Here is a 72,089-nt window from a genome sequence, read left to right as displayed (position 1 = left end):
GGACAAAGAAGATTTCACCAGGGACAACTAGATCCCAAGAACGTGAGGAAGACTTGACCAGAACATAGTTTTAAATCAAATTTTAGAAAATGTTAACATCTGTTGTGAATGATGTGAAACAAAAGGAGGAAAAGCAAACCTAGAGTCATTTGACATAAAATTTGATAATAAATTTTGACTGAAATGATGAGAAGGTTATTTAAAGTGGAACAATATTATTTTAACAGAAATCTTTCCCATTTATCTTATCACTCCAATGTTGGAAGACCAATGAATATTCCTGTTCAAACATGACACTGTGGCTCAACATGGCTAAGGACCATCACATCTGAGGGGTCAATGCGAGGACACACACATCAATGTGGGGCCATGAATTAAATTCTACATTCTACAAACTCTGTTGGCTGTGTGTTTGCTAATGTCAGAGGTTCCCACAAGAGTTCTTTGAAGAACAGTTTAAAGAAAACTTGCTTTTCTCTACTGCCTATTACAACCACAGAATGGCTCAGAATTATTTTACAGTCGCTGAAGTACTTTTGAAGTGTAGTTGCTATTGTATTGTGGGGAATGTGGCAGCCAATCTATGCACAGCATGCTCCCACAAACAGGAGTGTGATAATAAATGGGTAATCTGCTTTTGTGGTGTCAAACAAGAAGTGAATTTCAGTCAAGACACCTGTGTGTCACAGTGGTTAGCACTGCTGCCTCACAGTGTCAGGCACCTGGGTTCGATTCTACCCTTGAGCAACTGCCTGTGTGGAGTTTGCACATTTTCCCCATGTCTGTGTGGGTTTCCACCAGATGCTCTGGTTTCCTCCCAAAGTCCAGAGGTGTGCAGGTTAGGGTGGATTGGCCATGGGAAATGCGGTGTAACGGGAATGGAGTGGGGGTGCGGTTTGGCCTAGGTGGGATGCTGTTCGGACAACTGGTGCAGACTTGATGGGCTGAATGGCCATCTTCTACACTGTACAGAGTCTATGAAAACCTGCCAGCATTTCAGTGCTGTTGCATCTTTTATGTTCGCTTAAATTGAATGATTTTTTGTCACTTGCATTGACAGTGAATAGTACAGGAAAATAAAAAGCTTCAACTATCACTGTAATCCAGTGACATTTTGAATAGTTTAAGATTAGAGAAATATAATTGAAATTATCGATATAACAAGGTGTAGAGCTAGATGAACACAGCAGGCCAAGCAGCATCAGAGGAGCAGGAAGGCTGATGTTTCTAGACCCTTCTTCAGAAATGGGGGAGGGGAAGCGGGTTCTGAAATAAATAGGGAGAGAGGGGGAGGTGGGTAGAAGATGGATAGAGGAGAAGATAGGTGGAGAGGAGACAGACAGGTCAAAGAGGTGGGGATGGAGCTAGTAAAGGTGCGTGCAGGTGGGGAGTTAGGAAGGGGATAGGTCAGTCCAGGGAGGATGGTTATTAGGCTATAGAGTTAGGTTTATAGTCACATGTACTCAAGTACACGATTACAGTGAAAAGTGTGCAAGGTCACCATTTCCAGCACCATTTTATGTATAAAGATACCTTATATACAAAATCTTAGGAATAAATTAGAGAAATAAAGGAATGAAGTTCAGCAATAGAGTCATTCTAAAGCAGGGAGTCCACGCAAGGCTGGGAGTCTGTACTGAGCTTCCGAATGTGGAAGTTTCATTAAAAAGACGACACCTGTAACAATCCAGCACTCCACTAGCACAGCACCAGAGAGTTAGCTTTGATTCATCGGCTCAGAGCCCTGGAGTGGGACTTGAACCCACAACATTTGGATTCAGAGATTAACAGACTATCCACTTCGACACTGCTGCACACAAATTAAAGCTTCGATTACTTAAAGATGCTCATTTATCACAACAATATCCACTTATATAACACCTTTAAAGTTGTAAAATGTCCTTAGATGCTTCTCAGGCAAGTTACCAGACAATAATTGACACTGAGACATGTAAGGAGATACTAGCTCAAACAAGCTTGACTCTTCAGTCACAGAGAGCAGTTTAATTGCTTTCTCTGTAAAATTTATTTGCTCCTTGCCAAATTTTCCCCTCTGACTTTCTGAAGCCAAATACTCGTATTGAAGCCCCAGAGGCATTGGCACCTTTCCAAGACTTTTGTAACGAGCTTGCTTGTTAGGTGCAAGCCATAGAGTTGAACATTATCAGTGCATTTTCTTGCCACTGTTTTAGTTAATTGTAAGCTTTAAGTCCGAACATAGTGCTCTCAAAGCCCACACTAAAATATTGAATCAGACGTATCAAAAGCTGCCACTCCCATTTCCAGTGCTGACAAAGTATCGCTCTGTAAGGGGCACTGTGCTTCAGATGAAATGTTAAACCAAAGTCACCTCAGGTGGGTGTAAAAGATCCCATGGTTACAATTCCAAAAATACAGGAGTGTTCTCCCCTTGTGCCCTGGCCGATATTTATCCCTCTCACAACATCTACAAAGGCAGGTTATCTGGTCATTATTGCTAATGACAGCTGGAGAACAGATTCGCTGCAAAGTGGCAACATGTAAAGAAAGATTTGCTAATTGCAAAGCGCTTTTGGGATGCCCTAAGATTTGAAACGTAAGGACATAAGAACTAGGAGCAGGTGTAAGCCATCCGGCCCCTCGAGTGGGACCTGCGCCGCCTTTTAATAAGATCATGGCTGATCTTTTTGAGACTCAGATCTATTTACCCGCTCACTCACCATAACCCTTAATTCCTTTACTGTTCAAAAATTTATCTAGCCTTGTCTTAAACACATTCAGCGAGGTAGCCTCAACCGCTTCACTGGGCAGGGAATTCCACAGATTCACAACCCTTTGGGTGAAGAAGTTCCTCCTGACCTCAGTCCTACATCTGCTTCCCTTTATTTTGAGGCAATGCACCCTAGTCCTAGTTTAACCTGCTAGCGGAAACAACCTCCCTGCCTCCACCTTATCTATTGCGTTCATAATCTTATATGTTTCTATAAGCTCTCCCCTCATTCTACTGAATTCCAATGAGTATAATCCCAGTCTCTCTTCATAATCCAACCCTCTCAACTCTGGAATCAACCGAGTGAATCTCCTCTGCACCACCTCCACTGCTAGTATATCCCTTCTCAAGTAAGGAGTTAAACATGACCTACCCTTCATGAACCCATGCTGGGTGTTCCCAGTGGGACAATTTATATCCAGATGTCTTGCTATTTCTTCTTTAATGATAGATTGAAGCATTTTCCCCAATACCGACGTTAAGATGACTGGCCTGTAGTTACCTGCTTTTTATCTACTTCCTTTTTTAAACAGTGGCATCACATTGGCTGTTTTCCAATCTGCAGGATCCACCCCAGAGCCCAGTGAATTTTGGTAAATAATTACTAGTGCATTTGCTATTTCTCCCATCACGTCTTTTAGTACCCTGGGATACATTTCATCAGGGCCAGGAGTCATGTCTACCTTTAGCCCCATTAGCTTGCCCAGCACTGCCTCCTTGGTGATAATATAGTTTCTAGGTCCTCACCTGCTAAACCTTCTTGCCATTAGTTTTCGGCATGTTATTTGTGTCGTCCACTGTGAAGACTGACACAAAATAACTGTTTAATGTCTCGGCTATTTCCTCATTCCCAGTTATTAAATTGGCCTTCTCATCCTCTAAAGGACCAATGTTTACCTTCATCACTCTTTTACGATTTACATATGTATAGAAACTTTTGCTGCCTGTTTTTTTTTATTCTGAGCTACTCTCATAATCTATCTTACTTTTCTTTCTGTTGGCCTTTAAGGGTTTCCCAGTCTACTAGTTTTCCACTACGCTTTGCTTTTTTGTATGTGTTTTTTTTCAATCTGATACTTTCCTTTATTTCCTTAGACATCCATGGCTGGCTCTCTCTTTTCTTACAGTTCCTCCTTATCACTGGAATGTACTTCTGCTGAGCACTGTGAAAAATCGTTTTGAAAGTCCTCCACTGTTCCTCAATTGACCCACCATAAAGTTTTTGCTCTCATTCTACCTTAGCTAACTCCTCCCTCATTCTTTCATAGTCTCCTTTGTTTAAGGTCAGGATACAGGTACTGGATTTAACTTTCTCTGTATTTTAAATTCGACCATACTGTGATCGCTCCTTCTGAGAGAATCCCTAACAGTGAGATCATTAATCATTCCTGTCTCATTACACAGGACTAGACCTGGGATAGCTCATTCCCTTGTAGGTTCCATTACATATTGTTCAAGGAAATTATCACGGATGTATTCCACGAACCCCTCCTCAAGGTTGCCATGACCTGGTTTGACCAATTGATATGTAGATTAAGATCCCCCATGATAATTGCTGTACCATTTTTACATGCATTAGCTATTTCTACGTTTATTGCCCACCCAACCACAATATCACTACTTGGTAGCCTATAGACCACACCTATCAGTGACTTCTTCTCCCTGCTATTCCTAATTTCTACCCAAATGGATTCAACGTTTTGCTCAGTAGAACCAATATCATTTCTCACTACTGCCTTGATATCATCCTTAAAAATCAGAGTGACTCCACCTCCCATACCTTCCTGTCTATCCTTCTGAACAGTTTGATATCCCTGGATATTTAACTCCCAGTAATGACCATCCTGTTACCATGTCTCTGTAATGGCCACTAAATCATACCCATTCACCATGGTTTGCACTGTCAACTCAACCACCTTGTTTCGAATGCTCTGAGCATTCAGGTAAAGTGCCCTTACGCCAGTGTTTGCACCTTTTTGGGCCTATTACCTCCATTACTAACAGCTCTTGAGTTCTCCTTCCTTTTAACTTTTTTCCTAATTTTCGATGGAGTTGAAGCTTCCTTGTCACCTGCTGACCTGCTGCTTTGCCTTACATTAATTGTTATTCTCCCTCTACGCTCACTTTTCCCTTCCCCTCTACTTACTAGTTTAAAGTCCTATTAACCACCCAATTTATCCTTTTCTCCAGAATGCTGTTCAGGTGGAGTCCATCCCAGCGGCATAGATCCCTCCTGTCCCAGAACTGATGCCAGTGCCCCATGAAAAGGAAACCCTCTTTCCCACGCCACTCTTTTAGCCATGTGATTTCTTCCCTGATCGTCACCTCCCTATGCCAATTTGCATGTGGCCCGGGTCACAGTCCAGAGATTTTGACTCTTGAAGATCTGTTTTTTAACTTTGTTCCTAGCTTTTCATAATCTCAAAACAGGTCTTTTCCCTAGTCCTGCCTATGTTGTTGGTAACTATGTGGAACTCAACAACTGGATCCTCCCCCTCCCACTCTAGTATCCTCTCAAGCCGGTCAGAGATGCCTCGCACCCTGGCACCGGGCAGCCAACACACCATGTGGGATTCTCTATCCTGCTCGCAAAGGATACTGTCTATCCCCCAGATGATGGAATCCCCTACAAGTACAATTTGTCTTTTTGCTGCCCCCTCTTGAATGGCCTCCTGGACCATGGTGCCATGCTCGGTTGGCTCATCCTTCCTGCAGCCCTGTTCCTCATCCACACAGGGAGCAAGTACCTCATACCTGTGGGACAATGTCAAGGGCTGTGGCTCCTGTGTTCCTGTCTGCAGGGTCCCTCTACGTGCCTCACTCGCAGTCTCACACTGCTGTCCCTGCCCGCACATTGAATTAACATTAGTTAATCTACCAGGTGTGACTGCATCCTGGCACACAGCATCCAGGTATTTCTCCTCCTCCCAGAATTGCTGCAGTGTTTGGAGTTCAGATTCCAGCTCATCAATTTTGAGCTGGAGTTCCTCCAGCAGCCAACACGTGCTGCAGATGCGGTCACTGCCGTTCTCAACGGGATCAGCTAGCTCCCACATCATATAGCTACAATTCATCACCTGGCCTGCCAACTCTACTCAGTTAATTATTTAAAATTAATTAGTTAACTCCCAAATTTACCTTCCCAGGTTGCGCTCACGCTTCCTCCTGGGCCCCTGCTGCTGAAACAACTAGGAGAGGTGCTATTGCAATGTAATCCTTTTACTTTCTTGCAGGTTGCAGTGATTATAACAAGGTCATTCCAGCTGGACCTTATCGAATATGAGTTCCCTGATTGGGGCTGTCAGTCTGGTGCAATCAGGGAGCCCTGGCTGATGTAAGAACAGTTAGAAGTCACTTCGCCTGATGAACGAGCAGCGCTTCGGAAGCTTGTGATTTTAAAAAAAACCCGTTGGACTTTAACCTGGTGTCATGTGATTTCTGATTTGGCTCCACCCCCAAGTCCAACACCAGGACCACCACATCATGATAATAAAAAGGGTGAGTGTTAGAGATACTGACAGTCTGGTGACTGACTCTGTATGAGGCAGTACTATAGCCAAGGACTGTTAAGTGTACATAAAGGGTGATGTGATGATGTAGCATTATTTCATAAACCATGAATCCTTACAATACTGAAAGTAACCGTTCAGCCTCTGATGGCTATTTTAATGACTGCGTTTGCACAAAATACTGCTCCTGTGTTTTGTTGATGGTAGAGGTTGCTTGGATGGTGGAATTCATGAAAATACTCAGTTGATCAGAGTACCACATGTTTTAAAATTTATGAATGGTTTTGATCACGAAAAGTTGCTCCTGTTGCCAAGATGTTGAGTAATCAATGGTGTATAATTCTGGGTGTCACATGATAGAATAGATACAAATACATTGGAGTGAGTGCAGACCGATTTACAGGAATGGTTCCAGGAATGAGAAGCTTCAGTTTTGAGCATAGATTGAAGAAGTTCGGACTTTTCCCCTCGGAGAGAAGAAGGCTGAAGGGAGATTTGATAGGGGTTTTCAAAACAATGAGCAGACAGCTGAGTGTAAATAGGGAGCAAGTGTTCCTATTTGTAAACAGAATAAGAATGAGAGGGCATAGGTTTGAAGTGCTATGCAAAGGAAGTAAAGGTGATATAAGAAAAAAAACCTTTTCACTCAGCAAGTAGTTACGGTCTGGAATGGACTGCCTGGAAATGTAGTGGAGGCACATTCAACTGAGTCATTCAAGGGGTTATTAGATGATTATTTGGTTAGAAGTAATGTGCAAAGGTATAGGGGAGAAAGTAGGAGATTGGCACTAGGTAATGACGTTCATTTGAAGAGCTAGTGCAGGCATGATGGGCTGAATTTCCTCCTTCTGCACTGTCACCATCCTGTGCTAAATAAAAGGAGGAGGGAAGATGCAATTTTGTTTTAGGTACAGTCGTTGTGTTTAACAGGCCCTTCAGTCCAATCCATCTGCCCTGACCAGATATCCTAAATGACTCCAGTCCCACTTGCCAGTATTTAGCCCATATTCCTCTAAACCATTCTTATTCATGTACCATTCTTTAAATATTGTAATTGTACCAGCCTCCAACACTTCCTCTGGCTGCTCATTCCATACACGCACCACCCTCTGCGTGAAAAAGTCGCCCCTCTGGTCCCTTTTGAATCTTTCCCCCACACGTTAAAATTATGCCCTCTAGTTTCGGACTCCCCTACCCTTGGAAAAAGACTTTGGCTATTCACCCTACCCTTGCCCCTCATGATTTTATAAACCTCGATAAGGTCACCCCTCAACCTCCAGGGAAAAATACCCAGCTTGATTGATTGGTTGATTGATTTTTGTCACACGTACCAAGATACAGTGAAAAGATTGTTTTGTGTGCTATATAGGCAGATCGTACCATACAAAGTACATCAGGGTAGCAGAACAGAGTGCAGAATATGGTGTTATAGCTGTAGAGAAGGTGCAGAGGGAGAAATCAGAATTAACATTTGAGAGGCCCATTCAAAAGCCTGATAATAGCAGGGAAGAAGCTGTCATTGAATCTCTTTGTATGTGTTTTCAAACTTTAATATCTTCTGCTCAATGTAACAGAGTATAACCAGGGTGCGTGGCATCTTTGATTATATTGTCTGCTTTCTCTTAGCAGCAGGAAGTATAGATAGTGTCAATGGATGGGAGGCTGGTTTGGGACCGGGCTGTGTTCATGACTCTGTAGTTCCTTGCGATCTTGGGAAGAGCAGCTGAGATACCACGCTGTGATACTTCCAGACATGGTGTATCTATAAAAACTTGGTAAGAGTCCTTGTGGACGTGCTGAATTTGCTTAGCCTCATGAGGAAGTGAAGATTTTGTTGTGCTTTCTGGAATGCCACATTGATATGGGTGGTCCAGGACAGATTATTGATGATCATCACTCCTAGAAAGTTGATGCTCTTGACCATCTCCAGCTAAGCACTATTGATGCAGACAGGAGTGTGCCCTCCACTCTGCTTCCTGCAGTCAATCACCAGATCCTTTATTTTGCTGATGTTGATGGGGGAAATCGATATAGAATCCCTACAGTGTGGAAACAGGCCCTTTGGCCCAACAAGTCCACACCGAGCCTGGGAGCGTGCCGCCTAGACCCATCCCCCTGTAACCCAATCTAATCTACACCTCCCTGGACACTATGGGCAACTTAGCATGGCCAATCCACCCTAGCCTGCACATCTTTGGACTGTGTGAGGAAACTGGAGCACCTGGAGGAAACCCACACAGACACGGGGAGAATGTGCAAACTCCACAAAGCTGGAATCGAACGCGGGTCCCTGGCACTGTGAGGCAGCAGTGCTAAGCACTGTGCCACCGTGCCAACCAAGTGATGTCTTCACACCTTACCACTAAGCACTCATCTCTTTCCTGTATTCTGTCCCATTGTTATTGAGATCTGAACTACAATAGTGGTGTCATCAGCAAACTTGTAAATGTCGTTAAGGCAGAATTTAGCCGCACAGTCGTGAGTGTATATGAGTATAGTAGGGTTATTCAGCCTCTCCCTATAGCTCAAACCCTCCAATCCTGTCATCATCCTTGTAAATCTTTTCTGAATCCTTTCAAGTTTAACAACATTTTTCCTAGAGCAGGGAAACCAGAATTGAAATGTCCTGTACAGACGCAACATGATATCCCAACTCCTACACTCAATGCACTGACCATTGAAGGCAAGCATGCCTTCACCATTCTACCTGCAACTCTCCTTTCAAGGAACAACGCACCTGAACCCGAAGTGTCTTTGTTCGACAACATTCCTCAGGGCCCTACCATTAACTATATAAGCTGAAAGAACTGTGGATGCTGTAAATCAGAAACAAAAGCAGAAATTGTCAGAAAAGCTCAGCAGATCTGGCAGTATTTGTGCAGAGAAATCAGATTTAATGTTTCAGGTCAAGTGATCCTTCCTCAGAACCAAAGTGCAACACTTCACATTTATCTAAATTAAAATCCATCTACCAGTCTTCGGCCCTTTGGCCCATATGATCAAGGTCGCATTGTACTCTGAGATAATATGATCTGTTACATTCTCCTGCTTTCACTTCTGTTTTGCTTCTGTTAATTATTTTGAATCTGTGATCTCTGGTTATCTTCATCCTGCCACTAGAAACAGGAGTCAGGATATGCAACTCTCATTGTGTCAGGAGATTAGTAGGAATTTTGCACCCCATCAGCTCGCTGAGGGGTCCCTGAAAAATTCACCTTCAGTTACTAAAATTGTTACCGCCATTCCAGTCAGAGGCCATGGATGGCAGCGCCAATGGGTATAGGGGTCTGCTGGTGGCACTGCACTAACCTGACTTCCAGGACTGATCAGGGAGCCCAGGCTGAAAGTGAGTGCTAGGCAGTTGGCCAGATGGGTTTGCAAGGGAGAGAGGGCTCAGAAGCAAATGTGGCACAAAGCTGTTAGTTTCTTGGTGCCAAATCCCTTGATTGAAGACAGATCAGAGACAGTGGAGCCCAACAGGATTGGCTGTATGACATTCCTAGGGCAAGGGAAGGCCAGCAGAGCTCCATATAATCCCTGAGCTACCATTTCGCTATGGTGGGCTCAGGCCTGATGAGTGTTAGTTGGTTCATTAATGAGCCTAATGGACATTCTGTTTACAGTGGCTGAGATTCCCATCTCAGTTCCTTCTGCATCTGAGTTAATTTGAAAGGTTTCACTTCTAATGGGAGACTGGCCTGCGACCACTTCAGCCATGACATGGACCGAGGCATCATGTTTCCCACTGGAGCAGACTGCATTCAATCTGGCCTTGCCTGTCTTACATGATCAAAACCTCTCGTGACCACCTCTACTCTAATCCTGCTGCTCTGTAAGAACAATCTCACTTTCCCCGTATTCCTACTGTTACAGAAACTTTCCATCTTTGCTATCATTCTAATTTATTTGATGTCTTTTACAAGGCGGTGTTAGCCGATTTGAACAAATTCATATTGATTCGCATTATGATCCACATTGCGAGATTCGTGGAAATTAATGTCCGTTTTTAATGTTCCCTCATTCATCCGTGTCAATTGAGGTACTAAGAAATGCAACAAGTGCTTGTTCCAGAATCACAGTATTATTACAGAATGAGGCCATTTGGTCCATCCTGCCTCAACCTGCTTTATTATCTAGTGCTAATCTCCTGCCTTTTCCCAACATCCCTAAACTCCATTTCTATACATTTGCCCTCTTGAATGCCTCAATTGAACCTGCTTCCACTGCATTTCCAGTCAGTGCATTCTGCACCCTAACTACTCACTGCATGGAAATGTTTTCTCTCACATCACCTTTGCTTTACTTTAAGATGTTTCTGAAACGTCAGCTTTTGTGCTCCTGAGATGCTGCTCGGCCTTCTGTGTTCATCCAGCTCCACACTTTGTTATCACACATTACTGAGCTTCCTTTGGGTGTCACTGGCTAGGCCAGCATTTATTGCCCATTCGTTTGTGCCCAAAGTTCAGTTAAGGGTTAAGGCTGTGGGCCTGGAGTCACAAGTAGGCCAGACCAGGTAAGACAGCAATTTCCTTTCCTAAAAATCATTTATTAAACCAGTTGGGTTTCCACCAAAAAAATGATCAACAGCTTCAGGGTCATCATTTGTCTCTTAATTCCAGACTCCCTGTTTTGGAATGAATTCAAATTCCACCACAGGATTTGAACCTAGGTTCCCAGAGGATTACTGGGGTCTCTGACTTAATGTCCAGCAATAATACCACTAGGCCACTGCCCTCACCATCTGTAAGCACGCCCCATCTGCATGAGGAATTGTAATTGGAAAACAGGTGAAGAAAAAGCCAAGCCTCAACTACAACAACAACTCCAGGCCAATGTGCACATGAGATTGGAGGAGAGATATCAACTGCTCACCTTAAATCCTCTTCCTTTCCAATCCAACTGTCCCCTTATCTCCGAAAAATAAGTTTCTGCAGATGTTGCAAACCCACAGTAAACACCGGAAATGTTTCAAATAAGTTAGCCAGCATCTGCCGAGAAAGAAACTAAATTCATGTTTCAGGTCAATGGTCTATCATCAGAACTGGAAGATGTTAGAAATATAATTTATAAGAAGGGGCTGAGCACAGGGGTAAGAGTTGTTAGAGGAAAAAGACTCAAAACAGAAGGCCTATGATAACCCAGAAAACAGGATAGGTTTAATGAGGGATGGTGGTGTAAAGTGCAAGGGGATGGAAATGGGACAATTAAAGATACAGGAAGTGTGTCCCAATGAATGGCATAGCAGAAACATTACCTGCTGACTGAAAACATGTGGCAATTAGTTACAATTAGAAGTTGTTGAACGCAATGTTGAGATTATCTCTTGTCAAAAGTCCATTTAGAAGCCATTACAGATGGCAATTGTGTTTTGAGTGGGGAACACTTTGATACAAGCTTGTTAATGAACTCAAGCCTTTTCCTGGCCAGTTGGGCTCAGTTCCAATCCAGGCAGTGCATTTCACAACTGAAGCTCTGTCCATGGATCATGCTCGGAGAAAGTAAAAAGCTTTTCCAATCTTTACAGCTATTCATCATATATGTTAATGATTTCAGTGCAGGAACTAAATGTAATATTGCAAATCTTGCAGGTGACATGGAGCTGGATGGGAGGGTGAGCTGTGAGGAGGATGCAGAGATGTTACAGTGTGATTTGGACAAGCAAAGTGAGTGGGCAAATGCATGACAGATGCAGTACAATGTGGATAAATTTGAGATTATCCACTTTGGCAGCAAAAGCAGGAGCGAAGGCAAATTATTGATTGAATAGCTATAAATTGAAAGAGGGGAATGTTCATCAAGACCTGGGTGTTCTCGTGCATGAGCCATACAATGTAAGGTGCAGCAGGAAGTAAAGAAAATAAACTTTATGTTGGCCTTCGTAATGAGAGGATTCGCTTACAGGAACAAAGGGTGTCTTGCCACTTTTGGTGAGGCCATATCTGGATTATTGCGTGCAGTATTGAGCATCTCATCTGAGGAAGGATGTTCTTGCTGTGGAGAGTAGAGTGAAGGTTTACCAACTAGATTCCTGGGATGGCAAGACTGACGTACGAGGAGACATGAATCAGTAAGAATTGTATTCACTACAGGTTCGAAGAAAATGAGGGATCTCTTAGAAGGCTATAAAGCCCTAATGGGTCTAGACAGGTTAAATGCAGGAAGGCTGTTCCCACTGGTGGGGGGGAGTTCAGAGCCAGGGGTTATAGTTTAAGGACAACAGGTAAACCTTTTAGGGCTGAGATGATGAGAAATTTCTTCACCCAGAGAGTGGCGAGCACGTGGAATTCACTGCCAAGAACACAACATTGAGTATTTTCACAAAGGAGAAAAAGAGGTTTTGTGGTTAAAATGACCAAGGGATATGAGGGGAGGGCAGGGTTAGGGTATTGAGCTCAATGATCAATCACGATCATAACGAAAGGTGGAGTAGGCTCAAGGGGTTAAATGGCCTACTCCTGCTTCTAACTTCTATGTTTCTACATTTCTATAATGTACTACTTGATATGGGGTTACTTGTCATTTAGACAATGTAACAGTCACTTTGTGCAAAGCAAACTCCAGCAAGCAGCAACATGATAATGGTGCAGCAATCTAATTAATGGACCTGTCACTGGGGGAAACAATAATGGCTGGGTCACCAGGCAGGCCTCTGCTTTAACAAAAAGAAACCAAAAGAACTGCGATGCTATAAATCAGGAACAAAAACAAAGTTGCTGGAAAATCTCAGCAGGTCTGGCGGCATCTGTGGAGAAGAAAACAGAGTTAACGTTTTGGGTCCGGTGACCCTTCCTGAGAACTGCTCTTATCAAATAGGGTTTAGACCCAGTTTAACAATTCATGATGGTAGGAACTGCAGATGTTGGAGAATCTGAGATAACAAGGTGTAGAGCTGGATGAGCACAGCAGGCCAAGCAGCATCAGAGGAGCAGGAAGGCTGATGTTTGATGTGGGTTTGGGCCCGAAACGTCAGCTTTCCTGCTCCTGTGATGCTGCTTGGCCTGCTGTGTTCATCCAGCTCTACACGTTGTTATCTCTTAACATTTTATGACCTGACCTCAATAGCTCAGCATTCCCTTAGCACCATGCAAGAATGTTATGTTTGATTGCGCACCCAAGTCTTTGCAGCGGGTAGGTGAGCTTTCTGCATCAAGGAGGCTACCTACTGAGCCACTGATTCCTCAATGTTGGAGCCTAAAACACAGTGAGTTAATCTGCATTGAAATGAAGTCATACATGGGTGTGACTCTTCATCAGAATGCCATCGGTTCTTGGGTTTTGTTTTGCTGAATGCAAATTTACCCTAAAGCTGTTTCGAAATAAATGATGTTTGTTTGAAATAATTAAATCAGCACACCCTTTAAAGCAGGAAAGCACAACATCTCTTATAATCCCCACCCCACACCCTCCTAACCCCTCCCCCATCTGCTCTGTGAACAGGAAGAGTTTGCCTTGGAATTAATTTGGCAGCAATTTGTAAATGGTTAGTGTTTGCCAGCCTGGTGTTAAATTTCCACTGAGAATGGGCTGTATACAGTGAAGTTATGTTGAAGCTATTACAATCGCAAATTACTTTCACTGATAAGCTGTCTTACTGCAACTAGGTCACAGCCTCAGGAGGAGGCAACAGCCATTTTGGCTTGATGCGAGGAGACATTTTGTTACTCAAAGAGTGTGAATCCTTGGAATTCTAACACCCAGAGACCTGTGAATGTCTAGTTGTTGAGTATTTCTAGGGCTGAGGTTGAAACAATTTTGTATACTAACAGAATAAAGGAATTTGGGATAGAGTGAGAAGGTGAACTTGATGTATAAGAGCAGCCACAATCGTATCAAAATGAGGAAAAGGGTCTAGTGCCAAAATGTCTACTCTCTTCCTTATTTTCTACGCTCTCATATGTTTCCAGAGTAAATTAACTTTAAAAGATGGAATCAAAGTAAACCACGAAATGTCAGGAGTTGCACAAAATACCATGTCAAAAGAAACTCACACCTCTCAAACCTCCAGTGCTCACCAATGCCCAATGATTCCTTTCAGTGAGTATCCACCTCTAGACGGGCAGCCGTTATACCTTCGTTTCTATAGGCTTTGGGCATTGGAAGTATCGCCTTAAACTCTTCCATCTCCTACTCTTTAAAGTCTGAATTTTTGACAAAGCTTTTTTTTTACATCATTTTCTTGGAGCTTAAGGTAGATATAGGGCTGTGCAGGATTAAGACATTGTTTAGATACGGGAGGCAAAGGAAAGCTGTTCCTCACATATGTGCCTCAGGATCTCTGCGTTGCAGGTCCCTCAGTACACCTTTCCTCTTTCCACACACCCCCGTGGGGCTGGATCAATGCCCATGCCAGACTGACTGAGCTGTGACTCCAGGTTGAGCATCCCCTTTTCCAGCTCCTCAATGTTAGATTTTTGCTTCTTTGTTGACCCCCCTCACATAGTCCTGAATGTGGATGTGGATGTGAGTCTTGCCCACATCCCATCTCATTGCCTCAAAAAGGGAAGCCCCACTACATCCATCTTCCAGCCGTCTCACAGCTAGTAGAACAAATCTTGGAACCGCCAGAAGGGCAAAAAATGGAATGCTGTTCTCATTAGCTAATGGTACGAGGACCAGGAGCCCCAGAATTAAGACGCTAAGTAAGCAATACAAGGAATATGATGAGGAAAACCCTACTTTTCACACAACGAGTGGCAATGACCTGGAACTCTGGGGGTGGTGGAAATGGGTGATGCGTGATTTCAAAGGAATTTGGATGGGCAATTGAGGGAACTAAACTGGTAGGGCTATGAGGACGGAGCCTGGGAATGGGAATGACTGGATTACTGCAGAGAATGGAATAAATGGGCAGAATGACCTCTTTCCATTTTGGCTCTACAACCCTCTGACCTGTCCTAATGCCCTTATGTGGCTCAATATCAGTTCTTTCGGTCTTCTTTAACTGTCTATCGGGTACCTTGGAGCATTCCTGTTAAACTAGAGGCAGTGTAGAAATGTCAATTGTATTAATACCAACTTTTTTTTTAATCAAGCCTTCAAGTTCAGCCATTCCTGAAGACAAGTATTGGTGTTTCCATAAGCAGTGTCAATACATCACCCACACACCAGAATTGACAGTGATGAGTGCTATCAAATGTGAGGCAATGGAATATCAGTAACTCAGTTGCATCTGCCTGGTAAATATTTATTTTGAAGCTACTCTCAAGTGTGTTTTTTTTAAGCAGGGCGTGTTATTTACTCTTTACAAAAATCTCCATAGCAACTGCTGAATTAATACAGTAGGCTACCATGGAAATGAATAGAGAATAAATTTGTTGCTTGAAAACCGATGCAGGCTAAAGGAGGTTGTAGCACACTTTAACATGCAGGGTCTAGTCCCAGTAAACACATAAGCACTTTGCAACCGGCACTCTGCTTGAGTCAGGATTGAGATGGATCAAACTCACCGTACACTACAGGGATATTAACCCAATGATTTACTTAATCTTGATATAAATACGCATCAAGTTACTCAACAATACTGACTAAATGGAACAGTAGGCATTCTGTGCAAGAACACTTTCTATCGGAAAAAGACATTTGGTTCCTAAAAATCACCAGCAGCAGTTTAACATCAGAGTTGAATTAACTAAAAGTCAGAATCATCAAACAGATACAGAACAGCAGGAGGCCGTTCAGCCTGTCATATCCATCTAAGTCCCCCTGCCTACTCCTTTTTCCTAAAGCTCTTAAGATAATTCTATGAGTCCTATTTGAAAGACATGATTGAGCTTTGTCATGTTTTCAGACCATGCATTCCACGTACTTTTTTTATTTTGCTGGCTGGCTACACATCTCATTGGTCTCAGAGCAACAAGTTCTAAATGTAAACAGTTCATCTCGTTCGCAGTTCTCCCACCAACAAGAACAGCTTCTCCTTATCTATTCTCCCAAAGCTTTCATGGTTTTGGATACTTCAATCAAAACACCTCTAAACCCCACATTTCCTAGGAACAACAGCTCCGGTTTCTATCCACACAAGTCCCACATATAAGGGACCATTCTCTGAAATCACGCTCTCTGATACCTTCAGATCCTTCTTAAACTATGCCCAGACTGGACATGATATTCTGACTGACACCCAAACATTTATAATTGTTTACCATAACTTCCTTGCGAGGTCTCTGTGAGACCCAGGATACTAGATAGCAAAAATATCTCAGCTTGCCCTGCGAGTGCGCATGTAACCCCAGGCCCTTCTGCTCCTGGTGTTGAGCTACCTTCTTGAACTACTGCAGCCCGTGTTCACTCGTGGGATATGGCCAAGTCTGCAATTATTATCTATCCCAAGATACCCAGAAGCAGTTAGAAGTCAGACACACTGCTGTGGTTCTATAATCTCATACCACATGAGTATATAGGTTTTCCCTCCTTATTGGACATTATGAACCAGATGGGTCTTTTATGACAATCAACAACAGTTTCATGGTAGCCTACACTTTTTATTGAATTCAAATTTCATGATCTCCCATGTTGAGCTTTGAACCCATGTTCCCCAAGACATTAGCCTATGGCTCTCGTATTACTAAATCTGGTGATATTACCACTATACCATCAGCCCCCATTGAGTTGCAAGGACTTAATACAATATGTCAGCCATGCTGTTTTCTTCCATGCATAAATCCCTCTTTGTCATCTCTAATCGAGGTCACTATCCTTTTAATGCTTGTGTGACTATCAGAGACATTTGAGGCAGGAGTTCCTTTGCCCTATGGTGCCCAGAGTGAAGTTGAGGGAAAGGAGGATCTAGGAAGATGGGGAAGGCCATTTCACGATGTCTCTCTGGTGCATTCCTGCCATTTGGCATGTTTCCAGGCCATGGGCTGGGATTAGGATCACCTGTCCACTGTTTAAGATTTTCTTTTAAATTTGTCAATGCAGTGTTGGTTCTACCAGCAATAACAACATTTATTGGCCATCCCTAATTGCCCCGGAGAAGGTGGTGGTGAGTGACCTTCTCAAACCGCTCTGGCCTGTGCAGCGTAGGTACAGCCTTAATGCTGCCAGAAAAGGGATTTCAATGATTTTGACCCAGTGACACCAAAAGAACACTGATATATTTCCAAGTCCGGATGGTGAGTGGTTTGGAGGGAAACTTGCAGGTGACGAAGTTCCCAAATGTCTGCTGTCTTTGTGCCTCTAGAAAGAAGAAGTTGTGGATTTTGAAAGGTGCTGTCTGAGAGTCTAGTTGAGTTGTTTCAGTTCATCTTGTATGTGGTATGCACAGTTGCTACTGTGCATCGTTGGTGGAAGAGCTAAATTTTGATGGATGTGATAACAATCAGATGGTCTGCTTTGTTCCAGATGGTGTTGAGCTTCCTGACAGCTTTTGGGCTGCGCTCATCCAGGAAAGTGGGGAGTATTCCATCACACTCCTGTGTTGCAAGGATTGACGATTCCAGAGGTGAGTTATTCACTGCAGAATTTGGCTAATCCTTGTAGCGACTGTATTCAGATGGCAGGTGCAGCCCTTGTTAGAGATGGTCATTGCCTCATATTGTTGAATGGACATTACTTGCCACTTATCACATTTGGCTCCTGCCACGGTAGCTCAGTGATTAGCACTGCTACCTCACAGTGCTAGGGCCCAAGGTTTGATTCCCCCCTCAGGCAACTAACTGTGTGGAGTTTGCACATTCTCCCCATGTCTGTGTGGGTTTCCTCTCACAGTCCAAAGATGTGCAGATTAGGTGGTTTAGTCAGTGATAATGGGAACTGCAGATGCTGGAGAATTCCAAGATAATAAAATGTGAGGCTGGATGAACACAGCAGGCCCAGCAGCATCTCAGGAGCACAAAAGCTGACGTTTCGGGCCTAGACCCTTCATCAGAGAGGCTGGGCCTGCTGTGTTCATCCAGCCTCATATTTTATTATCTAGGTGGTTTAGTCATGCTAAATTACCCATAATGATTAGGGGTATGTAGATTAGGTGGGTTGTGCAGAATGGGTCTGGGTGGGATGCTTTGAGGATCAATGTGGACTTGTTGAGCCAAAGGGCCTGTTTCTACACTGTTGGGATTCTATGATCAGCCCAAACCAGCCCAATCTTGCTGCATTTCTACTCAGACTGCTTCAATATGAGAGAGGAATTCCCTCCCTAAACGTTTTACTGATCTTTGCTACATTAACATGCCCCTTTAAACCTATTTCTTTGATCACAAAGTAGAGAACTGAGGAGCAGCAGTAGACCATTCAACCCTTCAAGCTTACCCTACCCATTGATGGATCATGTTGATCTGTTTGTGGTCTCAGCTGAATCTTCATGTGTAACCCCACAACTGTTGACTCACTTGCCTTGCAAAAACATACCTAATGTAGTCTCAAAGAAAGACTCCAGGAAGACCTTTGAGACAAAGAATTGCACACTCTAATGATCCTCTGCGGGGCAACGAAAATCTCCTCATTTTTATCTTGAAAAGGAGATCAAAATTAAAAGCTCAAAAGGTTTTTGGCTGCATTCCCCTCATAACTTATAATATTTTATTAAGCATCTCGGGACGTTTTCAGACATTAAAGGCGCTGTATTCTTGAAACAGTCATCGTTTTTGAAACAGGCAGGTGCTATGGAAACCCAAGGGTGGTCCTCTTTTGAGCCGGAGCACTGTCACAACAAGGCGATAAACTTGTTGTTGTCATTTGGAGACCCTAGTATTGCCAAGGGACTGTAGAAGAAAGACTACTCTCAAAAAAGAGCGCATCAAGATATGGCTGTTCTTACTGGATTCGGCATTGATTCTTGCCTTAATTAATGCTTTTATCTAATCTATTACGGGTAAACACGCTATCATTCTTTTTTCACCCAAGAGACTTTCATCAATAAAGGAAGGGAACAGTGCTGGGATAAAGGTGTACACTAGTCCTGCTCATATGAATAATTCTATCAATAGTAGCTTTAGAGTAAAAGGAGTTATATTCTATCTGTTAACTGGGGCTACAGCATTGTGAAGATGTGCTGAATGCATTGAATCACAGAATGTGTAAAGTTCAGACCGAGGCCATTTGGCCCATCAAGTCTGCAATGGGACTTTCAAAAAGTGGTTCAGTTCAGTTTATTAACTTTAACCACACACACACCGCACAGACATTTCCAAATTTACACATACATGCAGCATCCAACGTATAAGACCAAACCTTTCCTATTCATTTTGTGTTGTTAGGATATGGGATGGTGCCAGTCCAATGGCACTAGCACGAAATTAGACTCTAGAAGTTTAGGCTAATTTCTTGGGATCATGGGTTCAAATCCCACCATGGTGAAATTTGAATTCAGCAAAATTCTCACATTAAAAGTTAGCCTAATAGCAGCGGGATTGCTCTTTGGCAAAAAAAATCATGTTCACCAAAGTCTCTCAGGAAAGGAAATCTGCCATCTTTACTTGGTCAGACCAACATGTAACTCCATACCTAACAGTAGTGTGATTGACTTCGATCTGCCCTCTGGGCAATTAGGAATGGGCAATGAGTACAGGCTTAGCCAGCTCAAAGATAAAAGGAAAACAAATTCCAACAAATTCCAACGAACCAAAGCTCTATTGTGTTGCTCACATTGTAGACATGCCTGAGGGATCAAAGCCCATTCACTCCCAAGATGGAAAGTAACATTGGGCCAAATCACCACGAGGCACTTGTCTTATCAATTAGGTCTAATTTATTACAATGATTGCAAGTTACTTCAGCTGGTTAGGCATAACTATTTTGAGGTGGAGATGATACGTGATAACCACATCAGGAGGTCGGCTCATCGATTTCCACCTACAGATGTGACCTATTGCGATCTCAGATATTAACCCTTTCCAAGCCATTGCCTTACACAACAGAGTTGATCACAGGAAGGCAGGAAGGGAATTAGGTGCCCCACAGGATCAAGGTTACCTTGTATGTGAGGGTCTCATTTTGGCTCTGATTGTCCTCTTGTCTTCATGCTGTGGAGACCAGCTGCCCCCCCAAACCTTAGACAGTACTTTTGCCCTTTCTAAAAATGGTAGGAAAGTGACTCTATACCAACACTGGATAAGTAACCCTGGGCTAACATTCTGGGGACATGGGTTCAATTTCCGCCGCAGCAGGTGATGGAATTTGAATTCAATATAAAAAAAACTAGGATAAAGAAATTGGTCTATTGGTGGCCACTGTTGTAAGACACCACCTGGTTTGTCAAGTCCTTTAGGGAAGGAAATCCGCCATCCTTACCCAGGCTGGCCTACATGTGGCTCCAGACCCACGGAAATTTGTTTGACACTTAACTGCACTCCCAGTGGTTTAGGGATTGGCAATAAATGCAGGCCTGGCTAGTGAAGTCTGCAGCCCATGAACAAATTTTAGAAACACAGGTACCCCTCCATGGCAATTCACCAGATGCAGGCCTCAAAATTAAGCCGAAGGCTTGTTCAAAAATTCCACAGGCCTGGGCTGAATGAGTTGTGTCTTTGATATAGTGTAACACTGTACAATAGGACTGAATGGGGGTGGGTGTGGGAGGGATGATGGAGACTATTCTGGGAGCGAAAAGAGCTTTAATCCATTGGGATTCTGTACAATATCAGTGACACAAAAAGACTTGGCTCATTGGAATTTTACACGACATGAATGAATAGGTAAGGTTTGGTCTTTTACATTCGATGCTGAAAGTTTTGTTTGAAATTGTTGCTCAGCTAATGTGAGCTTCAGTACACTCCTCTTTTGCTGGCATCTCAGACCGTAACAGAGTGATGAACATTTAGTACAGCCTGTGATTGACTGCAGCTACTTCACTTAGCAATTTCTTAACACTCCCAGCGAGGTAAGCAATTGCAAAAAACACAAAGTGCTTGAGAAATTCAGTAGGTCTGGCAGCATCTGTGAGAGAAGCAGAGTTAATGTTTCGACTTTGGTATGATTCTTCAGTTCACACTGAACCTGAAATATTAACCCTGTTTCTCTCTCTCCACAGGTGCTGCCAGACCTACTGAATTTCTGTATTTGGGGTCTGCACTATATCGCTTTTATCAGAGTAAGTGATTAGTTCAGCGGTAGCATCCCACCTCTGAGTCTTAAGGAATCCGTATTCGCTGGGCTCCCTGATATCCAATCCAATTCTGGTCCTTACTTCATGTGAGATTGTGACCCCCCACCTAGCCCTCACCAACCAATCTTGATGGAATGAACTGCCTTCTCGAATAGAATTCAGTGCATGACTGAAATGAGAAGCAGGTAGCTGAAACACTTATCGGGACAAATGCAAGAAGTCAAAATTTGAAACAATCATAATAGAATCATGGGATCGCAACAATGTGGAAGCAAGCCATTCGGCCCATCGAGTTCACACAAACCCTCTGAGGAACACATCTTAATGAGAAGAAGCCAGAGCACTCAGAGGAAACCCAGACAGACACGTGGGGAGAATGTGCAAACTCCACATAGACAGCCACATAAGGGGATTAGGTTGGGAAGGCCTAGAGGTTCTACCAAGAGCCCACTGCAGTAGTGCTGGGGCGACACAGCCGCTCAGCGGTTAGCACTGCTGTCTCACAACGCCAGGGACCTGGGTTTGATTCCACCCTGCGGCGACAGTCTGTGTGAAGTTTGGACATTCTCCCTGTGTCTGCGTGGGTTTGCTCTGGTTTGCTCCCACAGCCCAAAGATGTGCAGGCTAGGTGGATTGGCCATGCTAAATTGCCTGTAGTGTTCACTGTTGTGTAGATTAGGTGGATGGGCCTGGGTGGCATGCTCTGAAGGTCAGTATGGACTTGTTGGGCCAAAGGGCCTGTTTCCACACTGCAGGGATTCTATGACTCTGTATAAAAAAAATCAAGGGTGGGTAATGTGTACTGCAGGAGGAAAGTGTGCTATTGATATTTTGGTCAGTTGTAGCGGAGGGTCGCTGTGCTTATGTCATTTGCTCGTGCACTGTGGCCATCGCTGGCTGGGCCAGCATTTATTACCCATCTCTAGCCACTCGAAGTGTAGTTAAATGTAAAACAATTCTGATTGGCTGAGGGGTTGCAGGAAGAAGGAAACTGGGCCTTTAGAATAAATGAAGAAAAGATGCAAGATCTAACATTTTCCTCTTTTGTCTGTATGTCTTATGTTTTTGATTGTAGCTCAGTTTAAGGATGGTGTCTACTCAACATCGCGTGATTCTGCCATGACTCTACACTCACTGAACAGGCTGATTTTCAGTTTGCAGAACTCTGAGCTTATGGAGCAGGATGTCCCAATGGGGTAATGGGCTCCAAAGAGCACAATTTTCTATCTTTCCTTACCTTCACTGCCCCTGCAGTGTCTCATCATTAAGGCATTCAGACTTAAAGCATGGTACAGTTTGATGGACAGTTTATCACCAATTTGAACAATTAATAGCAAGCTCCACCCAGTCATTAGTTTCAATGCTGCTGTGCTTCAAAGGAAATGTCAGAATTTCCCTGTTATGGTTTCTTTGCCCTGGCCTGGAATACTGGCCATCTGAGAGTTGAGGGAACAGGTCCTAGCAGGGGCCATCTAGACTGGAGTCTTGGCTGAATGTGCATGGAGCTGGATTCAAGGAGGACGCATGCGTTTGGTCAATATCGTCCCATTGAATTCAGAGAATGTGATGGAGGCATTGCTGGATTACATCTGAGATGGGTACGTTTTTGTTAAGCCATGGTATTAAGGCAGATGGGCCAAAGGCTGGCGCATGGAGTTTTGCCACAGATCAGCCAAGATCTCACTGAAAGGTAGAACAAGGCCACGTTCTGTGGAATTTCTCTTGTGCACTCGCATGCTGCTGAGTCACAGTCCAGCTGCCATTGTAGTACAGGAGTGTGGTGGTAAGAACTACTCTGCCTGGAAGAAGGTTTCTTGATTTGCCAGACACCTTTGTTGTCAAACACCTGCTGCCGTTGTTTGTAGAAAGTTGGATTGAAGTGGCTTATCTGCTCTTGGATATCCTTGCCAATGGTGGCCTTTGACAGAGATGGACAAACTGAGTGAATGGGCAAATGCATGGGAGACGCAGTACAATTTGGAGAAATGTGAGGTTATCCACATTGGTAGCAAAAACAGGAGAGGTGGCTTTATAAAGTCACCCCTCAATCTCCTGTGTGCCAGTGAAAAAAGCCTCAGTTTTTCCAATCAATTTTAAATCTCAAATCTTCCATTCCCAGCAACTCCCTGGTAAATCTTTTCTGAACACTTTCCAGTTTAATAATATCCTTCCTATAACTGGGCAAACAGAACGGGACGCAGAATTCCAGAAGAGGCCTCACTAATGTCCCGTACAAGCTCAAGATGACTTCTCAGCTCCTATACTTAATGGTTGATGACAAAGTGTGGAGCTGGATGAACACAGCAGGCCAAGAGGCATCTCAGGAGCACAAGAGCTGACGTTTCAGGCCTAGAACCTTCATAAGACAGGCTAGGCCCGAAACGCCAGCTTTTGTGCTCCTGAGATGCTGCTTGACCTGCTGTGTTCATCCAGCTTCACACTTTGTTATCTTGGATTCTCCAGCATCTGCAGTTCCCATTATCTCTGATCACATATTTAATGGTTGAGTCAGTTTGGACTATATTTGCTGGTGTTCAAACAATGAGGAGTGAATCTTATGGAAGCCTATAAAATTCTAACTGGAGTTGACAGGTTAGATGCGGATAGGATGATCCCAATGGTGTGGGAGTCCAAAACCAGAGGCCACAGGCTAAAGGTACAGAGTAAACCATTTAAGATATACAGGAGGAGATAATTATTTACCCAGAGAGTGGTGAGCCTGTAAAATTCACCACCACAGAAAGCAGTGGAGACCAAAACATTGTATGATTTCAAGAAGGAGTTGGATGTACCACCTGGGGCTAATGGGAATCAAAGGAAATGGGGGGAAAGTACCAGATAGTAGGAACTGAACAGGTTATTGAGTTGTATGATCAGAAAAGAGGAGCAGGTTCGAGGGGCTGAATGGCCTACACTTGTTTCTATTCTCTATGTTTCTATTCCCTTGGGGAACATTCTTGTTAACCTGGCACAGAGTGGGCAGCAACACTTGAGTCATCTGCATCCCATAGATAATGTTTATCAATAGCAGTCAGTTTAAGTTTGCAGTGGAGCGATAACTGAGGTTTTCTACCCAGGCAGTAATTAGTGCTCACAAGCAGATGGCAGTTCATCTTTGATGAGGTGAATAACTCCGGTACCTGAAATAGCTTGTAAAGAGTACGGGAGCAGTGGGAGCTGGAACACAGACTGATCCAAAGTTTACATAGAACATAGAACATTACAGCACAGTACAGGCCCTTCGGCCCTCGATGTTGTGCCGACCTGTCATACCGATCTCAAGCCCATCTAACATACACTATTCCATGTACGTCCATATGCTCATCCAATGAAGACTTAAATGTACCTAAAGTTGGCGAATCTACTACCATTGCAGGCAAAGCGTTCCATTCCCTTACTACTCTCTGAGTAAAGAAACCACCTCTGACATCTGACCTATATCTTTCACCCCTCAATTTAAAGCTATACCCCCTCATGCTCGCCATCACCATCCTAGGAAAAAGGCTCTCCCTATCCACCCTATCTAACCCTCTGATTATTTTATATGTTTCAATTAAGTCGCCTCTCAACCTTCTTCTCTCTAATGAAAACAGCCTCAAGTCCCTCAGCCTTTCCTCGTAAGGCCTTCCCTCCATACCAGGCAACATCCTAGTAAATCTCCTCTGCACCCTTTCCAAAGCTTCCACATCCTTCTTATAATGCGGTGACCAGAACTGTACACAATACTCCAAGTGCGGCCACACCAGAGTTTTGTACAGCTTCACCATAACCTCTTGGTTCCGGAACTCGATCTCTCTATTAATAAAAGCAAAAACACTGTATGCCTTCTTAACAGCCCTGTCAACCTGGTTGGCAACTTTCAAGGATCTGTGTACATGGACACCGAGATCTCTCTGCTCATCTACACTACCATTAGCCCAGTACTTTGCTTCCGGTTACTCCTACCAAAGTGCATCAACTCACACTTGTCTGCATTAAACTCCATTTACCACCTCTCAGCCCAGCTCTGCAGCTTATCTATGTCTCTCTGCAACCTACAGCATCCTTCGTCACTATCCACAACTCCACTGACCTTAGTGTCGTCTGCAAATTTACTAACCCATCCTTCTACGTCCTCATCCAGGTCATTTATAAAAATGACAAACAGCAGTGGACCCAACACCGACCCTTGCGGTATGCCACTAGTAACTGCTCTCCAGGATGAACATTTCCCATCAACTACCACCCTCTGTCTTCTTTCAGCAAGCCAATTTCCTATCCAAACTGCTATATCTCCCACAATTCCATTCCTCCACATTTTGTACAATAGTCTATTGTGGGGAACCTTATCAAACGCCTTGCTGAAATATATATACACCACATCAACAGGTTTACTCTCATCTACCTGTTTGGTCACCTTCTCAAAGAACTCAGTAAGGTTTGTGAGGCACAACCTTCCCTTCACAAAACCGTGCTGACTATCCCTAATCAATTTATTCTTTTCTAGATGATTATAAATCCTATCCCTTATAACCTTTTCCAACACTTTACCAACAACTGAGGTAAGGCTCACTGGTCTATAATTACCAGGGTTGTCTCTACTCCCCTTCTTGAACAGGGGAACCACATTTGCTATCCTCCAGTCATCTGGCACTATTCCTGTAGACAATGACGAGTTAAAGATCAATGCCAAAGCCTTGGCAATCTCCTCGCTGGCTTCCCAGAGGATCCTAGGATAAATCCCATCTGGCCCAGGGGACTTATCTATCTTCACCCTCTGTAGGATTTCTAATACCTCTTCCTTGTGAACCTTAATCCCACCTAGTCTAGTAGCCTGTATCTCAGTATTCTCCTCGACAACATTGTCATTTTCTAGAGTGAATACTGTTGAAAAATATTCATTTAGTGCTTCCCCTATATCCTCTGACTCCACACACAACTTACCACCACCACCCTTGATTGGGCCTAATCTTACTTTCGTCATTCTTTTATTCCTTAAATATCTATAGAAAGCCTTAGGGTTTACCCTGATCCTATCCGCCAACAACATCTCATGTCTCCTCCTGGCTCTTCTGAGCTCTCTCTTTAGGTCTTTCCTGGCTACCTCGTAGCCCTCGAGTGCCCTAACTGAGCCTTCACATCTCATCCTAACATAAGCCTTCTTCTTCATCTTGACCGGAGATTCCACCTCCTACGTAAACCACAGCTCCCGTGCTCTACAGCTTCCTCCCTGCCTGACAGGTACATACTTATCTAGGACACACAGGAGCTTTTCCTTGAATAAGCTCCACATTTCTAATGTGCCCATCCCCTGCAGTTTCCTTCTCAGATTCCATCTGAGATCTCCCGCTCAAAGCCGTTGCAGTCATATCAACACAAAGCAGTTGAAAGACAATGAGAACGATACTTGGTCATCCATATCTCTGTAGAACCATCATACTGTCTCCCACTTTACTGAGCTCAATGCTGTGGTCAGATTGATGACGTCAATCTTAACATCCTTCTTGAATTTAACCTAGCCACACAGACTAAGGCCCATATCAGAAATTACTCTGTAGCTACAACACTCTGTGGAAGGACTTTCTCAGCCACAGGGAGGAGGCAATTTCAAGATAATGCATGTCAGGATTTTTCCCTGCTATAGACAATAAGGGAAACCCGTGAACAATTCCCCCTTTTTGAACATTACTATAATTGGCGGATTCATGAGTGGCACGGTGGCTCAGTGGTTAGCACTGCTGCCTCACTCTGCCAGGGACATGAGTTTAATTCCACCCTCGGGCAACTGTCTGTGTGGAGTTTGCACATTTTCCTTATGTCTGCGTGAGTTTCCTCCAGATATACCCGTTTCCTCCCAGAGTCCAAAGAAGTGTAGGTGGATTAGCCGTGCTTAAATTACCCATTATGTCCAGGGGTGTGTAGGTTAGGTGGATTAGTCATGGGAAATGCAGGGTAACAGGCACACGGCAGGTGGTGCTTCTGGTTGGGGCTCACACTCAGATTGAGGGGGAGATCGTTTTTGAACTGATGAGGAACTTCTTCAGTCAGGGGCTGGTGAATCTGTGGAACTAATTGCTGCAGCGGGCTGCGGAGGCCACGTCATTGCATGTCTTTCAGGCAGAGATAGATAGGTTCTTGATTAGTTGAAGAGATCAAGGGATATGGGGCGAAGGGCAAGGGAACAGAGTTTAGGAACACATCAGCTGATCGAATGGTGGAGCAGCCTCATTGGGTCAAATGGTCTAACTCTATTCCTGTATCTATTGGCCTCTTGCCTAGTTCTGAGTCATAAGATTTGAAACTCACTCCAAGCTTTAAGCACAAAAATTGCAATTAATATTCCAATGTAGTAAAGAAGGAGTCATGACTCTCCAAGATCTCTCAGGTGAAATGTTAAATTAAAGCACGTAAATTATGCCACCCGTTGAGTTATCCTCTGGATCATGGAAACAGATTTATCTGTCAATCAACATCAGGAAAATAGATTTTTCTGGTTACTGTCACATTGGTATTTGGGGGCATGCTATGGGCAGGTTGGCTGTTGGAAACAATCTGTGGCTGTTCCTCCAGCCGTGAGGATGACCTGCATCCACTCCTGGGGGTTTGGGTGAGACTGGGGGAGATGGTGAGGTTGGAGGGATTTGGTGAGATTGGGAAGGGCAGTGCTGAGGTCTGGGGGAAGGGATGTCTTAGAGGGATTTGGTGAGTGTGGGCTGCAGACTGTAAGTTCTAAATAGTTCTATCCTGGAGTTGTAGCCTTTGCCCCTAGGGAGGCATGTGGGGTTTGAGGAGGTGGGTCTCACTCTGGGATTCTGCGCACTCTTACTGCTGTTCACACTTGGCCTCTGCATGCTCCAGTCAGTGGTGCACAAAATATTCAGTGCTTTTACATTTTTTTCTTCGGTTTGTGCGTTTTAGGGCAAGTGATTCCCACTTGTCGGTGGGGATGTTGCATTTGTTCAGGGAGACTTTCAGGATGTCCCTGCAGTGATTCCTCTGGCTTCCTAGTGATCACTTCCCACTGCAGGTCTTGGAATAGAGCATTTGTTTTGGGAGTCTTGGGTCAGGCACAAGGACAATGTGGTCCCACTCATCTTCCATCTCCCCCCCTCCATATCACAGCTGGTGACCATTGGCTTGCAAGAAGACACTCAGTTGGTAAGTGGTGCCAACGGCATGGGTTCAACTCTTGCACCAGCTCAGATTACTGTGAAGGAGGCATCATTGATAGCAAAGAAGGTTATCAAAAAGTACAGAGGGATATTGATCAGATGGGATACTGGGCCGAGGACTGGCAAATGCAATTCAATACAGATAACTGTGAAGTGTTGCACTTTGGAAAGTCAAACCGAGGTCGTAAGCCCAGATTTGACCTCCAGGTGCTTCACTACAATTTCAACACGCTTGATATATATTCTTTCTAATGCATACAGTCTGAGGGGGTTCTGCAGTTTCTAGCCCCTCAGCCATTGAAAGGCATTAGACTGGGACGTTTCCTCACTGTGCCTCTGCTGAGAATGTCCCAAGCTTTAGTACATCCCTCAGCATCTGTTTCTGGACCTTGGATAGTGCTGGTCTTCAATACTGGATTAAGAACAATTGTCTGCCCAGGAAGACCTGCAAATTTTTGGCAAATCAAAAAGAGCTTCTTTCTCCAAATTGATGGTGTTTGATGCTCGTGTCGAAAGGTGTAGCAGGAAGCAGAAGTGATTAAAATACACATGGAAGGAGCCAAAGTTGGATAAACCTACAACCTTCTCTGAGCATTGTTACCCTATACCTTGGCACTCCTGGTGCATGTTTTTAGAACAGATGTTTAGGATTTCAAGAATCAGGTATACTTGTTTTTTCCCCCTCTCTATCCTTTCCACAACTGATTGCTCATGTTTCTGCCTCTTTTGTCATTCGGCAAAGACTGAGGCAATCCAGCTGCCTGATCCGCAAAGGTGCCACACATTTCGGACCAAGAGGGTGTTTCAGTTCTCAGAGGGAGTCGGAGGGTAACATGAGCTGGGCTGTGACTTTTATTGGTCTCCCATTGTCTCCCTGACAAGAGAAGGGGGCGGCGCAAACAGCTGGTGCTGCCGGGGTGGGAGGGGGGAGCTGAAATTGCAGTGGGCTGGGACTGCACTGATGCACAGGAGAAATGAGTCATTAGCAGAGGCCAGTGCTGGCTGTGGTTAACAGCTGCGCCATGTGATGACGTACTTAGGCCCAACATTACTCACCGGTACAGGCTGGGGGAGGTGTGTGAGCGGCCGAGAGGTTGGAAATCGGGTGAGAACTGGTATCATGTGAATGAACATGCAATTGACTGGTATTGTGCTTGGTTAGAGGAAGGGAAGGGGAGTGTGCACTATAAAATTATACCAGGGTGGGAGGATGGGGATCCTAATGCATCACACTATCCCGTCATCTCACCCTCCCACCTTCTTAGATTCTTCTGTCAATTCTAACAGACCCCAGGATTTTGTGAGCATTGGCATCACTCATTGAATGTGCCAGTTATTGCATGGGGGCATCCTAGTGGTTCCTGCTGGGAAGAGGCTGGGTATTCTTCCTTTTCAGATGCCCTGTATCCCACTGGAAGGGGCTCTGTCAGGGCAGTACCTAGCCCCTACCTGTCCCTTCGAAGCACCAACATAACACCTTCCTCACCTCTCCAGCAGGAAGGGTTCCCTCCTCCAATCACTGAGTCCATGCTGAATGTGATGTCTCAATGTTCCTTTATGTGGGGCAGGCCCCTGTGCCACACAGCCTCAGTGACGGCCATTCATAGTAACGTCAGCATTGCCATATCAACAGGATCCCTGGATGAATAGGCAGATTGAATAACCAGTCCCAGATCTCCTCTCTGGGACAGTGAGTCCACAGCCAGCTCCTTAACCTTTTGCCCTACCTCACTCCACTGATAATGTGGGCACTGTAGCCCTGGCACCTCCCCTCACACATTTGGGATTCCCATTTATCTGCTGCCCTTGTCCTTCTAGCTGGAAGTGATGATGGGTTTGGAAGGTGCTGTCTAAGATGTCTTGGTGAATTTCTGCCAGGGATCTTGCAGACGGTACACACTCCTGTTGCTGAGTGTGGGTGGTAAATGAAGGGAATGCTGAAGGTGGTAGATGGGATGTGAATAAAGCAAGCTGCTTTGTACTCAATGGCATCAAGCTTCTTGAGTGTTGCTGGAGCTACACTCAGCAGGAAAGTGGGGAGTATTCCATCACATTCCTGACTTATGCTTTCTGAAGGGTGGACTGGCTTTGGGAGACAGGGAAGATAGCAAGAACTGTACATGCTGGAGTCAGAGTCAATACAGTGTGCGGCTGGAGGAACACAGCAGGCGAGACAGTATCAGAGGAGCAGGAGACTCAATGTTCCTGACCCGACATATCGACTCTCCTTCCTCCAGCCCCACACTATATAGGCTTTGGGAGACAGTAAGTGAGTCACTTGTTGCAGAATTTCTAGCCTCTGAGCTGCTTTTACATCTCTTTCTAAAGAGGTGACTCTAATTGTGGACAGGGCATTATCTGGAGATGTTATGCATATGGACTTCCAGAAGCCCTTTGATGAATTTCCTCACAGGAAACTGTTGGCTAAAGCTGTAGCTCAAGGAACTGAAGGCAAATGATTGAATGTTTGGAAATTGGCTAACTGGGTTCAAAGAGCGGTGATAACAGATTTGTTCTCTAACTGGCAGAATATTGGCGCCCGAAACACAATTGAGTTGAGGCCTCAATCACTCCACTTCATTAGTGTGAACCTAGTTCTGAAGAAAGGTCACCGGACCCAAAAAGTTAACTCTGTTTTTTTCCTTCATAGATGTTGCCAGACCTGCTGAGCTTTTCCAGCGACCTTGTTTTCATTTCTGATTCACAGAATCCGCAGTTCTTTCGGTTTTTATTTGTGTGAACTTCAGGCAGCCTGAGATTTGATAGCTATTCAGCTGTATCCCGTAGTCAACTAATGAAACTTTTTGAGCTTTTCGGCTAAAGGAAACCACAAAAAAAAACAAGGGTGAGACTAGCCTTTACGGGAAGGGTGAGTAAATATGACAATGTGTGCAAATGTAACAACCATAAATCTGTAACAAGTTCATTATGCCAGCCGGATTGTTGCCTGAGTCAGAGGTTGTGCGTTTCAATTCTCATTCTCTGAATCCACCACACAATCTAAGCTTACATTCCAGTGCAATGCTTACTGAGTGCTGCAAGAGAAAAGTTCACTGGCCTTTCATCAACTGCTGTTTGTCAGGTCTTCCTTTACGCAAATTGATTGGAAAAATCTGTGGGCTTGCACTGAGCTTAGTTTAACCTCTATGCTTGCTGACCTAAGTTGACGCTGGTCCGGAAATGCCACAGCTTTCAGACACTCCTCTTCAGGTTCGAATCCTCTCATCACCCTGCTTGCTCCCTGCCGCCCAAACTGTGTAACCTCCTTCAGCCTGAAGACCGTCTGAGATTTCAGCATCGTCCCATTCTGGCCTCTCGCACATCTCCAATTCTCATCATAAGATAATAAAATGTGAGGCTGGATGAACACAGCAGGCCAAGCAGCATCTCAGGAGCACAAAAGCTGACGTTTCGGGCCTAGACCCTTCATCAGAGAGGGGGATGGGGTGAGGGTTCTGGAATAAATAGGGAGAGAGGGGGAGGCAGACCGAAGATGGAGAGAAAAGAAGATAGAGAGGAGAGTATAGGTGAGGAGGGAGGGAGGGGATAGGTCAGTCCGGGGAAGACGGACAGGTCATGGAGGTGGGATGAGGTTAGTAGGTATCCCCTCCCTATCTCCCCACCTATACTCTCCTCTCCACCTATCTTCTTTTCTCTCCATCTTCAGTCTGCCTCCCCCTCTCTCCCTATTTATTCCAGAACCCTCACCCCATCCCCCTCTCTGATGAAGGGTCTAGGCCTGAAATGTCAGCTTTTGTGCTCCTGAGATGCTGCTTGGCCTGCTGTGTTCATTCAGCTTCACACTTTGTTATCTTGGATTCTCCAGCATCTGCAGTTCCCATTATCTCCAATTCTCATCAGCTTGCTCTTGGGTGACGTGCCTTCATTGCTTTGGCATTGTGACAAAACTGTGGCTATAAAATGTATGTTTTGTCCTGGTTTCTCAAGAGACAGAGAGATTGGGGGTCAGGTGTCAAACAGTTTGTGATAAGATAAACAACTTGTGAGTCCTTGAAGATTTTTTTAAAGTTGGAACAATAGAAGCAGCCCGAGTGCGTTAGATCAAGTTCTCTCAGTCCCAGGATCTTTAGTTTTAGCTCTCAGCAGTTGTTGCTGGGTTGGAAGGCAGTAAATCTCTCCCAACTGCGACACTCTCTCTCACAACTGTCTTTCCTCCTGGATTAGAGAACTGCATGTGAGATAAGTCTGTTTTCCGAATTTGCCATATTGCCAAGGCTGTGTTTATGGAATATTCCTATATTGGAACATCTAATTAGAAATAGTAACTGTATCTATTATTCTGTTAAATTTTCTATGGAGTTAAATTATTCCAAGTTCTTCTTTCTTTGGTTGTATTTTAACTACAGTGTTTAAACAAATTGTTTTGCCTAACATTCAGTAATGTAACCAATCAAATTGTACCTGGAATAGAGTACTTCACATTAACCTGTAAAACAAGAAAAAGTTTTGGTTTTTATTAAGGTTAGAATCTAGGCTACTTTCTTAATATATTTTGAGAGGGTCTGCTCTGCCTATGCAGGCACTAAATTGTGGAAGTCTTTCCCCAAATCTCTCCGCAGACCTTGCATTGTTGTGTCAACTGCAACTCAGCTAGCCTGAGTCAGGTGGTCATAGGTTCGAGACCCACTCTTGGCCTGCAGCTCAGTATAGGAGGTGCAGCCCTGGTGTAGGAGTCATGGTCATTTGGCTGAGATATGACTGTTCTCTCATTTGATGTGAAAGAACCAAGACACTATTCTGATGGAGCACTGGGGGAAGTTTGTTTAAATACTGAATAAGCATTGTTTAAACAAATTATCTGATCATTTTCACATCGCTATTTCTGGGCATTTCCTTTGTTCAAATTAGCTGCTTTTACAACCAGATTAGATTATCAAAATACTTCAATGACTGCAAATCACTTCAGGATGTTGAGAGTTGTGAAAGGCATTGCATAAATTCAGAGGCTTTTTTTTCCTTAAAATGCTCCATGAAGCCTACTGGTTTATCCAGGTTTTTGCTTAGACACCAGAGTATTCCTTACATGGTAACGTTCTTATAAAAATCCTTGGGATCAATAAATAATTTGATTTCATTGTCAGTCACTGCATTTCATGAATAAATTCCAAGTGGGCCAGGGTCCTTTATTTCCCCAACATTGTTCAATGTGCTGGCTTTTCAAATCCCTTTGAAATGTTTTATTAGCCTCTGTTTTGATGATCAATGTTAATCACGTCAAAATAATTTTGAGAAACTATTTCTTCAAAGTCTGTCTCTTCCTTGCAATAATTCTCTGCAGTCACCAAAATAATGGAAAATTATGTTCTATTTATGCATTGAAAGCGTTTTGAAAACCCCTGCTTTGGGTACGTGTTCAGCAACTCCACTGTCACTGGGTCAAAACCCTGGAGCTCCCTCAAGGGCATTGTGGCTCTACCTACAGCATGCAGACTGCAGCGGTTCCAGAAGACAACTCATTACCACCTTCAAGGGCAACTAGGGACAGGCAATAAATGCTGGGCCTGGCCAGCAACCCTCATGAGTGAATAAAAATATCTTTCAAGCTGCCTTGGAGAAACTACAGAGTACTTTTCTGGTGTAGATAATGACAAAGCTGAATTTTGATAGGAAGCTAGGCTTGGAAGGAGGAAGAGGGTTATGGTGAGTCAGTGGGTAGGTGGAGCTGGGTCTCAAAACAATCAGCCATGCAGCGCAGGCTAAAGGGCCCAGATGGCCCACAGCTCTTCCTAGTTATTACATTCTTAGAGAGTCTAGATACAGTCACTTGTGCAACACCACTGCATCAGCCAACATTCTCCAGTCCCTTGGTTGCAGTCCATTGGTGAAGAACCAAATCAGTGGAAGATCTACAAACAAAAGCAGCAAGCCATTTGAGTAAGATAACAGTGTGGAGCTGGATGAACACAGCAGGCCAAGCAGCATCTCAGGAGCACAAAAGCTGATGTTTCGGGCCTGGACCCTTTATCAGAGAGGGGGAATGGGGTGAGAGAACGAGAATAAACTGGAATAAATAGGGAGAGGCAGACGGAAGATGGAGAGAAAAGAAGATAGGTAGAGAGGAGAGTATAGGTGAGGAGGGGATAGGTCAGTCCAGGGAAGACAGACAGGTCAAGGAGGCAGGATGAGGTGGTAGGTAGGAAATGGAGGTGCGGCTTGAGGTGGGAGGAGGGGATGGGTGAGAGGAAGAACAATTTAGGGAAGCAGAGACAGGCTGGGCTGGTTTTGTGATGCAGTTGTGGGGGGGGGGGGGGGGGGGGGGGGGCGGGTGTGGAGAAGGAGAAATTTTGAAGCTTGAAGTCCACATTGATACCATTGGGCTGCAGGGCTCCCAAGTGGAATAGGAGATGCTGTTCCTGCAACTGTTGGGTGGCATCATTGTGGCACTGCAGGAGGCCCATGATGGACATGTCTGAGGAATGGGAGGTGCAGTTGTTTGTTGCAAACTGAGCAGAGGTATTCTGCAAAGCGGTCCCCAAGCCTCTGCTTGGTTTCCCCAATGTAGAGGGAGCCACACTGGGGTGCAGTGGATACAATATACCACATTGGCAGATGTGCAGGTGAACATCTGCTTGATATGGAAGGTCATCTTGGGGCCTGGGATGGGGGTGAGGGAGGTGGTGTGGGGGCAAGTGTAGCACTTCCTGCGGTCCCTTTTGACCAGTAGAGATTGATAGGATTTCAGATTACTACTGGGTGTACAAGGTTGTTGGGAAGGGGAGGGTAAAAATACTGTAGCATTTGATCTGCCATGAGCTTGTTGAATGGCCTATTCCTATTGGCAAAAAGTTGCTTCTCCCTTTGGAGATTCTACCACTTAGCTTTCTGAAGGACTCCAATTCAGAACCTTGCTGTTAATATGAAAGTTACATTTTATTGACTGATTCCCAGGGCGGGGGGGGGGTGAGAATGGTGAGGGGCAGTGGCAGGTGGCAAATGGCTTATGACCACTAAAGTGTGGTTTCCCCAAGCATCTGGGAGGTATGCTATAGGACAGTGTGAGCACCAATTTTTTTGGGGGGATTGGAGGAGGATAGTAGAATTTGAACCACTACATCAGTGGCACTTTAAAAAAGTCTGAAAAGTATTAGTGTCCAAAATTTACTCATTAAGCTAGAGAGAGATTCCCATGGTCACTATTTCAAAAGAACAAAGAACATTCTCCCATGGCCTAGACAATTTGTAGCCTTTACCACAAAAAGTTAAAAACAAATTACCTGGTTATCATGTTGCTATAAAAACAAAATGCTAGAGACTTGAAACAGTGACAAGCTGGAAATCTGTGTGGTGGGGGGGCGCAGGGTGCGGAGAATTGGAGAGAAAGCCGGGTTGTGAGCAGACTGGGAGGATTTCTCCCACACTTTTGGGGTCTGGAGAAATTCAGCAGGTCTGTGCAAAAACAAAAAAAGTTAACATTACAACACTAAAGCAGTCAGACTCAAAACATTAACAGTAATCTCCCTCAGCTGGTGCCTGAGCTACCAAGTTTCTCTAGCACTTTGTAATGTTGTTGGTCTTGCACAGCAAGATTTTAGTTGCTAGATTTTCTGCATTCCAAACACAATAAATCAATAAAGAAAAACAAAATGCTTCATTGGATGTGGCAGAGCAACTTGCAGCCAGAATCACTAGTTATAAACCAGACTTGCATTTGTACAAATACTGGAGGAAAAAACATGACCCTAGCTTTGTGTAAAGATATGTTTTATTTATACATATAAAATCCAGAACAAATTAAAACATATTCATATGTACAGATCTGAAGATAGCAAAATCACCTTTTCTGCAAACAGTTAGTCAATAGGAAGACAAATTACAGGCTTTCCAGTGGTACTCAGACAGTTGGGATCATTTTGCAGGAGTAATTTTAAGCCAACTTGCCTGTCAGAACACTAACAGGATCAGGCACATTGTTTTGACAGCTTATTTCAAATTCATGGAGGCCAATATTGGGGAGGGATGCAAAATTGGTGTGCTACCTCATTTCAGGTGAGCTGGGTTAAAATGGTTTCCCTCTATGCTGTACAAAATGCACTGGAACTTACCAAGTGGAGCACTAGGAAAAGTAGACCAGTGTGGGATTCTGCATAGACAAAAGGTGTTCAGAGTGAATGAACACCCTGAAGTTAGATGTTGTGTTGCAACCAGTGATTGCTCAGTGGTTAGAATTTCCAAGTACCAATTTTAGCACTTGAAAGGTCATGAGACATGGTTATTGCTCTTTTGCCCAATTAATCCCATAAAGGTGGTGGTATCACAATCTTGCAGGGGTTTCCTCCATCTCCTGCACTATCAAAGACCTTAAAACATATGTTGCCTCAAGCTCTAAACAGGGAAAGAAGGTGCTACAATAAAAGCTGTTCCAATGCTTTTCCCGACTCAAGCCATTCAAACCCCTTGAAATGAGCAGGTTTACACAGACTGCAGGAAGATCCCTTCTTACCCAAAAGGCTTTGTACTCTGCAGTGAAACAAAAACTCACATCAAAAAAGATGAGGAATGAAAAATTCACTTTCTTAAAAAGAAAAAAGGTCCAGCTTGAAAAATAGTCATTGCTTGAACCTCTTGCTCCAGTTAGACTGACAAATTGTGTGTGTATATAGCCAGTCTTGGTGCCAAGTCAATAGCCACCAGTTGGCTTCACAATATACATGTGTAGGGGATGGATTTTGATCTGGTATACTCCATATATAGTTTAAAACTTTTAATCCCACCCCCTACATCAAGGCATTAAAATGTTGCTATTAGTATTTACACCAATAATAATCCAAAAGAAACCAAGAAAAATTTATGTACCAAAATATAGTTTTATTGAAAAAACAAAACATACTTATTTATACTTTTTCTCTAGAGCCCTGTACCCAGGTGCACTTCTCAAAATACTGGAGCCAGTATATGAAGACTTAGTTTGAGGCAGACTGCTATGAAAAAACAGAACTTAGGTGCCCATCTGATTTACTGATCAATTGAAGAGTGGCATCAAGTTTTGGCCACATTACATCAACTAAAGTGAACCCTCAAAACAGATGCCAAACAGTGGCTTCTCTTAAGGGAGGATGCCAGCTGCCTCAAACAGTATTACTGCCTTTGCAAAGGCACAGATCTAAATCAAGGCCTCGAGAAAAGGTCAATGCTTGAAAAAGGCATCATAGCCTTTGACCACCTTTGTTGTTTAGCTAGGAAACCAAAGAAAACACATGAATCTCAATAGTTGGCAGAATAAATAGCAGCTCATGGCAGGAAAATCCTGTAGGCTTCAAAAGGGATTGGAAGCTCTTGGCAAGAGCTTTCCACATTAGTTAAATGAGAACTCTGGTTAGGGCTTTTAAAACACTGCTATCTTTTGCCAATGTCACCTATATCTTATCTAAAAATTTCTCTTCCTTCAAAAATCTACATTTGCCACAAAATACAAATCTACCTATCCTATGCCAGACCTCTGCAATGGGTCAGCATTGACTTGCAAGCATTTTCTTGAAAGCTGCATGAGAAGCTTTAGGTCACAGAGACAGCAAATTGTTTCAGGAGGGACTTATAGTTTTAACTGGTTTTTGTCACTACCCAAGAAGTTTGACCCCTTGACAGGGGACTAGCACCAATGAACACACTGTTTAGTAGATTTCTTGCTTTCAAGTGGCCATCAGCTCAGCTCATTACCACAGGAGATCTGAAGGAACTGCTTTAGTGTTTCTATGAAATTACTATGAAAAAATGTATGAGCAAAGGAAAAACATTAATATTGAAATGCTTTTTGCATTACAGGATCTGCCAGCTGCACATGTGCAATAGAGAAAGAATGCTTTAGCTATAAAATTTATCCATTAATTCTCTCCCACTGGAAGAACAAATGCAACTGTACATAAACTAAACTTTTAGTTTGGCAAAAGCTCATGTTTTTCCTTCCTAATGGCAAAGGACAAAAAACCTTTGGCACTTAAACATCTAAAAATAAAAATCAATCTAAAATGTCAAGGAGTGCATTCTCAAGTTCACACTGCAATGACATTAAAGTAAAACTGCAAAGCTTGAGGTCACCATGCTATGGTTTAGAGCTGGAATTTCACCCACAAAAAGTCAGAATTAGTATACAAATGAGAAATGCAATTTAAAAATCTTCAAGTACCCAACAAGAGAACTTGAACTGGTGTTTGACATTTTGCATCTTTCTTGCACAGAATCTTGTGTCTCCTAGCAACAATACAGGCAGTGGTCAAAGTTATTGGGAGATTTAAGGGTCAAAAGTCATCAGCATGTAGCATCTGTACATCCCCAGGATGTAAGGAAGGGATTTCTAGGAATTAGGTTAAATGGAAACAAAAATTAAGACAGAAAATCTTTTACTCTACACCTTTCACAGCAGCTATTATGTTATACAGAACTTGAGGTTATGCAGCATTGCATATGTTGCTAAGAGAGTGACTGTTCCAGTATGAAACTCAACTGAAAGTACTGTCATTGCTCATGATACAAACAGCAGGAAGGTACATCCTAGAATTTGACATTTTACAAATAAAAAAAATCACACCTTGAAATAAATGAGGTGACAATTAAAATATTTTAGATAGATAAATTATTTTCTTTTAAAAAAGCACAAGATTTTAGTTAGAACCAGTTCTGCAGAATTCTTCAGTGGTGTTATAGAAACAAAATTGTATGCTATGTATTTGTAATAAAATACTACAGTAAAAGGTAACAATGATTAAGTAAATATCTAACCTGTTTTTAAGTGTCCAATTTATTGTGGGGGGCAGAGATGATGAGAAAACAAAGCAATTCTGCATTGGGTTGGGGGGGGCACGTGTGGGAGAAAGGAGGGAGAAACCTTGCAAGAGGTCCATTGGTTAAAACTAAAAAGAGTTTTATTTTTTAAAAAAAGGTAGAAAAAACTCTGTGGTTCTTAAAGGCTGATAAGCCAATTAGTGTTTATCCAAGGATTTCAGCAAGAGCCCATATTTGCATGCCTGCCTGAAGAATAGGAGAACTAAATGTCAGCTACAATTTCAAAGAAATGAAACCTTTGTTTGCCCCTTCAGTGGCAGAAAATATTTCACGGGGCAATCAGACAGCACTGCTTTTCATATCTAGGCTCTTATGTTTCAAAATGCCTTAAATCTGAATCTGGGTTACATAACATTTCTCCAGCGTTTAAAGAGAGTGGACTTTTTAATGTACATAATACATGCATGGTAGTGCATGTTTTATTGGTAAAAAAATTAAAATAGTTGAATTTGTCTTCATTTTTGTCTTTTTCTTGTTAAGGTGGAAGCTCTTGGAAAGAATACAAAGTCTGTTGTTCAGAAGCTCAGGCACAGATGAAGCTTATGCATAGAACTCAGTGGTTGGTGCCTTCTTGTAAATTGGCTTTTTGCTCAGGTCATAGCTGCCTTCGTCCTTCTTCCTCATACGGTAAACGAGCAGCAGGATGAGAAGGATGGCAAACAGGAGGCCAATTGTGCCACCAGCAATCATTGCTACAAAATTTCAAACAAAATATAGTGGTCAGTGTAGCCTTGAACATGTCTCATACCAGTTTAAGCTATACCATTCATCACCTCAGGATAACAAAATTGCTTTACAGTCAAAGTAGCATATCTTCAGAAAAAAGGTGCCAGTTTGCAAAACCAAACACCCACAAGTCATAGTCTCAAACCACAGGGCTGTGCTCTCAGACAACTGGTAACAGTTTAACCCGATGGTCATCACACCTCTGGTGAGGGGAGAGGTTGGACCAGAGGGTCCTTCATGGTAACCTCAGCCCATCCAGGGATTGAACATTCTGTTGGCTTCATTCTGAAATCACAACCAACCAAATGAATTACGTTCCCACTCCCACAAGACAGGCCAGGTGAGATCTGTTTCAGACATCAAGGGAAATAGTAGTGGCCAGGATACAGAAGAACACATTCCAATACATCTTTTTGAAGCAGGATCATTTTCAGCCAATAGATAGTAGCTGGACAGATTTACTCAGCCAGAAACTGAGACCCTCCAACAAAGAGTTTGACACTCACACTAAGGTATCAGTTTGAATTCAGCACTGCTGTGGAGAGAGTCTTGAACCCACAATTTTTACAGCTCCAGATACTGAGGCTGTATTCTGTACTAAAACTGAACAGTGGCTGAATCTTTTAAAAAAGTAGTAAGTAAGTGTTTGATTGGGTAAACACAGGGCAGACCAGAACTTCAAGGTCAACAATACAAAAGTTAACACTAGTGATAAAATGGGAGTTTAGGATGGAAAGGCATTTACTCTTAAAAATGAGAGAATGCAGAATTTTTGAACTGCAAGAATTAAGAAAGGCAACTAACACTGTTTAGGAAAGAAAAACTATAACAAGGATGAGAAGGGAGGTTTCTGCTCTGTAGGAGCCTTCAACAGTTGGGCTGTATGGCCTGTTACTTTGGAGTTTGGTAGGGAGGGCATAGCTATTCCATTTCCAAAACATGGAGGATGGTTAGGAAGTTTGTTTATACACTATGGCAGTAGTCCATACCTGCAAGCATCTCTGTACTTTCAAAGACACTGCCGCTGTTGGTGCTTGCCATAGCAACTTGGTTTCTGATGTCTTCCTGTGGTACAGCATTGTTCCTCTGCAGCACCTCATTGTTGATAATGGGATCTTCTACTTCAGAGATGACATCCTCATCACTTTCATCAATATGGTTGTCCATTTCATCATCCTGAGATCAATGAAAAAATTCTGTTAAGTTAATGCTTTCCCACTCCCAGGAAGTTCTGGCTTCCACATTTTGGCACCACTGACTTGGCATTCATCTCATTACCCCCAATGCACTGGGGCATACTGTGCCTTTACCCAAAAGGGACTGCCAACTTGTGGCCTTCAAACATTCTGCCTGGGAGCTTGTGACCAGTTTTACCAATTCTTCTGACTCCAACTTTAGTCATTGGTGACAGGCACTTCCTGAGCAGTGTGCCTCAGTGACAGTGGTGCCACTTGCTCATGGAGCTGGGAATGCAGATCATTATGACAACCCCAACCTTGCTCCAGTCAGACTGCCTTTTGTTGGTGCCAACACACTAACATTGAGCTGATGTTGCAGTGGGCAATACAACACTGTAGAAACAAAGTGCAGTGGGATTGGCTTTACAACTGGGCTAGAGCTGCTGCAACTTCATTGGTTTCAAGAATTTGGCAACCAAAACCAAGTCAGTGGGGATCCAATGAAGTTTACTGGTACTACTCCCCACAGGGGCCTAATGGGAATTAGTCTTACTTCTGGGCACCCTTGACTTTGAGATTGATTTTTACTGGGGAGAGTTTTGAACTTGAATGAGCTAGAGAATGGAGCACATCTCACCTCATCATCAATTGGCCCTTGACTGTCATCTGTAAGAGAAAGAACAGATTAGCCATTACAAATGCCAGAGGAGCAATGTCAGACTCAAACTGACTAATATTTCAACAGCTCTACAGGTCCTTTCATTAAAAAAGTTGTTCTGGGGAGGAGCGAGAGAGCGCGAGAGCCCAGCAATTTGACTGAGAACTGGGTTTTATATTCTGTACAGAAGTATGGGGTGACTGGGTAGTAAATTCAAGATTTGTGAAGTGTTTGATACAGTAAAATACAAGATAACTAGCACACATTACTGAATACTGCAATTGCAGTAAAGAGGGCTTGAGACTCTCGCAGTAATTGCCATGATAGAGCTTTCATCTTGCAACCAAGTATAGTCAAAAGTTAAGGGCAGAAGGAGGCAATGATTGCAGAATTATTTTGAATCATGGACTGGAGTCTCAATGATTTGGAAATAGAAGGGTGTTTAATGGAAGAATATTTGTGTGCATTTAGGCTTACAGTAACCTTACTGAGTGCTGACTCAGAATCAAGTTTAAAAGCAGAGCCTTATTTCCTACCCATGTCAATTGACAGTGAGTCTCTACAGTTTCTCAGAGAGGTTGGAATTTCCACTGTGTGCTAGTGTGAAAAAGAAAGAGAGAGAATGAGTAGTGATAAACAGTGGGGGTGGGAAGTGTAGTGAGAGATAGATGGAAAACCCCACGCAGTTACAGGTTTTACAGTAACTCAGGAAGTTGTAAGCCTTGATTCAGCAGCTAACCGTGCACTCCCTCACTGAAACCACTTCCTCTGCATCAGCTGCATGAAGAGAATCCACGACGTGACAATCTTGCATTTGAATTCTGACAGCAACCACAGGTCAAAAACTCCCCTGGTTCAAATCAGAAGCATTGAGAGCTACTCTATTCACAAAACTCAATCCTACATTAGGGTGTAATGTGAAAAGAAGTGCTTAAAAAATAGGGTTACAGTGGGGTCTAAAATGTTAGACATTCAGCTTGGAACTGAAGTTAAACAGAGGGTCAATCAACTAGCACAATCTATCAACAGGAATACCTTTCATTTCAAAATGAAGTGACATAATCAGGCATTGCTCATCTTATGAGAACTTGACATGGAGTTGAATGGGAAGGCTATTCTGCTCCAGTGTGGGCCTATACTTGGAAGCCTGGCTGACAACTTTTAGAAATGCCCTGATACTTTTCTGCCCTGAATATAAAGATGAAAAAAGAAATCAAGGATAGTTCATGCTCTTCGTTCTGTCAGTGACACTTCAATTCCACAAACAAGCAGTCTTATTTCTCTAGAAGGGTTTAAATATGAGCTCAGCCTGCCAGAACACATTGGGATCAATGTGGACAGATGACTGGACAGTCGTTAAATAAAAGGAGGATGGAGATTTAGAAAGAAAGCACACTTTTGGAACACTGAATGAACTTGTAAACAATTTTACTGCAAAGTTTGTTTTTAAATCTTGCCCAGTTAATAAGTACAATAAAGGGGAATGGGAATAGTGTATACATATACGTGGGGGAGGGGGAAGAATTAGAGAAGAGTGTAAGCCATGCTGTACAAAAACTGCAATTTACAATTTCTCCCAGAATTCTAGTCTATTGAAATGGTTTTGCAGCAGATAGTTGTGAACAGAGGTCTAATATTCCTAACAGCCTTTAATTCTTAAACAGGTTGGAAAGAAAGTCAGTTACTACAGATTTATGAGCACTGGGGGTTTGGGGATAGGGATGGATCTGTTAGATCCTTCTAGCCATTCTTGGCACAAATCCCATCAATACTGCATGTCACCAGAAGCAGTGATGGCTGGATGTTTGGATTCAATTCATATCCTTCAGTCCCAGGGATTATGTGCAATTTCACACAGGAAAATTTGAGGATAGGCTACAATTTTTAAAAGCCAAGAGACTGTCATGATACAAATAAACTCTTAGCACCAAGGAATGAAGATGGTCACCAACTATTAAGTTTTCATTCCCACTTTTGAAAATGCAAGTCCAGATGCCAAATTCAGATGAAAAGTAGCTCTTAGTCCAAAGACATGTTTGCTTTTAAAAAGTTACCCTGGAACATCACACAAACAACTACACAAGAAATAAAATGGTAGTTACCCAGATCATGGTCATCTCCAGAGGCAAAACCAGAACCTTCTTCCTCATAGTAAGAATGAGGTTTTAGTCCAGGGAACCCCGAGCCCTCAGAATTATCATAGTGGTTGCTTTCCGAAAGGGATGATTTTTGCTGTATCAAGGTAAAACAAAGGTCAGGAGAGAAAACAGTGATACATCAGTACTAAGTTTACAAAATTTCAGGAATTAGATCTTGCATTAAATGCTGAGCTTAAAAACAGAAGCAATTTAGCCCCACACATTCAAAACCATTTTAATTCACTCTACAGAAAAGCATTTGGGAAATGAGAACTTTGTTTTCTGCCTGTTGCTCTCTTCTTCCCAACAAGGTCAGTCAAGCACAAGCTCAAACAAAAATCACATGCTAAAACCGAAACAAATGCTACATTCTTGCTGCTTGGAGCAGAAACATTCCAATCAGGCAGTAAACAGGAAACTCTTTATAAAGTGTATATACCTAGTTACTGATGCAACAAGAGAAGACGACAGGAGGGACAGATCTTGCTGCTCTGCCAGAATCAAATACAATTTGTTACTTTAAAAATATAAAGCTGCTGAAAAATGTGACCTACCACCACAGAAAATCAGTTAAGCCATACACCTGCATATTTATCATCCCATTGTGCCCACATTAACACTTCAAGCCCCAACAGGAGAATACTATACTCTCCCATCCAGTGGGGAACTTCACCATACTAGTGGACAGCCAGCTTTTAACAGTAAATTGCATCAGCTTACTGTAACTGAGCTACTGGGAGTTTGGCTCCTACCATTCTTGTAGAACATTCAGCCCACTACAAGAGTCAGAACCTTGTTCAATGTTGTTTGACATAAGTGTTGAGTTGTGACTAATGTAGAGTTAGGGACAGTTTGGGGAACTGTGTACAGACATTTGTAAGCTGAATTGTTTCCAGTTCTCCACTGTTCTTTTCCAACCCAAACCCTCAATCCCATATTCAGAAACCCTCTTCCAAGTGAATGGTTTTTCTTCTCCCTGCCTCCCTAACACCACAGCGTGTTGCTCCCCCCATTTAGTCACCACCAGTAAATCACTGACATTTTCCAAATTTTTATTTGCAAAACCCATAAAGGGCAAATAATTGGAGCATTAACTTGTGCCATGTTAACATCAGGACTCAAATGAAATGGGAAATTGGTAGAGTTAAGATCACACTCACATCCCATGTATAAGAATGGGATGAAGTGATCGCAGACAAAGCTAAGAAGTGACTGATACAATTAGGCTTCAGTTTACCAAAAAGAGGGAGGAAATCAGCCAGAATTCCTGCACTGAGAGACACTTTGCTGATCTCCAGTGGGAGCTAATGATTGCTGTCCACTGCATACATGGAATGAAGACAGCACTGACTAGGAGCCCCAGCCCAGTGGGAAAAGGCAGTGAATGTGCTTTGGAAAGCCTCAACATATACTGTGGGGAAGAAAGATGGCGGATTTAAAAATAGACACAGGACAGAGTTACATCCCATCAGTCTGGCAGCCACACATGTAACATTCCTTCAGCAAGCAACAAAGAGCTTGAGAAAGCAAACGGGCATTTACTTACCCCCCCCCAGCACACACAGCCTGGTTACTTCATAGTTAATTAAACCCTGGTGTCACATGGGGTTAACATTTAGAAGAGTTTGAATGTGTGCAAGTCAGTCCATTATAACAGGGATTTGATTCAGAACCGAGTCATAAAACACAATTGGGTGTAAAGAAAGAAAGAAGTGCATAACTATGGTCAATTTCTGTTTCAAACCTGTTCTTCATAAAGAGAATATGGAGGCACCACTTCAGTCCTGAATACCTCTACCATTGGTCTACTTGTCAAGCAGGGCTGTCTTCTGTCTAAATCTGGACCTCCCTTTAAAGGTTGGTATTTCTCACCAAAAAACCCTTAACCTTGCAACATCAAGTTTATTTTTTAATGAAAAACCTGTACAGCCAGGTGGATGCAGATAGCAAGAACTGCAGTTGCTGGAATCAAAGCCAACAGTGCAGCACTGGAGGAACACAACAGGTCAGGCACCGTTTCTGGTAAAAGGTTACTGACCTGAAATGTCAGCACTCCTGCTCATGCTGCTGTTCCTCCAGCTCCTCTGAATTGACAGCTGGGTGGTATGCTAATCTAAACTATTTCATGATCTAACATTTGGTATTAACAATGCTCAGGATCTCAAAACAAATTAATTCTTCCACCTCTCACTCTGCACTGAATTCTGATGTTCAGTGTAAAAAGACAGCCAAGCAGCAAGAACAGGTTTCAGACAAAAGTATTCGCAGTTACACAGCATCTTAAAAACATTCCAAGAGCAGCACTTTGTGGCCAATGAAATATTTTGTCACAATAGACAAAGGGGTAACCAATTTGCACAGAACAAGCTCCTACTAAAACAGTGATGTGATGTTATGTTGATCAGTTAATTGTTTGTTGGAGGAGGATTAAACATTGACCAGAATGCTCAGGAGAAATCAGTTAGAACCACTATCCAAATGGGACAGATTGCTTAAAGTGCTTTTTGTGTAGAGCCGAACAGTGAATACTTCCTAAGTGGTATATCAGTTGATTGCAGCTCAAGCCTCATGCTTCTGCCATCCACGAAGATCAGGCAGTCAAAAACAAAGTGAACAGTGGGTCAGCAGTAAATGTTGCATCCCTTTCAGACAATTTTTAACAGGCAACACAAGTTAATTGCAGAGGATGTGGAGGAATAACTTTACGTGCACGAGAGAGCAATCCTCAGGTCTGGTGAACCTCCCTCAGAAACCCTGGCCAGTTAGCCTTGAGTGTCATGGCTACAGAGATGGAGAACTGTGCTGTTTTTCATAGAAAAACAGGAGGCCATTCAGTCCCTCCGGTCTGTTCTATCATTCACTGAAACCAGGGCTGATTCATGGCCAATAGCTACATATTCCTGTCACTAATGTCTGTTAATACCATCACTTAACAAAGCTCATCAGATTTAAAAAAGTTAATTGAGCCAGCATCCATCACTTGCTGAAAGAGCTCCCAACCAAATCAACCACTGTTCTGAACTGCCTCTTAACAGGTCTTCAGCTGCCCTGGTCAGGTCTTGCACCTCTCCTTTTTAAAAAAAATGCACCCATGATCACAATTTTGATTGCCTGTTCCAGTAGGCCCTTGTGTGGCTCAGAGTATCTGTGAATGCTCCTGCAGAAATGATGAGAGATGCTTTTGTAAATAAGGGTACTGAATTGTTGTTCTATAACAAACAGTGACAAAGAAGCAGTGAGCTGAAGGAATCAGATGCTCATTAGAGCCTGCCAGATTAATTCAGTTAAAACCATCCTCACGTCAGCTGTATAAACACTACTGCAGTAAACACCTGGATTACAGTGATAAAGGTAGAGTAAAATAAAAGCACTAGTCACAGCTGGGTGCTTGGAGCAGGCTGCAGCTTGATCAGAGGGGCTTGGACAGTCTAAAGCAAACCAGTGAGGCTATGAAACTGCCCAGAAATAAAGCTTAAAAAGAGAAAGATTGACAGAGGGAGGTGGGGGAGGGCACCCCAATTGAAAGTTGTCAAACAGTAGAGGCCTCCAGCTGGTTTGCTGCCAGGATAGCTTATAGAGGGGGGGGGGAATGAAATAAAAATCCCACATTTTGCATTCAACACCTCCTATGTGGAAAGGGCCACCTAAGACTGTATGCTGCATATAGGAGAACCACATTGTTGCAGACTGGGCAATTGAGAGACATCTGATGCAGAGGGGGATCACCTCCACCACTGCAAACTGTAGATGCTGGAAATCAGAAGAATAGAAATTGCTGGGAAAAAACCAGGTCTGACAGCATCTGTTGACAAAGTTAAAATGTCACTGGAGCTGAAATGTTAGTCTTCAGAGGTGTCACTGGATCCGAAACATTAGCTGTTTGACATTAGACCTGCTACATTTCAGATGTGGGACTACACAAGTCAAATAAAAATCCAAAGCGTTTGACCTCCTGCTCTGTGGAAAGGATAGCAAATAATGAACCATTGTCTAAACAGTGCAGTGAGGTGTTGTGGGGCTTTATCACCAGAAATGCCAAGTCATTGGAATCAGGCAGCATCCTCAGAAGGGCAAACTAATATATATTCAGTGGGTTTGTAACAATAACAGTACATGCCAATTCAAGTCAACTAGAAGGCAAAAGAGAGAGTGCTGATACTTCTAGTGACGCATGTACCAGAGTCAGGGTCAAAGCTCCAGAAAACCCCCTCCTCCCAAACAGACTGCTTCCAAAGGTCAGACCAGCAGGGCCACACACCGCTCTTCACACAGAGCAGGACTGCATGACCCCATTCTTCCAAGCCAACACTCGAGCCCTCAGATTTTAAATTACATCAACCTTTTGGTTTAATTGATATAGAGGAGATACTGTGACAGCCCGGTTGAATGGACTTTTCTGCTTCTAGGAAAAATAAAACAGCCAGGGTCATGTCATGTCTCCTTAAGGAGTTAAGTTAATGGTTGAAATTAAACAGGTGTTTGGTTTGCATCTATCAAGTGATAGAAGAGCCTAGTACAACCTGCATATGGGTGGTGATAGCAGTATCATACTCACATACAAAAGGTGTTTGGGAACAAATTACCATTTCTACATACTCTTAGAATAAAGATCTTATTGCACTTGTAAATCAGTTTAAAAAAGAAAATGTCACTCATCTTGCATGCTTCAAAAACCAAGCTTCTAAATGGGTGATACATTTGTTTCCAATTATTCCTGGTTTCTCCCCTCTAAGCACAACTGCTTAAATATTCACATCTTTAGTCTTTGAGTAAAGATGATTACTCAGCTGAATTTTAAACAAGAACACTTTCCAGAGGAGCTGTTGAACACAAGGCAGTTCTGGGTCATTGCTGGGTTTATTGGAGTTGTGACAAGAGTAGCTTTTTTGTGCTGTTGGGGGAAATCTGCAGATTTCAGGTGATGGCTCCTTTAGTGTGTTCAAGAATTGAGATAGGGACTGAGATAGATTTCACCAACACTGGGAGGGATAATGGCTCACTCGCATACTTCTTCCAGCCAAGCAACTTGGCTACTTTCATACAGATCAACTTCTACCACTTTGATCTTGCTAATACACAGTCCATTCTCTTGCTACCAGGAGCAAGAAAGAAAATCCAAGGACTGGCAACTCTCCAAACCACACCCTGTTTTGCTTTGACAGCTACAATGTTAAGTGGAATTGGTTCCCCAGTGAGCTCTTGTATTTCTACTCCTTTGGCATTGTCCATTAGTAATTAGAGAGCTTTTTTTATTTCTTCTGGAAAAAAGCCAAGCACATGGGGAGCGACTCCCATTTTCCATTTCAATCCTGGTCACACCATTACCACCTGATCCCCCTCAAGTCCAGGCTTGTATCTTCTGGGAGTTGTCCAAAGAAGTGGGCAAGCTGTAGGAAGATTTGAGATAGAACAAAAGATTTCCTTCTATCAGTGCATCATTTCACCTCTGCAATTGCACTGAACACCTAAAATGACAGGTTTTAAGTATGGAGGGAGCCCATGTGGGGGGAGCTGATTCAATGGTACCATCTATTCCAACATTTTTCAACTTTCTAATTGCCTCCTAATGTCTCCAATTAGGAGTGAACAACTGTGATAAAACCTCAAATGTTTGCATTGTAATTCAACTGTTCTTGTTGCCCTAATTCTGAATTAAGATTACTGTTTATGTCACACTGAATTTCCAGGACTGGGAAACCCCCATCCATTTTGCTGAGGGCATCAATTCTTCCTCCTTATCCCTACTTGCATAGAATAGCTACATCCCTGCAATTATAGCCTCTAGTACTCCAACATTCAAGTCATCAGCTGTCAGATCCCAAGCTCTGGAATTCTTTCCCTTAAGTCCTCTCTTCTCAAAATGCTGCCTCCATTAAGAGGAAAAAGTCTCTGGGTCAGCAGTTCTAACAACCAGTGGCTAAGTGTCAACTGTGAAAAAGTCCTAAAACTCAAGTCAATCAAAAATGCATGCTATAAAAATAGTTGAGCTGTGTTTATTACTGCATCAGAACATTTTCTCTGAAACATTGAGCATAATACAAAATCTTAATTGCAAACACTTCAGGAGGTTTGGATGATTATGCATGGCAGGAGTGCTGCAGTCAGATGGCTTTATTTAACAACCAAAAGTGAGCTAAGGGAAGACAACTAATCATCTGACTCAAATTCACATGCTTAAAGTGGTGGAACAAAGGATGCCTTTCCTCCTCCACCACACACCCCCCCCCCCATTAAAATGCACAGGGTATGGGATTCACTGACTAGATTTAGATTCAGATTCCTTAGTGTGGAAACAGGCCCTTCAGCCCAACAAGTCCACACTGCCCCTTGGAGTATCCCACCCAGACCTATTCCCCATAACCCACACACCCCTGAATATTAGCATGGCCAATCCACCTAGCTGCACTTTTTTGGACTGTGGGAGGAAACCGAAGGACCTGGAGGAAACCCACACAGACATGGGGAGAATATGCAAACTCCACACAGGCAGTCACCCAAGGCTGGAATTGAAGATGGGTCCCTGGTGCTGAGGCTGCAGTGCTAACCACTGAGCCAACTAGACCAGCATGTTAATCCTACTCAGTCAGGAGGTAAGTTAATCACCTCATGTATCTGTAATCATGTGTGGGCCAGTCCAGGTTAAGATGGCAAGTTTCCTTCCCTAAGGAGAGCATGAGCAAACCAGATGGGTTTTTGCAATAAGCAATGGTGTTACCAACTTCACTGCACAGACAGGAGCTAACAAGGCTTTTCCCCCTCCATTGTGACTACCTCCCTCTGGAAAGGAGTTAAGAGGATCTCTGGGTTGAGAGCAAGTGCTATGAGCAATGGCAGGAGGATTATGACTGAGCTCAGTCCTCAAGAGCACCATTAAATTTAATCTGCAGGCAGTACCTTCAGAACAAATTGACATTTAAAAAAGTCAAGAGCTCCCAGTAAAAGCCAGTCAGGAATCTGGTAGTTTGATCTCAGATGAGAACTGCCTCATCTCTCCACACCACACTCCCTGCACCACTTTCAACACCACACCCATAACCCCACTCACCCCTGAAAGAACAAAATTAAAGTGGCAAATCTTCATGGCATCAAAAAGACTTAATGTAGACTCAGTGACCTGGTTTTGGCCTTCCTGGGTGAATGGGCACCAAGAGAGTCTGTAGTTTCAGTAACTGACTCATGGCAAACCCACCTAAACATTCCCCCTCAAAAAGGAGACCCTTGAGGTGGGGATAGCTACTGTGCTGTTGGACATTTACACACTACACAGGTTTCCTTAGCAGATTTGGGAAGAATAAGAGAATTGTATTCACAATGCCCAAACACTTGGAAGTGTACACATGGCTGCTGCATTCCAACAAATTTGCGCAGAAGCAGCTCCCATTAACAGCACTAGTGAGTGGGTAATCTGGTGTGTTTGAGGAATTTGAAAAATGGGCTAGAATACCAGGATGGGAGAGAAAAGGAAAATCTCACTTTCAAAAGAGCAATGGATTGGTCAGCCTTCCCCCAAAGGAATAGGCTCCAAACCATTCCCCTTAATGTTTCTGCAGCTTTTTAATCCTTCACAGTTCTCACTGATGTTCGATAATTTTCAGTCGGAGTTCAAAGACACTCCCTGGCCCTGCCTCCTCCTCAGTTCAAGAGGTAGCTGCTCAACCTCAGACTACAATGTGACAAAAGCCTCTTGGTAGCCAGGAAGGATCAGGTCTCCAAAAAAAAAAACACTGTTCCTACATAAAACTGGGCTGTTATTCCAGTCAGGTGTCAAGCTGGATGACCACAGCAGGCCAGCAGAGGAGCAGGAAGGCTGACATTTCAGGCCTAGGCCATTCAGAATTCGTTTCTGAAGGAGGGTCTATGCCCAAAAGGTCATCTTTCCCGCTGCATTCATCCAGCTCTACACCTTGCTATCTCAGACTCACTATCATCTGCAGTTCCTGCCATCTCTGCTATTCCAATCACCTTGGTCAGGCAGAACAAATGGCTTCTCCGTCATATTCACAAAATGAAACACACAAATGATGGGGAATAGGAGGGAACGAAAGACAGCATCTCCCAGAGGGAGAAACTTCTAACACACCTGCAAGGCAGAGAGTAGCGGGGGGGGGGGGGGGGGGTGTCTGAGGCTCCAACTCTATGCTGGCCCTTCAAGTCATTTGCCTCAGAAAAGGTGTTGCCTAGAGACTTGCCCCACCATCCCACTTGAGGCACCAAGAAGGATTATAGTAAGAACTGCCGATACCAGAGGCTTCAGTGGGGTTATTGTGCCGAAATCCCAGCTGATTTCAAACTAACAACAGTCACTGTCCTTCAGCCAAGTAACAGTGCTACAAAAGAGGGATTAACCAGGAATCTTCATACTGTTGTGGGAGAACTGATTCAATCCCACCACCCTGCTGCATTATGGTGCCAACTGCAAGAGGGTTTTGGAATGTCCTGATAGTTGCAAGGTCTCCAAATTTTGGAAAGCAACTCCTAGAAAGAAAGTCTGCACACATGATTAGATCTGTGGGGAGTCACAGTGGGGTGGTGGAAATCATTAAATCAAGTGCAGTAAGGTAACTATGTGTCCAGAGGTGACAATGACAAGTGGGACATAGTGTTAGACGACTATGCAAATCTATTGCATTTGCAAGTTACGAAGCAAACTAGCAACATTTACTTTCCATTGTGGAAAGCAAACACGGAGTGGAGGCATTGGATTGTCATTCAACATAACACTGGTTATTGCAACAGTGAGCAAAAACAGGCAAAGCCTGGCACCATTATACAGCAACCTTGGTTTGGAAGCATGACCAATGTTTAGGGGATGGAGTGCACTGCCCATTTCAAGGTGGTAGCTGGGGGCGGGGGGGTGGAAATCAGATCAAGTCAGTTTGAATAGCAATGCAATTGCTCTAAAAGGATTGGCTGCACAATTTGATGAATTCTGTTGCAGGAATGTTTTGCAGCCACTCCCTGTTTTGAAGGGGGTACATTGATACCCAGTAAAACAAAGTGAACACGTCAAGACTGATCACAGCAGGGAGAGAGAGAGACACTTGGGCCTGAGGGCCTAACAGGGGAAGCTGGAGTCTGTGCCAAAATACTGTCACTCCAAGAAAACAACCAAAACTGATTTTTCTTCCAGAACAACAAGTCACAGGACAGACGTTTCATACAATTTGCTACTTCAGCAAGTAGACTCACCAGTAAATCAAAATCAAGGTACCTTGCTGCTTTCCTTTCTGCAGATTCTTGCTGAAGGGACACCACACTTGGGACTCCATCTTCAATGCTTTTTTTTGAATGTTCAGAATACATGGCAGTTTGCTACTCAACTGAGTGGCAGCTGAACATGGACCAGATCCTGCTTTTGCTGTATAGCCCACAGGTATAATTTCCAAAGTACAAATGTTTAAAATTTCCCATCAAGGCCCCAGCATCTTCATTGAAGAGGCTTACTAGCCCAGTCAGCTTCTGACCTCTTTAGAGTCACACAATCTAGAGAGATTACATTCCGTTGGATCTGTAAATAGCACCAGACCTCCTTGATGGCAGCAGCTTGAAAGGGGGTCAGTAAGTCTGCAGGAAAAGAATTCCTAGGCAGGGAGGGGGAAGTGGTAAAAGGACACACACACTATACACTTTGGTTCATCTATGAAGTGATATCTGCCAGTGATCTCTATCTAAAAGTATCAGACTAGTTTTATAAACCAATTATTTACGGCACACCACCCACCTGGCAATGCAGTGTGTACACATTGAGAATCCAACATCCCACAGGATGCCTCCTGTAAACGAGGGGGTGCCATTGATACATGCCAGCTTTCTCCCAGAGCAACTCAGCTCATTCACACAAGATCCCAGTTGAACTCAATGGGGTATTGTTTTAGTCTAGACCCAGTGGTAAACAACTGGAAGCAATTAAAAAAGTGCCAAATAGGTCATAAAATACACTGTACAGATACTCACTGCAGTTTTTTGTGGACAGCTCTCATGAGCTACAGCAAGGTGCTGTGGGTTCAGGTTCCACTGAAAGTGCTGAGCACATGAGCTCAGCCTAAGCTCCCCTCTAGTACAGCAGAGAGAGTGTCCCACCCTGGAGGATGGACCCTGTCTGCTCATCTAGCTGGACAATAGCAGCACTCATTCCATTAAGAGGGAGTTCTTGGAGACCAGACCAATACTTATCCCCTCAGAACAACAATCTGGGTATTTCTCTGCCACCTGTGGGATCATGCAGTGCATGGTAGTTGTCACAATACCCAGTGACAGTGAGTGATCTTCAGCAGAGTATCAAAGACAAAAGCCTCTGTAGACATGATGCCTGGTCTGATCAGCATTTTTGATTTTAATTCAAAGTATTCAGCTGGGTGCAAATTGCTTGAAGAGCAGGAGTATTGTATTGATGCAAATCATTTCTTTTAAGTTAGGTGAATAGATCATAGTATTCAGGAGACACAGCCTTTCCCTGAAATTGTCAGGTATAAAAGGAACCTCCTATTTTCAAGATAATAAAATAGGAGGCTGGATGAACACAGCAGGCCAAGCAGCATCTCAGGTGCACAAAAGCTGACGTTTCAGGCCTAGACCCATCAGAGAGCTGCTTGGCCTGCTGTCTTCATCCAGCCTCACATTTTATCATCTTGTATTCTCCAGCATCTGCAGTTCCTATTATCTCTCTCCTGTTTACAGGATTGTTCAACACTTCAGGGCATCCCAAAGGAGATCAAAAGGTCAAGGTGCACTGAGCTGCAGAGAGTCAGTGACATTTTCTGCATCTCAAGTCATTCTGACCTCAGAATACAACAGTCATCATGCTCAAATTTTGACAGTTCAAGGGGCTGGGAAGATGAAAACCTTAACCTGGAATCCTGCTGCTGCCGCCTCTAACAGAAGTGGTTAGCCACTTACCAGACAAGGACAGAGTTAGAGATAACAAGGTTTAGAGCTGGATGAACACAGCAGGCCAAGCAGCATCAGGGAGCAGGAAGGCTGACATTTCAGGCCTAGACCCTTCTTCAGAAAATTTCTGACTAAGGGCCTAGGCCTAAAACATCTTTCCTGCTTGGCCTGCTGTGTTCATCTAGTTCTACACCTTGTTATCTCTAACTCTGGCATCAGCAGCTCCTACAAGGACAGTTGGTTTCTGTTAACAGTTTACAAGTGAAGAGGTCACCTGGGCCATTGGAACTTTCTGCTTCACTTTACCCCTGTCCCCAAAAGAGGTTCTTTTTAGGAAAAAAAAACAAGGCACGTATATGGAGTTAAGATACAAACATAAAATGAAGGAGCAGAACAGTCTCGACAGGCTGGATTGTCTCCTGTTCCTATTACAATTTCTCACCATGACACCAATGTAAGCCAACCTATAAAAAGCCCTCTTCCTAATTCTTTTGTTCATTACTTTTGTCTAAAGAGAAAGAGGGAACAAGATGTTCAAGATTTATGACCTAACCATTAAGTCACTTCTGTTTTTGTTGTCATACAGATCCCACCACATCCAGGTGGAATGTGACCAATCAGCAAAGTGCCCAGGAAACTCCCTAGGAAGTGAAGAGAACTTTGTTTTTCAAGTTGGAATTCAAACTCACTGCAAAACAGCCAGAGCAAGGTCATACCATGCAACCCTGCCCCAAAAGCACTACTGGTACACAAACTCAGTGCTCCATTTGCCAACTGTTATGGCTGGAACCTTTCACTGAACTGTACAAAAGCAAGTTGACTTAACCCTGTTCCATTCACCCAAAATGTTCTTTTCCACCTTGCAGAGGTTACTGTCTCCCACAACACTGCAGCTTGGTCAACTACATCTAATCCATCCATGTCAGGTTATTAACCACTGCATGAAAGTTTTGCACAGACAGGCATTTCTGCCACACTGTCCTGATCATATTTCAGTACTACAAGTGACCAACAGCTCAGATTCTCTCATGCACGGCCATGGAATCAGTTCCATTGGAGAAGAAATACTTGCACATGCACAAACAAGGCTGCTGCCCTATCAGTAATTGGTCAGGCACACAGACAAGCTGTTAAAATGCTTCCAAGGAGTCTACAAAGTACTGCACAATCCTATAGAGTTGTATTTGCGGCACTCCTAACATCAAACACATGTTTGGCAGTAGTACAACGATATTTAGACATTTGAGCAAAAGCTGAAAAAGATGCACTCAAGTTCTGGAGGAAGGAGGAGCATGTGTTGATAGCTGAAGGCACCAATAATGGGGTTGGTAAGTAATTATTTCAATATTTGTCAACAACAATTCCATCATTCCACGTAATCCTACCAATGTTTAAAAGGGATGCAAAGAGGGAATGGGATTTGAAATAAAATGCAAGAGTTTGAGGGAAGTATTGACTAGCCTCCTATTAAATGGACCTCAACACTAAATATGCATTATATGAAAGATTAAAGCTATACTCTCAATAACTCAATACCTTGTCATTGGAGCCATCTAGGTAATATTGGGCTCTGATCGTGATCAGACAAAGTGAATCTTGGATGTAATAATTTGCTGACACTTCATTTGAAGTGTTGAGCAAGTGATGTTTTCTCTGACCATTTCACATCTTGAGCTTGTCCCACAATTCAGTTACCTTGGACAATCTTTACTGTTCTCCACTATTGTTTCCATGATCCTCAATATCCTCCTGTCTCAAAGTTTATTTCACCCCCTCCTCAAAGCAGATTAGTCCCATGCTTCTACACATCAAATATTCTGGCTCCACATTTAATGTCATTTCACCATTCTGGATTCTTCTGTCCCCAGGCACCTCTCCAAAATAAAACAGTTTTCCACTGTTCTCAAATCCATTAAGTCATCTTCAACACCTCAAATCAGATCACAATTTAGTCTATATTTAGAAGGAATACAAATTTAGTTCATATTGAGGCATACTGTACTTTAGTACATGACATTCTTGCATCTCTACCACACTATGTTAAAAGGCAGACTGTTTGGTAATGTGATGTCTCTAGCACCAATATTCTTTCAGGGATGTGCAAGACTCAGAAGAACCACTTTCATCTGCAAAAGAGGTTTTTTTTAAATTTAAAAATTCTATTGGTTAGTGGCAGGGTTGCCAATGGAATGGTTCAGCTTGATACTGAAGCATTCAGGTTGAGGGTGGTTTGGAAATTTATACATTACTTTCACAGCCTCACTAACAGGAAGTTTGTTAGCACTGATCTGCCCAAGGCATTATGGATAGATTTACAACTGTACCCAGCACAGATTGGACTAAACCACAAAAACAGCTCCAGTTACACAGAACTTCTACAGTTTTAGTTGTCTAACCTGCTTGGTTATAGCACCATTGTAGATCATGTGAAATTTAACAAAAGAAAAAATCAGACAAATAAACCTCACAGCAATAAGTGTTCAGTCGCAAGTAGTAAAGTTAAGGGGATATCAATTAATCCATTTTACCCAAAATATAGGATGCAGTCAACCCATGCAGACCAGATTGGAGGGATTGATCGCAAGTTGTATGAAACATTCTGTAGTTTTCCATACAAGCTATCATAATAGTTACAATTATTGCCAACAACTATATGGAAGCCACTGAGGATCAGCATTCATTAAAACAAATCTCAAATAAAAATGTTCCAATGTGTTTGCCAGGCACTACTGCTCAAGCCTGTGATAAATTGACACTTTTGCACATGAAAACAGTGAAGATTACACTATGCCTCCCAACAGAAGACATCACTTTCTACCTTCCTTTTTGCACAGTTTAGTGGGTGGGGGGAGAATTCCTTTTAATTAAGGCTTCTTGGTTTAAAGCAATAATTTAGGATGAGATTCCACCCCCCACCCCACTCCAAGAGAAGAAACATTCCCTAGGAGTCTCTCAAGCAACCATGAGCTAACTTTGTCAGTTTAGGAATTCCTGGAATGTCAAAACATAGATGTTTTCAGCAACATTATAAAATTGTTAGAAGAAACAAAATACACCAGCCACTATTTTGAATGCAGTTGTGTTTTAAGTTCCGTGGATGAAAAATAAACTTGGCCTGCAAATTGTTTAGCTTTGTTAAACTCGAGTTTATCAAACTAAAAAGGTTCAAGAGAAAATAAATGTTCCAGATACTAAGTGCTGAAGTGTTGAGAACACTAAATCTTAAAGTTAATTTTTAAAACATCTCAGCTCATGGGATAGGAGTTGTTCTCTCCCATGTTGTCGGGCTGAAAGTCAGTGAGCACATTTTGAATAGCACCTGAATTTAAAATCAATGCAAACAGACAAATACCACTCACAAAAGGGGTCAGAACTCAATCTTTTTGCACAAGATGGAAAGACTTCAAACAATCTTTGGTGAATCACTGCTCTATTTCTGAATATAAGAAAAGAACTGCAGATGCTATGCAAGAGGAACAAAAAGTTCCTGGAAAGCTCAGCAGTTTTGACAGCATATGAAGAAAAATCAGAGTTAATGTTTTGGGGTTCTTCAGAATTTTTTTCCAGCAACTTCTAATTATGTCCCTCACTATTTTTAAGTTAGATTAGAAGTTGATTCAAATCTATGAAAGTTCACTGCCAGTACCACAGATTACATGGAAATATTACCAATTGACTTATTTAGGATCTATAGCCTCATCTGTAAACTTAGAGCTAAGACCATATGAAATAGAAACAAATAGACAGTTTAACACCCCTTATTCTGCTCTGCCATTCAACATCTGATATTCCTCAGGTCCACTTTCCTGCCTTTACTTGTAACCCTTAATTCCCTTGTCAATCAAGCATCTCAGTCTGAAACTGACACAAGGACTCAGCACCACCCCCCCACCCCCCAAAACAGGCCTGTGGCAAGAAGATCAAAGACTGAACCCTCAAGAAGTTCCTCCTCCCAGTCTTAAATTGGCACTCCTTTGAGAGTGTGCCCTCTGCTTCTAGAGTTTGCCATGAGGCAAAACATCCTCTCACATTTACCTTGTTAAGCCCATTAAGAATCCTGTATGATCACCTCTCACTGCTCTAAGCTCCAATGAGTACAGACCCAACCTGATTAACCATCGCAATTCAGACAAGACAGTCAGCAAAATGTAACTTCTAACATTCAGAGGCACTGATCTTTCACCATTGAAAAGTGATGTGGCTGGCTACAGCCACATTCCCCTGGCCTTTTTCTAACTGGAAAAAGTCTGCCAGTTGGTCAGCATTGACAAGATGGACTAACAGAGGAGCTGTTCTACAGGACCAACAGTAGAACAAACACCCATTCTGCCTCCCCTCTTGATCCTGTGAAGCCAGGTAGGTGGGAGGGGGGGGGGGGGGAGGGGGGAAGAGAAAAGAAATACCCTCTTAAAAAAAGGAAAGAGAAACAAAGTTTCAGCAAATTCAAAACTAGTACTGGGGTCACTGAACTTCACCTGACATTGAAACATTGTAATTGCTTGCATTAGCAGTTCAGCACCGGAAAAACGTGATTGATACTTGGAGCAAGAAAGTTATTGTTTAAAGAGAAGTGTCCCTTCAAGACTTCAACACGTCTTTAAGTTCCATAAGAGTCAAAAACTATTTCAACGGTTTCTAGAGACACTTGTACAGCTTACAAACCGACAAAACATTAACCCAAATAAAGACAGTCACGTATATAAATTTACCTTTCAAACGAGCCCAGAGGGCAATGATTCACACGTTTTAGCCCTCAGTAAAGGTTTTTTTGGGGGGGGGGGTGAAGAGAGAAAGAAAGTGGTATGGGCCCCCAGTTCCCCCTCCTCCACCCTAACATTAACACCCCCAGCAAATACTGGGGCGGTGACTACATCCCGAATCTTGTAGATTTTTTTAGGGGACGAGGGACCTGTAGGAGAGGGAGGAGGCCGAATGTAGGCGCCACAGAAAGCCACATTCCACCCCATGAAAGAGCATGGTCCACTCAGTTACCATTAGGAGCCCCGTTTACCACGCTCTCTCCCTGAGACTGGTAGGGACTAGAAACGAAAGAATCCACAAGAATGCAGCGAGTTAACGAAATCCCAAGTAAAACAGCATTGCTCCTACATTAACAGCCAGACCTACGTCCCACAGTGTCGGGAAGTGAGAAATTTAATACGCTCAGTACATCTCACGAGGTGAGAACTTTGACCCAAAAGAAGGAAGAAAACCAATGAATATCTAACGATCGAAGTTGGTAAGCTCTCGGCGTTAGGGTCTTGTCAGGTTTGCGAAAGGAGGCAGAAGAAAAATCTCTAAACCCTGATTCTTACCGTGTTGGCTGAAGAAATTCCGCACAGGGAAATCAGAAATAGGACAGCCAGCGATTTGATTCCGAACATTTTCTCTCTCGGAGTTTCCTGGTTTGTCGCTTTATCCTCGCCAAACGCGGCTGGGGATAGTTTCTCTCTCTCTCTCTCTCTCTCTCTCTTACTCCGAGTGTTTCAGACCACCTTCCCGCAACCTCTTCTAGGTTTGCGAATTTCCTCGTGCGTTTCACTCACAAGAAGAGGCACTAACTCAAACTGCTGCAGCGAAGCCCTGAGTGAGCCTTTTATATCCTTCTGCCTTTTTTTTTGGCGTTGTTGTCCCCACCCCTTTAGACGTAATTTCAATACGACAGGAAATTGGGACTAGGCACGTCAGCGTTTTGCGTGGATTCTCCCCAATACACACACACTTGCATTAAAAAAAATCCCCTTGTACATAAGTTATTTTCAGTTATTTCAGCCTCAATTTCTACCCTTTTTTTGGAAGGGGGTAGAGGCAGGACTCTTAAAAAGGTCAACTCAATGAGGGGCCAATCATACAGAGCACCTGGAAGTTTCTTTAAAAGGCAGACGAGTTTCCCCATAAATTAGCAGGAGGGGGCAGGGCAAAGGCGACGGTGATCTCACTCGCTCTCCCAGATTCTCTTCCCCACAAAAAAAAGTTTCCGATGACCGCTTGCGTTTCCCAGCGTCATGTCCCTTCCCGTTCGCTCGAACCCCACACGGAGGAGATTTTTTTTTGCCAAGAGAGAGGGGCAAAATAAATATTTGGAAGTGCTAGGAAAGGTCAGCCGGTACCGTGTGTGGGGAGAAAGACGGCACCGATGTTTCGAGATCGTACTGATTGTTTAGGGTTTACAACTTGGACCCGAAACGTGAGCGCAGTCCCTGAGACGAAGCTGCCCAAAGCTCTGGGGTTCGGGATGGATCCCGCAATCTTCTCTGTTCATGGATTAGGAATGCTTCCTGATGATAGATAAAAGGGTGATATAAAGCGACGAGTGTGTACATTTCGTCCTGTTTAACACGGCGCGGTTTCCTGGGACCCTGGGCTTTGCAACAATTTGGAGGAATGAATCAAATGAAATGTTTCAGTTGTTGAGCAGATTTGTACCCAGCTCTGTGGCTCATCCCGATTGGGATGCTGACCCATTCTCTTAGACCGTGCTGTACCTAGAGTCGTCTAAAGGCTTCGAGATGCTGGTGATAATGCCATGGAGCCGCTGTTCACTGGGCAGACGTAGCACAGTATGGGCAGACTTAAAATGTTGGTTTGCAACAGAAATTGCTGGAGAAACACAGCAGGTCCATAGAGTCATTCAGCACAGAAACAAACCTACATGTTCAACCGGTCCATGTGGAACATCATCCCAAACTAATCTAGTCCCACCTGCCTATCCTGCCCCACATTCCTCCAAGTCTTTCCTCTGCATGTACTTACCTCAGTATATTTTAAACATTGTACCCACATCCACTACTTCTTCAGGAAGTTCTTTATGCATGCGAACCATCCTCTGTGTAAAAAAAACCTGCCCCTCATATCTTCTTTAAATCTCTGCCCTCTCACCACAAAAATGCACCCGCTTGTCTTGAAATCCCCAATCCTAATCTATGCCCCTCATGATTTTATAAACATCTATAGTGTCACCTCCCAACATTTTACATTTCTGGATAAAAAAATTCCCAGCTTACCCAGCCTTCTTTAGAACTCAAATCTTCAATGTGTGGCGTATCTCTTCTGAGTCCTCTCTTGCTTAATAGTATCCTTCCCATAACTGGAAACAGTACCCCAGAATAGATTAGATTCCCTACAGTGTGGAAACAGGCCCTTTGGCCCAACAAGTCCACACTGCCCCTTGGAGCATCCCACCCAGACCCATCCCCCTATAACCCACACACCCCTGAACACGACAGGCAATTTAGCACAGCCAATCCACCTAGCACATAGAACATAGAACATAGAACATAGAACATTACACCACAGTACAGGCCCTTCGGCCCTCGATGTTGTGCCGACCTGTCATACCGATCTCAAGCCCATCTAACCTACACTATTCCGTGTACGTCCATATGCTTGTCCAATGACAGCTTAAAATGGACCTAAAGTTGGCGAATCTACTACCATTGCAGGCAAAGCATTCCATTCCCTTACTACTCTAAGTAAAGAAACTACCTCTGACATCTGTCCTATATCTTTCCCCCCTCAATTTAAAGCTATGCCCCCTCATGCTCGCTGTCACCATCCTAGGAAAAAGGCTCTCCCTATCCACCCTATCTAACCCTCTGATTATTTTATATGTTTCAATTAAGTCTCCTCTCAACCTTCTTCTCTCTAATGAAAACAGCCTCAAGTCCCTCAGCCTTTCCTCGTAAGACCTTCCCTCCATACCAGGCAACATACTAGTAAATCTCCTCTGCACCCTTTCCAAAGTTTCCACATCCTTCTTATAATGCAGTGACCAGAACTGTACACAATACTCCAAGTGCGGCCGCACCAGAGTTTTGTACAGCTTCACCATAACCTCTTGGTTCCGGAACTCGATCCCTCTAAACCCCACACAGACACGGGGAGAATATGCAAACTCTGCACAGACAGTCACCTGAGGCTGGAATCAAACCTGGGTCCCGGGTGCTGTGAGGCTGCAGTGCTAACCGCTGAACCACTGCACTGCCCTAAGAGGTCTCACCAATTCTGGGACCTTCTGCACAGTGTCATTTTTGGGTCCAGTGACCCTTTATCAGAATGTTAGTAGCTGGGAAAAGGTGGTGTGTGAAATATCTCCACAGAATCCCATCACCATGCCACCCTTTATATACACAAGGATGTCCTTGATATTGATCCAGTTCTCAGATTGAACAGAACGCCTGACTCTCCTGTTCTTATCTATTGGCCAGGGCTCCCTGATTGGACCAGATTAACAGCCCCAGTCAGGGAACTCATTTTCAATGCAGTCGACCTGGCTGATCTCATTATAGTTGCTACAGTATATGTGCTGTGGGGGCTGGAGGGTATAAAGATGTGAGAATACAGGTGGAGGTGGAGCCCAGAGGGAAAGAAAGACACAGGCAAACAACAGACAGATAATGGTGTGCAAATGAAGGAGAAAAGCTGATTATGGGGACCATAAGTGGGAGAAAATGTGTTGGGCTGCACAGAAAACAGCCTAAGTGATGACAAGGGTGTGGGATTAGGGTTTAAAATCATGCAATAAGGTTCTCAGGCCATAAAACTATTGAAATCGATATTGAGTCCAGAAGGTTGCAGGATTCCTAAGTGGAAAGTGAGATGCTGTTCTTCCTACTTGTGCAGAGTTTTACTGGAGTGCTGCAGCAAGCCTGAGACAGAGATGTTAGCCAAGGGACACAGTGGTGTTTTGGAGTGGCAGGAAACTGGAGGCTTAAGGTCACTTTTACAGAGAGAATGTATGTGTTCCACAAAGCACTTGTCCAGTGTATGCTTTGTCTCTCCAGTGCCGAGGTGACCGCATTTTGAGCAGTGAATATAGAAATTAGTTTCTTGGTTAAAATCCAACCATGTGAAGGACAGAGAGATAGAGGAAAACATTCTCACAGAAGCAATTGGAGTGAATCAACTGACATGATGGGGGTAGAGTTTACAGAATAGTCTTTCAGATAATGTAACAATAATTAGAGCCTGGTGAATCACCCATGTATTGTAGGATTTAGAATTATCATATTAAAACAGTGTTAAGGAGAAGTTCTAACCTGAAGACAGTTGTTGACCATGACTTCTCCTTGACCAGTCTCCGTTGAACCTTGAAGAGTGATTCTGCGTTTAAAAGCCACACAATAAAAGGGATAACACTCTTGCTTCTGTGAGCTAGTCACCAGTTGAAATTCCAGTAAATGAGATTGAGCACAACGCCTAGGCTGACACTATTGGACGGTAGCGATACTGGAGGAGATATTAAACTGATCTATCCATCTCAGATGAACATTAACTATTGGATCAGGGGGTGACATATAGGAAATATGGACAGCATTTTATGCACAGCAAGCTCCCACACACAGCAGTGAGCTAATGGCCAGATCCTATGTTCCACTGAAATTGGCTAAGAGAGGGACATCTCGGAAAACTTCTCTGCTCTTCTTTGGAATAATACCCTTTGACCTGCTGCATCTGCCAATGAGGGCAAATAGGGATCTTGTTTTAATGGCCAATGTTCCTTCAATGGCAGCCCCAATGACAGTGCAGCATTCCTTCAGCCCTGCACTGGAAATGGTAAATTAGATCTTAAGTCCTTATGACATAGCAACAGAAGTAGGCCATTCAGCCCTTACAGCCTGCTCTGCCAGGTTACTCCCTCTGTTTCTGGACTCTCCCCCAAGGAAAACAAACTTTCCATATCTACCCAGTCAAGTCTCCTCAGAATCCTCGCAGGTCTGGCAGCCTCTGTGGAGAGAAAGCAGAGTTAACATGTCAGGTCCAGTGACCCTTCTTCAGAATTGGACCTGAAACATTAACTCTGCCTTCTCTCCACAGATGCTGTCAGACCTGCTGAATTTCTCCAGCAATTTTTTTTTCAGATTTCCAGCATCCACAGTTCTTCGGGTTTTGTTTTTACCCTCTAAGAATCTTGAATGTTTCAATAACGTCGCCTGTCATTTTTGTGAAGACCCCGTCTCCAGAACCTTTCCTCATAAGGCAGTCCGTCCGTACCCACGATCAGCCTGGTGAAACTAATTTAGTTTGTCTCCAATATTAGTTTAACTTTACTTAATAAGAGGCCCAGAACTGTTCACAGCATCACCGCTGTGGTCTGGCTAGTGTCTTGTATTGTTTTACTAAGAACTCCTTATTTTGTATTCCCTTTCCTTTGAAATAAAGGCTAGTATTCCATTTGCCTTCCAAAGATGAACTTGGATGCTAGTCTTTTGGTGGATCATACATGAGGACTCCCAAACCTCTCTATGCTGCACTTTTCTACAGTCTTTCTCCATTTATACCCAAGTCCTTTATTCTTTCCACTGAAGGGTATAAACTCATATTTTCCCAAATTATATTCCAGGTTTTTGACTAATTATTGAACCCATCTATATTCCTCTGCAGATGTTTTTGTATCTTCATCACCACTTGCCTTCCCATCTATTTTTGTGTCATCTGCAACCTTAGCTGTAGTACATTCACTTTCTTCATCCAAATCACTCGTAAATATTGTAAGTAATTGTGACACAGCACTGATCCCTGTGGAACTCCACTACTTCTCGGTTGCGATCCTGAAAATACCTCCCTTATTCCCAACTCTCTGTCTTTTATTAGTTAGCCAATCCTCTATCTATGCTAATAGAGCAACTCCAAAATCATACACTCCTATTAAGCAGCCTAATTCATGGTATATTATTAAACATCTTCTTAAATTCTGAATATATTGCATCCACCACAGTCCCTTTCTCAATAAGCTTGCTACCTCCTCAAAGATTTCTAATAAATGTGAGAGGCATGGTTTCTCCTTCATGCAAGCATGCTTTCTCTGCTTGATCATGTTATTTATTTTTAAATGCTCTACTATTACATCCTTTATGATATACTTGAACATTTTCCAATAATGTTAATCTAACTGGACTATAGTCACCTGACTTTTGGCGTCTTCCCTTTTTTTAAATAATGGTGTTACTTTGGCATTTTTGCAATGCCTGGACATTTCCAGACTCTTAAGGATTCTGGTAGAAGATTACTACCAGTGCCCTCTAGTTGCTTCTTTTAATATCCTAAGATGCATCTCATCAGGTCCAGGGGATATGTCGATCCTTAATCTTGCTAGTTTCCCTAGCACTATTTCACTAATGATAGACACTATTTATTTATTTCTTTATTCAGTCCTTTAATTAGTTTGTAGTTTTGAAATGCTCCATGTCTTCTACCATTTCCTGATTCTCCATAATTATTTCCCTAGCCTCATTTTCTCAGGGGCCTATGTGAACTTAGAACTCTTGCATCCTTTTAAATTTTTTCCATCCATTCATAGGATGAGGGCATTTCTTGCCAGGCTTGTGTTTATTGCCCGACTTAGAGGACAATTAAGAGTCAACCACATTACGGTGGGTCTGGAGTCACACGTAGTCCAGACTACATAAGATGATAGTTTCCTTTGCCAGAGGGCATTTGTGAACCAGATAGATTTTACAACAATTGATATGGTCATTGTTAGACTCTGAATTCCGGATTTTGTATTGTTTTCAAATTCCACCATTTGTTGTGGCAGGCATTGAACCCAGGTCCCCAAACGTTACCTGCATTTCTGAATTAACAGTGCAGTGATGATACCACCAGGCCATCACCGCCCTTAAAGAAACTCTTGCAGCCCACCTTGGTATTATTTGCAAGCTTACCCTCAAAGTTTATTTTCTTGCTTTTTATTATTTTGGATAACGTACACAGGTCTCTAGCTTGGTATTGTGCTCAAATCAGCCATACTACCAATAGAAAATAACAGTTCAGAACATAAGAAGGAGGAGCAGGAGTGGGCCACAGTCCTACAGGCTTGGTTGACCAGGCCACAAGATCATGGACAGTCTGATGTGGCCTTAACTCTATTTTCCTGCCAGCTCCCCATAACCCTTGACTCCCATGTTAATTAAAGACTTTCCAAAGTCAAGTCTGATTAACAACCGCTTTGTGATGACGTCAACAAATTGATTAAGAGTGTCTTCCAGCTCAGAATGGCCAGTGGCGCTCAAAAACAGGACAGGTTTTCTCTGGTATAAGACAGAAAGTATTGGAGAAGCTCAGCAGCTCTGCCAGCATCTGTGGAGGGAGGAACAGTCAATGTTTTGAGTTCAACAAGACCGTTTTTCAGAACTGGAGGGGAAAAGCGATTTTTTTTGCTGTTGATAAAAGTGGGGGAGGTGGGGAGGGAGGAGAAAATGGAACAAATAGTAGGGGCGCCCGCACTCAGAGGCAAAGATGATGCTAATGGTAGTGAAAGAGCGATATATATTAAAAAAAGATGTTAATGGTACGTGTAATAGTAGAGAATAGACAGTTCTTCTGATAGCAAACAAGTCACTTGGGGTAAAGAGAATGGGAAAGCTGTGTAATTATGAGGATAAGGTTCATTCTGAAGTTGTTGAACTCACTGTTGAGTCCTGATGGCTGTCAAGTGTCTATTTAGAAAATGCATTGCTGTTACACCAGCTTGCATTGGGCTTTGCTGGAACACTGCAGCAAGCCAAGTGCTGAAATGCCAGCATGGGAACAAGACTGTGTATTGAAACGGGAAATGATTGGGAGATCAGGGTCACACTTGAAGACAACAGACGTGTTCCAAAACACGATCATGCAAAATGTACCTGTGCTTTCCCTTGCCCCTCTTCCTGATGTTCTCCTCTGCACCAGCATTGCGAGTGGAATTGAATGAAGACCAGCAGGAATGAGTTCCATTGTAAAGAGGATGAGATCGCAGAGAAAATTGGATGATTTTAATTACACTAATTGCCTTTAGAGCAAATGTAAACTGGCATTGATGTGCAGCAGTCATAATCATAGAGTCATAGAGATGTACAGCATGGAAACAAACCTTTCAGTCCAACTCATCCATGCCACCCAGATATCCTAAATTAATCTAGTCCCATTAGCCAGTCTTTGGCCTGTATCCCTCTAAACCCTTCCTATTCATATACCATCCAGATGCCTTTTTAATGTTGTAATTGTTCCAACCTCCATCATTTCCTCTGGCAGCTCATCCCATATACGCACCACCCTCTGCATGAAAAAGTTGCCCCAAGTCCCTTTTAAATCTCTCCTCTCGCACCTTAAACCTATGCCCTCTAGTTTTGGATTCGCCCACCCCAGGGAAAAGACCACGGCTATTCACCCTATCTATACCTGTCCTGCTTTGAGAAACTTCTATGAGGTCACGCCTCAGCCTCCAGCCTCTCCCTGTAGCTCAAACCCTCCAACCATGGCAATGTCTTTGTGAACCCTTGCTGAGTTTCACAATATCCTATAGCGAGGGGAACAGAATTATGAACAGAATTCCACAAGTGGCCGAACCAATGTCCTGTATAGCGCAACATGACCTCCCACCTCCGATACTCAATGCACTGGCCAATAAAGGCAAGCATATCAAATGCTGTCTTCACCATCCTATCTACCTGTAACTCCACTTTCAAGGAACTATGAACCTGCACTCCAACATCTCTTTGTTCAGCAACACTCCCCAGGACATTACCATTAAGTGTACAAGTTCTGCCCTGATTTGCCTTTCCAAAATGCAGCACCTCACATTTATCTATATTAAACTCCATCCGCCATTCCTTGGCCCATTGGTCTACCTGATCAAGGCCCTGTTGTACTCTGAGGTAACCTCCTTCACTGTCCACTACACCTCTAATTTTGGCGTCTTCTGCATTCCTCCCATGTTCACATCCAAACCATTTATATAAATGATGGAAGGCAATGGGTCTAGCATCGAAGAATACAAAGTGTGAAGCTGGATGAACACAGCAGGCCAAGCAGCATCTCAGGAGCACAAAAGCTGACCTTTTGGGCCTAGACCCTTCATCAGACCCTTCTCTGATGAAGGATCGATTCCCAAAACGTCAGCTTTTGTGCTCCTGAGATGCTGCTTGGCCTGCTGTGTTCATCCAGCTTCACACTTTGTTATCTTGGATTCTCCAGCATCTGCAGTTGCCATTATTTCTGGGCCCAGCATCAATCCTAGTGGCACACTGCTGGTCACATGCCTCCAGCCTGAAACACAGCCCTCCACCACCTCCCTCTGTCTTCCACCTTTGAGCCAATTCTGTGTCCAACTGGCTATTTCTCCTTGTATTCCATGAGCTGTAACCTCGCTAACCAGTCTACCATGATAGTGACTAAATATCTGTTTGTGGTGAAATATCATCGATTTGAAACATTAATGCTATATCTCTTGATGCAGGTGCTGACAGACCTGCCGTATATTATCACCATTTTCTGTTTTTTAGTGATGTTGATTGGAGGGAGGGCAGTTGGTTAGCTCGATGGCTCGTTTGCAATCCAGAATGATGCTAACAGCATGAGTTCAATTCCTACAACCCCTGAGGTTACCATGAAAGATTCTTCTTCTCAACCTCTCTCTTCACCTGAGATGTAGAGAACCTCAGGGTAAATCTGCACCAGTTGTCTCTTCTCTGATAACATACTGGGACTATGGTGACTTTGCCCAAATAATGCCTTGAACTCGAGGAGGTGGGGAATGTTTCTTTGAAATATTGCTAGGGTATCTTTTACTTCCAACTAAGAAGGAAAACAAGAGTTCGATTTAATGTTGCAGTCACAATATGACTGCTCCAGCAGCGCAGCAGTCTCTCAGCATCACACTGTAAGTGTCATCCTTGGCCTTTATGCTTCAGACTTGCACTGTGGGGTTGCACACTCAGCAAAAATCGGCTGCTATTTGTTGGATATTTCTGTCCATAGTTTTCCTTCCACGTGTCCAAAATGATCACGTGACACATTGAAAATATTGACTGTGATGCAGTTTGGGATGGTCTGAGAACATGAGAGGCACAATAGAAATGTAAGCCTTTTCCCTCGATCACTTTAATTTGACCCTGTAAACTGTTACTGTTTTGTTGCAGTTGGTGTTCGTTCTTGGAAATGGAATGTTTTTTCTCAAAAGTGCCAATTCAAGGATTATCTTTTTAATGACACTGAGCAACAAGAATCATGGGGAGGGAGGTGGAAGCTAGAATTCTGGATAATCTTCAAGCACAGAGGCCATAAAATGATTTCAATATTTCCTACTTCTGGCATCAATTACTTTCCAAACTTATCTACCAGAAACATGCCTCATATCCATTACAGTAATAGTCTGCATATCTTCAGAGTACTGGCAAGCGTAAGTGCTTCACAGAGATTACAGAATAATGTACTCTGGGTTAGTTGGGTAGAGAGCAGATGAGAAAAAAGGAGAAAGAGAGAGACAAAGCAACTAAAAAGAAATTGCTAACAACGTAACAAATTAAATGACGTAGTCAAAAAAATATAATGTCACACTTATTACTGAGTCATTTTGATTCAGATACAGGCTTAATTCCCAGCCACTGATTGCATACTCTCCCTCACTCATGTGAGTATTGAATTCCTGATAGTTAAGGAGTGGAACATGCCACAGAGTCTCTTTCCTGGACTGTCATCTCACATCCGGATCTAATACAGACAGGGATCAGGATTTGAGACACTAGGAACTGCTGATGCTAGATAATCCGAGATAGCAAGGTGTGGAGCTGGATAAACACAGCAGGCCAAGCAGCATCTTAGGAGCAGGAAAGCTGACATTTTGGGCCTAGATCCTTCATCAGATAAAGGGTCTAGATCCGAAACGTCAGCTTTTCTGCTCCTAAGATGCTGCTTGGCCTGCTGTGTTCATCCAGCTCCACACCTTGTTATAATGGATCAGGATTTGCTGTTTGACCAGAGTGCTCTCACCCACACTCTAGGCTGACATGTGAACACATTGCTACATTGGGGAGCTATTGGGACTGGGGGTTTAGTAAAACGGCAGGAGAGGGAGGGAGTGAACATAAATAGAGTAGGCTATTCAGCCCCTTAGTCCTGTTCTGCTATTCTCTAAGAGCCTGACAGATCCTTCATGCCAAAGTACACCTCCCAGCTGATCCCCCAGTGTTACATGGTGCTAATGTAATTGGAGCAATAATCCAGAGATCCAGCCTCATGCTCTGAGGCCGTGGGTTCAAATCGCACCACAGCAGCTGGTGGGGTTTCAATTTAGCTGATAAACCAAGAAAATAAAGCTGGAGTCTTGATGGTAAAAACACCAATTGTTGTAAAAGCCCATCTGGTTCACTAAGGCCCTTCACAAAGGAAGCTGCCACCCGTACCTGGTCAGGCTTACATGTGACTCCAGCCACAGCAATGCAGTTGATTCATAACTGCTGTTTGAAATTGCCTCGTAAGCCATTCAGGTCAGGGGCAATTAGGGATGGACAATAAATGCTGTCCTTGCCAGCAGCCCCATGAAATAGTAAACTAAAACTTTGAGTCCCACCAAGCTGTCAATCTCAGCCTTGAATATAATCCACAACTGAATCTCCTCTCCATTCTGGGTACAGAATTCTGAAAGTCCCTAACCGCCCAAGTGAAGAAATTTCTGTTCATCCCAGCCCAAACTGCAAGTGCTATTATCCTAAGACCGTGAGCCCTGACCCTAGACTGTCCAAACAAGGAAAGCAGCCTCTCGGCATTGACCCTCGAAACCCTCTCAGCAAAATGTTTACACATTATGATGAGATTATCCTTCGTCCTTTTAAACCTTCAAAGGTGAATGAAAACTCCATGCTTAATCGGGTGAAATATCCTCGAATGACCGTTGGACTGTGCCACAGTGATACAGCTCAGAATGTAATGTTGCAAGTAATAACAGATTATGTGAAATGTTTCCAAGGTTGAAATCTAATTCAAGTCATCATAGATGATGTCTGTGAAGCACAAAATCTGCATTGATGTGGTTTATTGGATTAGGAAGATTATGCAATTGCTATGAGCATCCTGATAAATTGGTCAGACGTTCCTGAAATGGCATAGCCATGTCCAAATCTCCTAGCTTTTAGTTGGCCAGTTCAATATTTTAACTTCTTTAATTCCCAAGCATTGTAAAAAATGTACAAGTTATAATTCACATGCGCAACTTGTGTACATCATTGGGTTGTAACTATAGTACGCGGAATGCATCAATTTAAGAAAGCAGCTCATGATCATCTTCCTTGGGGAAATGAAGGATGTTTGTTGGCCCAGCCTGCGATACCCACTGCCTGGAAATAAATAAAATACAACTTGAACAATAGTTTAATATTACTACACACCAATGTAGTGAATGGGCTTGCATGTTCGGCCATAGTCCCTTGATGTTTGCAGTAATAATTTATGCTGTGAGTTCCTCTGTAAACTGGATGTTAAAGCACACAGCAAACTTAT

General features: G+C 43.2%; 1 protein-coding gene across 1 annotated transcript; it reads right to left on the bottom strand.

Moving 5' to 3' along the window:
* Positions 1–36,157: 36,157 nt before the first annotated feature.
* On the bottom strand, positions 36,158–60,296 carry sdc4 (syndecan 4). The gene is made up of 5 exons (XM_048550127.2): positions 60,152–60,296; positions 43,914–44,043; positions 41,791–41,819; positions 40,965–41,151; positions 36,158–39,941 (listed from the first exon to the last, which is right to left on the bottom strand). The coding sequence occupies exons 1-5, from the start codon at positions 60,218–60,220 to the stop codon at positions 39,790–39,792; spliced, it is 567 nt and encodes a 188-aa protein (XP_048406084.1). The 5' UTR covers positions 60,221–60,296; the 3' UTR covers positions 36,158–39,789.
* Positions 60,297–72,089: the final 11,793 nt, after the last annotated feature.

The sequence above is a fragment of the Stegostoma tigrinum genome, chromosome 19 (assembly GCF_030684315.1).
Source record: "Stegostoma tigrinum isolate sSteTig4 chromosome 19, sSteTig4.hap1, whole genome shotgun sequence".
Classification (NCBI taxonomy): Eukaryota; Metazoa; Chordata; class Chondrichthyes; order Orectolobiformes; family Stegostomatidae; genus Stegostoma; species Stegostoma tigrinum.
This window is presented reverse-complemented; position numbering and strand designations above follow the sequence as displayed.

Bases quoted from the DNA above. Each gene is read 5' to 3' on its own strand.
- sdc4 (XM_048550127.2), bottom strand. From the start codon at position 60,220: ATGTTCGGAATCAAATCGCTGGCTGTCCTATTTCTGATTTCCCTGTGC. The intron at 41,820-43,913 runs GTAACTACCATT...TTTCTCTTACAG, and splicing joins TGGAGATGACCATGATCTGG to ATGACAGTCAAGGGCCAATT. The intron at 39,942-40,964 runs GTATGGACTACT...GAAATTTTGTAG, and splicing joins AAGTACAGAGATGCTTGCAG to CAATGATTGCTGGTGGCACA.